This window comes from Thamnophis sirtalis, unplaced genomic scaffold (genome assembly GCF_051295495.1).
Source record: "Thamnophis sirtalis isolate CommonGarterSnake01/CBP01778 unplaced genomic scaffold, rThaSir2_p1.2 scaffold_6, whole genome shotgun sequence".
NCBI lineage: Eukaryota > Metazoa > Chordata > Lepidosauria > Squamata > Natricidae > Thamnophis > Thamnophis sirtalis.
Genome location: NW_028261386.1, coordinates 37,216,533 through 37,277,480, shown reverse-complemented (window position 1 = coordinate 37,277,480; position 60,948 = coordinate 37,216,533). Strand labels below are relative to the sequence as shown.

The following is a 60,948-nucleotide window of genomic DNA, read 5'->3' as shown; positions in this document are numbered from 1 at the left end:
TAAAGAGAATGAAAGCATTTGCAATAAAATTATGTAACAAAAAGAGTTATGGTAACTTGAAATGTGTATCAGTTGTATTTTAAAAAGTTTACTTATTTTATTATGTTTATATGACAACTTACAATCAAAGTCCTCTTGGCAGCTTACAGTAAAATAAATATTTAAATGTAAATATCTTCTGCAACCAAAAATGCCAGGCATACAAATTTGAAATATAATTAACACGGCCACACTTGCTTTCACTGGAGGATTGAATTGGGCTAGTTGACAGGTGGAGAAATGGTATTCCTGAATGTTCTCTGATGTAAGTTAAATGTAGCTGAATTGCATTAAGGGCAATTTTACAGACACACACACACAAACATAGAGTGAATTTTAATTAAATATGATTACTGGTCATTCATGTATGAACAAATTCCTCTTGTGTCATATTAAAGAGAAATTTGCTCTTTATGAATTTATTTCCAAATCTGTACAAAGCTCTGTATTTTCCAAGTGATATCCTAAAGCAGGGGTGTCAAACTCGTATTGTCATGGCAGCGTCACGTGATGTATCGGGACTTTTCCTTCCCTAAACCAGGCGGGGTGGGGCTAGCATGTGACGCATCTGCCCCACGGGTCACAAGTTTGACACCCCTGTCCTAAAGCATTCACTGTTGCAATGAAATATTTAAATCAGCTTTGTTTCCGCCAGGGTGGATTTGATTTAAATCAAGTCAATTTAAATCATGATTTAAATTACTAGTAAAAAGGCTAATTTTTAAAGAGCAACTGTCATCTCTGTCCTGCAGCGGCTCCTCCCCTGAGCCGCTATTGACCTATCGACAGTCCCAATATTGCAGAATATACAGCCTCATGCTACATAACTAAGCTCCATTTCATTCTGAATAAACTAAATTATTAATGTATCTTAAATAGAAAACTATTTTCAGATAGATTTTTACTCCAAAAGCATTTTATTAAAATAAATTTGATAAAAATAAAAAAAATCCAATTTAAATTTAAAAAATCTTATTTTTTGATATATTTTTAAAAAAAACAAAACAATTTTTATCCACCCTGGTTTTCACTAAAATAAATGGGGAAAGGGGAAGGAGGAAAGGGTTGATTTTAAAGCCAGATAAACCATTACAAGCATATACTGTATACTGTGTCCTCTAAGAAGAAAACAAGACTTTTTATTGGGCTAAAGAGAATTCCCAAACTGTTATGTTATTAAAAGTGGAAGTACATGCCAGCTTGCACCTTCAGATGCAACAACTGCTTAGACTTTCCTTTGATATATATAATTAAATTATGCAAATGAGTTTGATGTTAACTAATTGTAAATTATTAGTCATTTATCTGCTCAGTACATCAATATTTTTTTCTTAACCAGAAAATACCTTCTCAATGCAGTTTTTAAAAATGCGTCATCACCCAGATGGCTATGCAAAAGGAGCTAACTAGATTGTACTAAAAAGCTAAACAAATGTTTGACATTTATTCAGGATATAACATTAACTTATTACAAATTTAATCACATTTATACATATACAAAGTCACTTTATGCCAGAAGTCCTGTCAGCTACATAGAAAATACTATGTATAAACTGGAATTTATTGGCAATCTTATCTGATCATACCATTTTAGCTACTATGGATGTTGAGCTACTACTGTAGAGCAACCTTCCTTTTAAGCATTAGAAATATAATCAGAGCTGTCCATAAAGCATACCTTGCCACCAGTTCTTTTGATTTTGCACTGAATTCATAACTACTTTGACAACAACATTTATGAGGAAATCAGGTCACAGCTATGCTAGCTCCACAATACGTCATCATCAACATATTGACCTAGCAGCTTTCTTACCTTTTATCCTCTTAAATCCCTCCTTTATTTGATATTCAGTGATGGCATTTTCATTATCTGATTTCTCAGAAAAGAATGCCTTTTCAATCAAGACTTCAATAAGTTCTATCCTACTATCAACCTAGAAAACTTTTTGTTCCATCACCAAAAAAGGATGCAATGTTTTTACACATGTTTGAAAGTGGTGGATATAAGTTTTAAGATTGTTGATATTGCTGAATTCTTATACTATGACAAACGATTTCTTCTATTATCTCAGAACTTCCTACATTGTTTAAAACTGCTCTTTAGTGTTTCAATCTTATTTCTCTCAGCCCTGAAATTGGACCTGCAGCTTTCTGCAACCAATTTGCCTCCTCTGTCATAATGACGAATGTGGCAAGGAGTTATCCAAAACTTGTTAACATTACTGGGACTTCTTCCAATTGTTCCTTTTGGTTCAGTATTGTCCAAGTAGTAATAAAAACCAAATGCACCAAATTACCACATTCATTAAAAGCCCAAGTTTCCTACTTGAACATATAGAGATAAGTGAAGCAAAATGAAATTCAATTATAACTTTATTTTTCCATACTGTTATCTTCTTCAGTTATTTGAGGAAAGATTCATTTTCCTGTCAAGAGATTTTGTACATTCTTTTTCCTTTACGGCCTGCACACCACAAAATCATTGCATTTCAAATAGACACCAACTGAACTACATTATAAAGGACTGCAATAATCAAGGCAAGCAATAATATTATTTTTCACTTCATGTGGAAACAAATATTGCCTTATTATACAATTATGCTGGCTCTTCTTTAATATTTATATCTACATACTGCCCAAATCTACCAAACCGCTCTTTTGACATCAGCCCATCTACTCTTCATTCCCTGTGCTGCCTTCACTTCTTTCCATTCCAGTTTGACATCAAGAGCTACTTCTTCTGATTCAGGATCTTCTCTGACTGGTCCATTATTAGGCTTTGCAACAACAATGGGCAGTGGGCCACATTCTTCACGGAATTCTACCACATAGAGCTTCTTCTTGTTTGCTAGCTTTTGATGAGTTTCCTGTGGGGATAATTCAAAGAGAGTATTCTAATCTCCAGAAACGCCAATTCATCCGTTTTCAAAATTTAGTAAACCAATAATTTCATAGAAGGTAAAAGCTATCCTTAGCTGCTAGTTTTAACTCTTTAAAAACTTTACTGTTTTTAGTATGAAACATAGTATCCCTTAGCTTCAGCTTTAATTTCAATATTTTAGTATATCAGGAAAGATGGACACAATAGCCTTTGGTAAGGAAAGGCTGAAAGCCTGAAATGAGGAGAGAAAGTTCAAGATTTGAAAAGTCAAGACATTGAAAGAATAATATACATGTGAACAGTTTGTTTGTATTGAATTTTCAATCCAGCAATATTTGTCACTTACTAGTTCTTCAAACTAATTCCTAGTTCTTCTTTATACATACTAGTTCTTCAAAACTATTTTGCCTATTTGCCATAATAATGTACTGGCATTCTTACTACCAAATGAGATCCACTGGTTGATTTCCACCTTTACAGATTTTCTTGGCATAAAAATGACTGGAAGTCAGATGAACTGAGATGATTTCACAGACATATGATAATAATGAAAGCAAGCAAGCAACCCAGTCAGAAAGCAAGTTCTAAAAATCACAAATGAAGCTGAATAAAATACAGCAATATTATAAAGCTGAAATTTGTTTGTTTGAAAATCCTTCAATGAATGAAATGAAAGCACTCCCCTCACAAAACAAAATTTAGCCAAAAAGAGAGAAGAATGGTAAAAATCAATATATTCTATATAGGACGCAAGTGGCATATTTCAATAATAATGGATCAGACAGCAGACGGTGAGAGAAAATCTCTTACTTGCCCAAAATCCAAGAGTGACTGTCACTCAAGCTGTTAACACTAGGCTACAATAAGGAAAACAAGTTTTTTATTTGGCTTCTGATTGTCATACCTGGGCAAAACCCCTAATTGATTTAATTTCATTCACCTTTATATTGCATCAATGTTGCCCTTGTTCTGCACCTGCCTCAAGTGTCAGCCATGGCAGAGTTTTTAAGAACAAATACAATCCATCTTTGGATTGTAAAAAACAACAACTTATTTTTAATCAAAACTGGAGAAAATTATCATACTCCACAAACCATGTTTAGGAGATCAAGAAATTATTTTCCGGTATTCACTTTAAATTAATTTGAACATTCCATCCTTGTACCTTCCCACTGCACTACGGCAAAGCACAGTTCATAAAATATCATTACAATATAGGTCCAAGTTAATATTTTTAACATACTGAGAAGCATGTATTAGTCTCTCACTTATTTTTTACCTGATTAGCTAATCCCTTAAAGAGACATGTGGTGAGATTCAGTATATTGTTCGATCCATAAACCCTGGCATACATGTCTTTAACCCCAATCAGTTTGCAGATTGTGATGATAGCGCGGTGACAACGAAGTCCATACCCTGTGAAGAACAATTTAGTATGATTCAAATAAAAATGGCAATATTATAAACAGCAGCTATTATTACATTTTTTCAACTTATCTGAGGACTATATTATTTTAGACTATCTACAATAATGTATTCTTAGAAGCAGGTTTGCTAAGTGCTTCAAAAGGTGATGAATTTCTTCCTAATACCAGAAATGTCCAGTTGCAATTCACTTGAAACAGCAAAACCTAATTTAATCTCCTTCAGATATTATTCACATGCCTTGTTTGTTCCTTGTTTGTCTTTTAAATAAACATTTTCTGTTTATTAATCTGTATTAATTAGCATGTTTACCTTTACATTAGCTACTTCATGAAATTTATTTAATTTAGTTTTTGACAGACACATATCATCCGTAAAAAAGTAAATGTTGTATTTTTATTTTTAAGATCTTACTATTCATACTCCTCCTAATATTTTGTTTGATATTATTGCAATTAATATTACTATAAGATCAAACAAAATGGGTAACAACGGATGTATTTGTTTAGTGTGGTTATTTATTTTAAAAATGTCTATATGAGAAGTCTGCTAAAATGCAATCAATGGAATATTGCTAATACAGGAAGCCGAGCGGTATGTCGGTTGTAAAATGGAATGTAGAATACGTCTCTTCGTAGATTTATACTTATTTTTGAAGTAGATATTCTACTGTCACTTTCATTGAGAATAATAGTCCTCTTATATTTTCCAACAGAAACTTGTTTCATGAGGTAAGGCTTATAAAGCTTTTAAAATTCCAAGTCTGACCAAATGTATTTTATGAAAAAGCTACAAATACAGCTCTTTGTGGTTATTTCAACTGCAGGACCAATTATCACTCAGTGATTGGAGAACAACTGTTTATTTCTCATGACAACAGCAGATGTGCAATTTATTAAATGAGAACACTCCACTGAGATAACTATATGACTACTGGACAATATTTTTATCATTGATTCTTCCGCAAGTAAATATTGTGTTCTACGTTACTTTGTGACTATAACAGACTAAATCCGGGCTGCTATTGAGGAGTTTAAAAGAAAATTAAAGCCACTTAATTGAGAAGGTCATTGTAGAGTCCAAACTGGATGAATATTAGCTGACTGAATAAAAAATACTATACATTTTCCCTATAATAGAAATTCACAATTTTATATGCAAATGTCTTTTTTTTACTCACCTTTGTTTTGCTTCTTCATCCGAATTGTCGTTTTCTTAAAAGTGGCTGCAATATCATGATAAACTAAAATAAAAACAAAATATTACTAAATAGGTATTTTGAATCCTGAATGATTTCAATGCACAATTTAAAGCATGTTTACCATTTGTTCACAGAAAATCTAACTCCTATACAGAAAGCAATACAGCAGTGGAAATGGAAACATTTTCATTTGTTGAGTGTGTATTGCTTTGAAAGTTGTCTGAAGAGCAATTTGTATAGTGTTTACATCTTTAACTATATGGCACCAGAATGAAAACCAAGTATTGATTTTCTGGTTCTGAATCTTGAAAAAAGACAAAACTTTTGCTTTTCTATTGCTAGGATAACATAAATAATAAGGCGGTTTGAGGCAATCCACAAATTGGTGCAATTAATTTATGTTTGTGTGCTTTATCTGAGGTGGCTAATTCAAATGAATCACAGTAGTTAACATGCATTAAAAAAAATCAAGGCATAATCTGAAAGAAAAGGCAAAATAATCCTGCTAAAATTAATCAGATGTTGATAATTTTGTGGATGGGAGAGGAAAGGGCCTAGGGAACTATGCAAGCACCCTGACATTTTCTTATGAATTTGGAGAAATTTATGCAAAAGAATGAATTGGTGTGAGATTTATTTAAAAGAAATACACCAAATAAAAGAGGAGATGGAGTTGCACTATATATAAGAAATAACTACATCTCTACAGAAATAAAGCACAACAATGATGAGAACTATCTTGAATGTATTTGGGTCAATATTAAAGGTTGGGGGGGGATGACATTGCCATAGGTCTATACTACAGACTACCCAACCAAGCAGAGGAAGTAGATGAACTTTTTGCTAACTAAGGTATGTACGAAGCACATCACAATAGTAATGGGGAATTTTAACTACCCTGACATCAACTGGGAAATAAACTCTGCACCAAGGGGAAGATCCAAAAGGTTCCTAATGAACCTAGCAGACAACTTTATTCCCCAAAAGTAGAGAAGGGAACAAGGAGATCAGCCATATTGGACTTAATTCTCACTAACAGAGAGGAAATGATAGAAGGTGTTGAAGCCACAGGAACACTGGGGGCAAGTGACCATGCAATATTGGAATTCAACATTATACAAACACAAGTAGTAGAACAAAGTCAAACTAGAGTCTTGGACTTTAAGAGAGCTAATTTCAATACATTTAAGAAAGAGCTTGGGAAGAATTCCATGGATGAGAATCCTCAAGGGGAAAACAACTCAAGAATCTTGGGAAATTTTGAAACGTGAGATTACAAAAGCCCAGTCTAGCACAATACCAATGAAGAAGAAAAATAACAGCTCCCAAAAGAAACCAGCATGGCTACATAAAGAACTGACAAATTGAAAGACAAAAAAGATAAGTCTAAAAAGTGGAAAGAGGGGGACATAACTAAGACAGAATATCAGCAAATAGCCCGAGCCTGCAAAGATGAAGTGAGGAAAGCTAAGTCTCACAATGAAGCTTTTGCTTGATACAAAAGTAAAAAATAACAAAAAAGCTTCTTCCAATATGTTAAAAACAAGAAAAAGGTTAAGGAAACAATTGGTCCATTGCTGGGAGAAAGTGGCAGGAAGGTGACAAGCAACAGGGAGAAAGCAGAACTATTTAACTCATTTTTTGCATCTGTCTTTACACAAAGGGATAAAACAGTCCACCCTAGCAAAAACAGCACCACAAAAATCAGATTAGGAACACAAGTTGAAATAGGGAAGAAAATGGTAAGTGAGCACCTGTCTACCCTAGATGAGTTCAAATCACCAGGACCGGATGGATTACACCCCAGGGTTCTGAAGGAACTGGCAGACGAGATCTCAGAACCACTGAATTATATCTTTCAGAGATCCTGAAGCACCGGGGAACTGCCAGAGGATTGGAAAAGTGCTGATGTGGTTCCCATCTTCAAAAAAAATAAATCCAGGAAACTACAGACCTATCAGCCTGATCTCAATACCAGGAAAGATTCTGGAAAAGATAATCAAGCAATGAATTAGCAAAACACCTAGAGGTAAACAAAGTAATAGCCAAAAGCCAACATGGGTTTGTCAAAAACAGATCATGCAAGACTAATCTTATTGCATTCTTTGACAAAGTGACAAAATTAGTGGACCAGAGGAATGCCGTCGATATAGTTTACTTGGACTTCAGTAAGGCATTTGATAACGTGATAATTTGATAGCTCAACGTGTAGTCCTCAATGGAACTGCATCTTCATGGAGGGAAGTATGCAGTGGAGTACCTCAAGGCTCTGTTTTGGGCCCAGTACTTTTCATCATCTTCATCAATGATTTGGATGAGGGAATAAATGGGGAAGTCATCAAATTTGCAGATGACACCAAGCTGGCAGGAATAGCCAACACTCCAGAAGATAGGCTTAAGATACAGAAGGAACTTGACAAACTTGAACATTGGGCGCTATATAATAAAATGAAATTCAATGGTGAAAAGAGTAAGGTTCTACATTTACAATGAAATGCATAGGTACAGTATAGATCAGCAATGGTGAACCTTTTTTGGCTCGTGTGCCATTAGCGGGGGCAACGAACCCCCCCCAGCACACATGCGCACATGATAGGCACCCCCCCCCAGTTTTTGCATGCTTTTCCCCCCTCCCCAGGCTCTAGAGGCTTTATAGGAGCCTGGGGAGGGCGAAAACAGCCTTCCCAGTCCCCCAGAGGCCCTCCGGGAGCTTCAGGAGCTTCCCTGAAGCCTCCGGAGTGCAAAAAACCGGTTCTATGGGCAAACTGGAAGTTCGTGAACAGACTTCCGGTTTGCTTGTAGGGCCCGTTTAAGCCCTATGGAGCCTTCCGGAGATAAACGACCCTACAAGCAAACCGGAAGTCACTTCCGGTTTGCTTCTGGGGCTGTTTTTAGTCCTCGGAGTCTTCAGGAGCCTTCCCTGAAGGCTCTGGAGGACTAAAAACAGCCCTACAAGCAAACCGGAAGTGACTCCTGGTTTGGTTGTTGGGTCATTTTTTGTCCTCCGGAGCTTTCAGGGAAGCTTCTGGAAGGCCTCTGAAGGCTCCGTAGGGCTTAAACTGGCACTACGAGCAAACAAGTTCGTCCCCAAACTTCCAGTTTGCCCATTGGGCTGGGTTTTTGCACTCTGGAGGCTTTAGAGAAACTCTTGAAGGTCCTCCCTAGGTTCCTATAAAGCCTCTGAAGCCTGGGGAGGGTGAAAATGGCTTTTAAAAAGGCTGAAATCAGCCTTGTGTGCCTGACAAATGGCTCCGCGTGCCACCTGTGGCACGTGTGCCACCGGTTCGCCATCCCAGGTATAGGTGGTACCTTCCTCAATAGTAGTAACTGTGAGAGGGATCTTGGAGTCCGAGTGGACAACCATTTAAATAAGAGCCAGCAGTGTGCAGTAGTTGCCAACAAAGCCAACACAGTTCTAGGCTGCATAAACAAAGGGATAGAATAAAGATCATATGAAGTGTTAATACCACTATAATGCCTTAGTAAGGCCACACTTGGAATACTGCATTCACTTTTGGTCGCCACGATGTAGAAAAGATGTGGAGACTCTGGAAAGAGTGCAGAGAAGAGCAACGAAGATGATAAGGGGACTGGAGACTAAAACATATGAAGAACGGTTGCAGGAACTGGGTATGTCTAGTTTAACGAAAAGAAGGACTAGGGGAGACATGATAGGAGTGTTCCGATAGTTCAAGGGTTGCCAGAAAGAAGAGGGAGTCAAACTATTCTCCAAGGCACCTGAGGGTAGAACAAGAAGCAATGGGTGGAAACTAATCAAGGAGAGAAGCAACTTAGAACTGAGGGAAAATTTCCTGACAATTACAACAATTAATCAGTGGAACAGCTTGCCTCCAGAAGTTGTGAATGCCCCAACACTGGAAATCTTTAAGAAAATGTTGGATAGCCATTTGTCTGAAATGGTATAAGATTTCCTGCCTACGCAGGGGTTGGACTAGAAGACCTCCAAGGTCCCTTCCAACCCTGCTATTGTATTGTATTGTGTTGTGTTCACCATTAAATCATCTTTCCAGCCAGCTTCCATGCTTCCAGTGTCTTTCTCCCAGCTTGGAACTGAACCAGATAGATATTTCTCAATGGAGCTCATACTCCCTTCTCCAAACCTCTGCTACTGTACTGTATTGTATTGAGATGAAGTAAAACAGCTATTCGTTCATGTGGCCAAAAGAAAAGTTTCAGATAGGGCATACTTTTGCAAGTTCATGAAACTTGGATTTTCAGATAAAGAGATGAAAGAAATAATCAGTTTTATAATATCTGGGGGAAAATACTGCAACTAGCTGACTTTTAAAATTTCAAAATGTATTTCTAAAACTTACTTGTATGATCTTCATATCTTTCAACATACTGTAAATGGCGAATAGCTTTGTTCTTTGCCTGGGGAAACAACATTAGTTTAAAAAACTAGAATGATTAAGAAAATGTACCAACTCAATTCTAAAGTTAAGTCACAGGTCTGATAAAAGAGAAAATATTAAACTTACTTCTGGGTCAATTATAAACTACAATCTAGTACTTATTTCAATTAAAAGAATCAAAATAATAGCTGGAGGTCTACTGATGTTAATATTATTATTGTTATTAATATCTACTCTCTTCTGTGCTATACTTTTAATAACTGTTTTATATTTTTAATAATGCTTGTTTTACAACATTTATTTTTTATTTAATTGCTGTACACCACTTAAGTCACTTTTTGTGAGACGGATGACTATATGCATTTGCTAAATAAATAAAGTCTTCTATACTTAACAAATTCTTCCAGATTATTTAGTATGACATGACATTTTAATAATTTGGGTCATAAAATATTAATTTTTGTCAGCTTTCTTGAAGTCCCCAGGAGGCAAAAGCTTCCTCAATCCAGATGCCCAAATAAGGGGCTAAATTTAATCTAGAAGATTGATATTCAAGAGAAATGTCAAGTCTGAATTAAGGAAATCTTATTGTTCTTCGCCTAGAACTTAGCAGAAAGATATGAAAAATAATTATGATACTAAAAAACAAAGCAAAGAGATGTTTAATTAATTCATCATTCTTTTAAAAAAAGAAAAGGGAAAATAAAATGGTCCGTAAAAAGTAAAAAAAAAACCCTCCAAAGAAATTATATTCCTTCCAAAGTCTTAGTTAAATCAAAATAAAAAAGGTTACATGCAGAAAATAAAAAACAGTTGCATATAGTATTTAGAATCTTATATATTTGTTGATTTCAATTAGTCATTTTTGAGTATAACCTTGAATGATAAATTGGCTTCAACTGAGAGGCCTGATCAGGTCCTTTTAAACTTTTGATAACCTATTATTTTCATCAAAATATAAACAAATCAGTTTTCTTATAATTTCTTTCCTTCTCCTCTCCCCTCAGTCTAAAAAAGTTAAGAGCAATAGGGATTTATTTAGCACAAAGAGAAGCACAAAGAATCTGCGACCTACTGCACTTCACCATGAATGCAAATGCAAAGCCATAGATTCTGTATACATGACAAACAACATCTTTCAAGTGGATGCTCTTCCCTGACTTTTAAAATTGTGAAATCCTCCAAATCTGCCTTTTGAAAACACTGCAATTTGTTCAAAATGATAAAGAGGAGAAAAAGGGATACACTCTGCAGAAGAACCTATCTATCTTTTGAGTGCCCAAGTGCAGCAATGGGAATTGAGTGAATCTTGGCCACAAGTGGCAGCAGTGAATAATAACATTTCTCCATCTATACCAATGTCAATTCATTGTCCTTATTATTCCATGAATGATGTCTATGGAATTTGTGATGAGAAGGACAGCTGAAGGACAGAGTGTTTATTTCGCACACAAATTCAGTGTCTGCCAAATGCATATAAAAGCAGCAAGTAGAAAGTGATAGGAAAGCTTGTTTATCAGAAAACACGGCCTGAGATATTTAACATTTTCCAAATGGATTCAAAGAAGGGTAGAAACAGACGATTATGACTTTATATCTCAAAACCACGGAAGCAAAGACAGACTTTAATAACAATAGATGATGTTAAGCTTTTGCATTACATACTTTTCTTAGTGCATTCTTCATGTGAGATGCTTTTCCTAGAGCAAAACCTGATAAATACAAACGGGCTGTTAGAAAACAAACACCACAAATGGAAACTTGCAAAAAATGAGGAAACTCCTATATATAGCACCAATGTTCTTTATATGAGAAGATTCTCACCCCAGGATACCCATCATCTTGGCTCTTATCTTTTAAACTTTTTATTCTAATTTTAATTGTTTTAAGTACTTTTTAACTTTTTATTTTATTGGAAGCTGCCCGGAGTTTCTGTATTAGTAAGATGGACAGCATAGAAATTTAATACATACTGTATATACATACATTCACACATATGTTACATTACATACAGTACTAAGGTTTTCCCTTATCTATGTAATATTAAGATTCTATGCCGGTTTCCCCCACCCGGAACTAGAACTTTTAAGAGCTGCAAATATATCCAAGTAAAAAGGAAAAGATCTGCCCCCTTCCACTACCCCCAATAAATATGTCCTTAGCTCCTGGATTAATCTAAGGTCCAGTTTTTGTTCAGCAAAACTCTGACTATCATAAGGTTTTTAATTATATATTTTTTTTAAATCTCACAGATGAATATGGCTAATTATATTAGCTTTGTTGCTGGGCGGGATTTTCGTTCTGAACATAAATAGGTCCCTGATGCTGAGCTTTACAATCTGGGTTGTGTTGCTGCTACGAAACAGATTATTTCCAAGAAGACCCCTCTTGACAGATTTAGAAAGCTTCCTTCCCTGTTTCTTCAGTCTTTGCCAGATTTAGGCAATACTGTGTTGTTTCTACATTTCTGTCCTAATATAGAACCTCTCTCTCTTTTACTTCTTGGTTGATTAACTCATATACTGCATACATTTAAATTCTACCAGGAGAAATAGGACAAAAGCAAATAATGGGGCTATACGAAACCAAATGGTAAGAAATAAATGAAAACAACATCACAGATGAGATGAAAGCAGGAGATGTCTTCAAAAAATAAAGGGGGGGGGATTTGAAAAGCCTGCTGCTGGCTTGCTACCACAAAGTGAAGATAGTTAAAAGCTCATTCATTTGTCTATCCTTCAGTACATGCTTATATCTGAAGTGCTGGGGGTTATCAGAGAACGCTATGAATAGCATCCATTTTCAGTCAAGCCTGTTTAACAGAAGCAACAACAACCTCATTACATACAAGGAAACAGTATCAACACTTAACGTGATTCTCCATCTTTCTGCAGAATAATATTCAGAGAAAGTGGATTGCAATATATGTTCAAGGTTCAGGGTGCCTGTTGAGCCACGTCCAATGCTATCATTTCCCAAACCTTAAATTTAATGGGATCTTTTGCATCTCAGCACGAGTCTGGATAGTTAGAGCAGACAAGCTATTTGTGCTCTTCTCTAATTCTAAAAGATGCCTGCCTGATGCAATATCCCCCAAATGTTAATGCATTCAACAAAAGGGAATTTCTACCTCTATTGGAAGGGATTTACCTATAGCTTCCATGCTTTGAGTCATCTATTGGAGGACAATTACTTACCAGCAGATCCTTTTCCATTGCCAACAGCCACAAGGGCCCTCATGGATCTTTTTCGGCCTTCATTTGAAGTCATGTTAAATACAGATCTTAGCTGAAGGAAAAAGTAGCAATTATTCAATTTGATTAGACGGATTGAGTAACATATATTCTAATTTTTTAAACATGAACAAAGATTTGTGATTTCCCCCCCCTTCCTCTCCCAATGATTTGGGGTTGGAAGGAAGCTATTCATTTGAGAAGCAAATAACTCCAAGATTATTATACTGTTTTTCTGAGGTAGACATGAAATCAGGGACCCCAGATGCTCTCTGAGCTTGGTTGTTTTCTTGCAGTGTTTCATTACTCAAAGTAGGGATAATGAAACTTCTGCAAGAAAATGTATAGGCTGCTCTGACAAGAGTTCTAGGCAGGGTACAAGGAAGTCACACGCAAAGAAAAAAGGAATACAACACAGACCTGACTAAAAGCTATAACAATATTTTTTTCAAAATCCCATTGGTCTCTAATGACTAACTGCCCTAATGGCCAAGTGCCTCAACTACCAAGGAAAGTAATAATGGTAAGAAAAACCAATTACAGATGTCAAAATGTTGCCTGTCTCTATTGGATTGGCACTGTTATTATATATAACTTATATTAACATCGTCTAATATAGTAGACCTGTGTTGGCAAAGCTATGGCACACAGAGCCCTCTCTGTGGGCATGTGCGCTGTCGCCAGCTGCTCTTCTGGGTTCCGGCGCGTGCATGCACCTCCAGTTTCGGCACCTGGTGCCCAAAAGGTTAGCCATCACAGCAGTAGATGGTTTTTCATACTGTGTCCCACAGAAACCTAAGGTTCAACATGACCTTTGACTAGGTTCCACGAGAGAGTAAAGATTTTTTAAAAATCATCTAAACGTAGCCAATTTTCCACCACTAGTTTTTGCCCCTTAATCAGGGATTCTGGGGACTAAAAAAAAAAAAAAACCCTAACAAGTCCCTTTCAGGATTTAAACTTTTTTGCACTACTGGATCATATGTATGTTTTAAACATTTTCAAATATTCTTTTACAGATGGCCTTTGACTTACAACCATTTATCTGGTGACCATTCCAAGTTACATTGGCACCTAAAAACCATGACTTATCACCAGTTTTCACGCTTATGACAGCTGTAGCATCCCCATAGTCACATGATCAAAATGGGGACGCTTAGCAACTGGTTCATATTTATGATTTTTGCAGTGTCTCTTGGTCATGTGATCATCTTTTGCAACCTTTCCAACCAAGAAAAAAAAAGGGGGGGGGGAACCCAGATTCACTTAACAACTTTGTTATTGACTGAACAACTGCAAATGATTCACTTAACTACCTTGTCAAGAAAGGTTGTAAAATGTCACAAAGATTTTGCACAATGTCTAAATGTTAACATGAATAAAGTAGAGCTTGTACATGCATTCTTATGGAAAAAGGGAATCTTTAAGGAGAAAAAAATCCACATATAGGTGATTTGCAAGATATGCTCTCTGCGGTAAGCAAACCTTGGGTCAAGGTATGTTTCTTAAGATCATACACTGATTTATGGGAGGAAAATGTGTGGCTTTTATATTATCAGAAAATATGTCTTAAGAACCACTACTCTAAGATTATTCTCCAACTTCCCAATTCTGGATTAAATGTCAGAGCACCAGGTGTTCAATGTTCACTCTGAATAATGCTAACCAAGAAGTCTTATTAAATCAGGATTGAAAGATTAGCACATTCTAACTAAAAGTAGATACGGCTGCTGTAGACTAAGAGAACACAATTCCATGGACTGCCCGGTATTTCTTAAAAATGTGTGAAATGTTGCATTGGTATTAGACTGCAGATAAACTGGGGGATGAAAAGGCAGGAGACCAAGGCTCCTTTCTTCCTTTTCCAGCAGATGGCAAAAGCAGCACATAGAAACAAGTCAACCAAGAAGTGACTGTCTTTAAAAAAAAAAAAAAAAAATCCTACCCACGTCAGCTGTTTTTGTGCAGCTGAGAAAGAAAATGTGCCCGGTCACCCATCACAATCACAGCTATCACATCTCTCTCAAAATTCCACAGAGACTTTTCAAGCTTGGTCACGTGTACGGGCAGCCATGGACTGGCACTACTTTTTTCCGTTCACTGAGCACTGGCAATTAGTTTGCTTCCTTCCCCTTTGTAGGAAAAGAAAATAGCTCGGTGCATAATTGCCTTGCTAAGAAATTTATAATTCTTACAGATATGAAAAAAAAAGCCTCTACTTTGGCTTCAGTGCTAGCATGTCCTTGAGAATGCAAGTAACAACTCCATGCTAAACATAATCACTCAGGAGTCCAATACCTGCTGCACAGCAAGATTTTTACTTAGCAAATTAGAATGCACACTTTAAGGAATGGGTGATGAAAAAGAACATGCTTGCACAGATGTATGTGTAAAGGTGAGGGAGAATCACAAGTACACGGGTTACATCCAGGTTGCTACAGAACAGCATTTCTCAACCTCAGCAACTTTAAGATGCGTTGATTTCAACTCCCAGGATTCCTCAGACAACACTTTCCTAGACAGTGGACAGAAAGATAAAGCTACAGTACTATGTTTTCTTTTTAAAGACTGCTCTATTCTGTTAAGTAACTAGAATTGTAAAACAGGCTAATAGATGTATTTAATCCCTCTACAACTGCTAACTTGTCAGTCAAAGCAAAAGTTATTTCAATAGTAACAAACATCATAACTCAAAGCTCAATATAGGAAACTTTAATAACATTACTGTTAGATATTAAAGAGACATCAGGGAAAAACTCTCTTTCAGGTTCTCTCTTTCAGGTAATGTGGAAGTGTAACCTTAAATCGTGTGCACCAGTTGTGACCCGATGAGAGGGGAGGATCAAAGAAAATATATCGAGAGATATAAAATATGCTCAGTATAGATAAATGTAATGATAAACAAAATCTGTAATCTCAGACTATAGCTGTTAAAGCAGAAATATCATGAGCTACTCTGTGCTGTTATAGAGCAGTGACAGAAATCAAAATGCCAAGGGATCTCAGCTTATGGACTATTAAGAAAATAATCATTGAAAGCATAGCAAAATCTATAGTTACATAGATCATCAGTAGGAAGCAGGGGTATAATTCAGCAGGTTCTGGAGAACCAGTAGTGGAAATTTTGAGTAGTTAAGAGAACCGGCAAATACCACCTCTGGCTGGCCCCAGAGTGGGGTGGGAATGGAGATTTGGAAATATCCTTCCACCAGAAGTGGGGAGGTAATGGGGATTTTGCAGTATTTTTCCCCAGCCACGCCCACAGAACCAGGAGTAAAAAAAAATTGAATTTCACCACTGATAGGCAGTACACAATAAGTTTCATTTCATATTGCATGAGATTTGGAAGAAATATGTACTTAAACCTTACTTTTATGGGTTTCAAACCAGAAATTTGGAACGAGCTCCCTGTTGAGATCTGGACCCTTACTACCCTTCCGGCCTTCCGCAAAGCGACTAAGATCTGGCTGTTCCGGCAGGCCTGGGACTGTTGAATTGTCCAGCCCCACTTCAGGTTTGTGACTGTTGTGCAATTTTAAACTGTTGTTTTATTTTTTTTATATCCCCTTCCCCCTTTTTATTGTAAGCTGCCCTGAGTCTCTTTGAGAGTGGGCGGCATACAAAATTCAATAAATAAATAAATAAATAAATAAATAAAATTGAACTTCTGAACCATTGTACTACATGTATAAGTTTTCTAGTTCTGGTGCTCAGCAATACAGGAAGGGATGTGTTGCCTTTAGTATATACCAGTTTCCACATCTTTAGAAAACTTCTCATTTACCTTTGAACAAAATCCGAAGGGAACCATTAAGTATTGCTATTATGGCACAAGCTTAAGGTCAAAACAACATCTCTTAATGCAGGCCAAATACCCTTCACCATAAATTACTTGTGTACAAAGAAAAGTCTGAGGGTGAAGTCTTAGACAAAAGCTAGGAAGCTATTAACAAATGCAACATCCAATATGCAGATATTTACTATCCTGTTGCATCAGCAAGACAGATTAATCAGTGTTTTCAGAAGGGTACCATTAGGATTCATTGTTCATAAAATACTAGTAATGCTGCTTTGGCATCTTTGTTCAAAAAGCAGTTTCTTCTACAGTATAATTAATTTTCAGGAAAATGCTGATTAGCGTAGGCCAACAGTCAAGCACTCTTTAGAACCATTCCCCTTATTAACAGAAATGGAAACAAAAGTAACAAAGGGAACTATACAATCATATAAAAATCTCCCACCATTAATTATTCCATGGTGCCATTTCTGTCTGACTTACTATTCTATTATTATATCATTACAAGTTGATATAACTTGTGCATTTTTGATACAGTTTGATATATACTTTAGAGTTGATATATACAGTTGTGTTTTGTTAGGTTCTGTCCAATTTTCTGTAACTTGCCAAGAATGGTTTTTGTTGATTAGATGGCCAAACGAATGTTTTAAATAGATAAATCTTAAATATTAATGAGAATATACAGAATATACAGATATATTACAATACTGTAGTGTTGCTTGATATATTATGAAAGTGTGTGGATTGCTAATCACTTGTTATAATGCTAAGTTATTATTTGCTGCTTATTATTTTTAAAGCATTATTTGGTGCTTTAATGTTGCTGCCCTCAAAAGAAAACACACATTTGCAGAATGATCGCAGAACACTATGAAAGCGGGAAGAGGAGGACACAAAATTACAACTATTTTTATACTGCTTATAATTTAAAACTTCCTCCTCTCCAATGAAAAACATAAGCTTAACAATTACATTCTGAATTGTTTGCTAGTCCTTCCCAACTGTATAAGAGTGACTCAATATTTAAATCGTTAGTTGCAAGATTTTAAGATTTTTGTGAGAAAAGTACATTCATCTTAACTGACAAAACCTCAGCAGCAGTTTTCAAAAACCTTATTCTTCAAGTGTTTTCTGACAACACTAATAAATTTAAATCAATGTAACTCTGAATTAAGTTACTGTAAGGCTAAACATTTTCTAGTACGATGGTTTCAGATTCTTTCTCCCGATGTAATCTGCTTGATTTGTTGCATTTATTTAATGTTAAATGTTAAGAATTTTTGTTGGGATCCTTGTTGTAAATAGCTCATTGCTTCTATTATATTTGGAAATCAGCCTTCTATTACTAATGCCTCTTTATTTCTTGGAATGAGTACAGGTAGTGTACTAAATAGTGACTGGGCACTTAATGACAGTTCCAAGTTACTATGGCCTCTCCAGAACTACATATGATCTGGTTCTGGAATTTCAATGGCTGCAACACCCTCACCCACCCCACTACAACTATGCGATCACATTTTAAGTGCTTGGCAACCAGCTTGAATTTACTGATTTTTGCAATGTCCGCAATCATGTGACCATGATTTTCAGCATTTTTTCTGGTTTTCAGAATTCTGCTTTCCAGAAAAAAAAGCCCATTGAAGAAAATGAATTTCTTTAACGACTGTGGCATTAGCTTACAACCACTGCAAAAATGTTGTACAATTGGGCACGATTGCATTATGACCCACTGAATGATGCCATGATTTACAACTGTAATTCTGAGTTTGATTACCGTCAAACACTACCTGTAACACATTCATTTAAAAACTGAAGTAGAGCCTCTTAGGACAGCAATCAAGATACCATTTTAAAATTGAAACAAAAATATGATGCTCTTTGCTTTAAAGAGTATTAAAATGAAATTTAAATTTCACAGTTCATTATAATTAATTTAATCCCATAGCACCTCAAATAGTTTGTTCAAATGCACTTGTGACCCATCTTCATCTATTTGTCTTAATGGCTTGATCTGTATTTGGTTGTGAGCTTTTTGGCGCTCTAAAATCTTTGGATGGAAAACAAGCAGCTGTTGAATTGCCTGTGGCATTAAGGGCTTAACATGGAATTCTTTGCCCTAATTTCTTCTAATCTTTTTGCTGAGACATCATAAGCTCTGCTTTCATAATTTGGCTAGTAGAAAGATACGCATTCAAATTATGAATGGCCTCAAAAGAATGGATGGATTTTCTAGTCTCTCTCTTAAGAATCTTAATTTTTGTCTTGTAACATTACCTAGGCCTTGTGTCCATGGAGATAGTATTGAAAATCTGACAGACACTTTGCTATGATCTGTGCCTGGATGCTATCTACTTTTGAAATAGCAAGTTGCCTCAAGCTGTATATAGCATGTGTCTGCCACCACTTGAACATATGCTCAAAAATCTCAGTGACAGAGCACATGCTTTGCGTTCAGATATCTCAAGTTTAAATCCTTGGCTTTTTCTATTAAAAAAGCAGCGGAGTTTTTTTTCTTTTAAAAGTCCCACTGCTACTATTAATCACATTTCTAGAGACACTAGACCAAAATTCTGGTGTAGTGTAAGAGGGGTCCTTTGTTCTTTCATGCTCCACAAGGCACCTTTATTTTGGTGGCAATCTTAACAGGAAAAAAAATGAAGACGCTGAATGATTTCTTTAGTTCTATCTTCACAACAAAAAACCAGGGAGATGCCGAAGCCGAGCACTTGCTCCCAAGAAGGGAATCAAGACATGATTGAGATGAACAAAATTATGCAAAGTGTGGATAAAGTAGAGGGGCAGAAGCTATTCGAACCAGAAACCACCCAATGAAAGTGAATCCTGAAAAAATCAGGACAAAGAGATTTTATTGTATACAGTGTGAAATTAAATTTTGGAATTCACTGTGAGATGTGGTGCTTGCTGGCTTTAAAAAGGATTAACCAATTAATATAAATTAAGGGCCATTAGACTTGAGGGCAGTGTGATTGCTTCAGAAGACCATCTGCTGGGAGACTAGTGGACTACTTTGTGCAGTTGACTGACCACTATGAGAACAAGATACTGGACTAGATGGGCCAGGGATCTGCTGCAGCAGAACACTACTTACGTTATTACTTGTATACATGTACTTGTACTTATATGTACAAGGTCAAATGATATTAGAAGACCCTCAAACAACAACTTTATTATACATTCCAAAGGATTTGGTGGATTCTGTTCTTTTTTTCCCTTCTGAGCAGCAGATTTACAGATATACTTTGCTAACGCAACAAAAGATTTTATACAATATTGATGGTCAGACCAAAGGCACTTTCAATACTTGATTTAGATCTGAGATATGCAAAGCTTTCAACTTAACTATTTTAATGGTACAGTTCTGGGGTTAAAACTACCTGATGTCAAAGGAAAATCTGCTGATTGAGAGAAGAGTTTATACACAGAACAATTTAAGACCGATACCTTTTCTCTCCATGCTCCCATTACACATAAGGCTAAATTCCACACATAGATTCTTCTCTGTTTGGCATATTACATTACTTTAAAGGTAGACAAAGCCAGCAACAGTATGGACTGAGACAACCTTCAAATGTATCTGGGTCTGTGGCATCCAGCATGATATAGTGTATTAGAAATAAAACAACTTCCAGATAATTACAAATTAGTATTTAGCCTGTTCATTTTTTCAACTCTTTACATAAGAGATGGGTTGCTGCTGGTTCGGCCTGGATCGGCTGAACTGGTAGTAGCAGATGTGGGAGGCTCCGCCCACCTGCATGCTTATGTGCGAATATGCACGGGAGCACGCTCGAACCGGTAGTAAAAAAAATAGCAACCCAACTCTGCTTTACATGTTGATTAAAATAAAGAAGAGGGGAAAAATTTATTGTAGCATCTAAACCCAGGGTCTTCTTCTGTTTCTTCCAAACATTTCAGAATAAAAATAAGCAGTAACTGCAATGCTGGGCACACTGCCAATGGAACACAATTGACGATAACTACGAGCCAAGATTGAACAAGGGACAGTGAAAATAATTTTAAAAAGACTTGCATGAGCATTTTTTCCCTCAGAGGACCACCAAGTCAGATATGTAATTTAAAAATCCCCCTTGATAACAATGGAAGTGGGTGGGAGATTTGTATGAAAAATCACACCTGCATTAGCATGACAGTCATTTCTTGCAAGGCATAGTTACTTAAAGTATATGTGTTTGGCCTTTTTCCCTTCCAAACTTGTTCACTCCCATCGGAAGAAAGCAAAGCTGACCACAAACTTTGCTTGATCTGCCTTAGTGGAATATATAAACTTGGAGAAAGGATCAGGGACCATGATCAAAGTGCATAAAAGGATCAGGGGCCAGGACCAGTGTATAAAATCACAGGTAGACAATGAAAGAAGTGGGCAGAGGAATATTTTTCTCCCTTCTCAATAGGTTCTCCAATAAAGCTAAGAAGATTTAGGACAGAATCATTCCTCCAATGCTACATTAATTACCACAGAATGTGTTGATGACCACTGATTTGGGTTAGGTCTAGAAAGAAATTGGATCCATTCACAAAGGATAGATCTATCTAATATGAAACTAAAAGCCAACTATGGGAAAAACAAGAACAGGTTTTTTTCCAGCTCCTGCTTCTGAGCCTACTCTACTCACCCACCTTCCGATGGCTATTATTAAAAGCAAATCAATAGTCTATGATGGTCTTTGGCTGGTTCCACCAAGGACTCTTGTCTTTTTATAGCACTTTTATTCTAGTCTACTTTCTCTTTCACAATTTTTTTAAAGCCCATGATTTTATTTCATTTGTGGCATTGGAGGAGGAATAAAAAAAGTGAGATAAGAATTTCTTTTCTTCTCTCATCGCCCCAAGGCAGCATCTTGATATTTATGAGAAAAATGGTCAAGAAGAGAAAAGGGTGTCAATTGCAAAGAAATCATAACCAGCCTATTAACTGCTACCTCAGCATGATCAAGATTGAAGGTAGGAAAAGATACGGCTGCTTTAAGGAATTGCAAACAGTTGACATATTTATACTCCTGCATACTCCAGTGCACTTCTTGAAGCCTGAATTTTATTAGTCCTAATAATTATGTTTCTTCAGAATGAAGGACCTAAATTAGAGTATTAAATTCTCTTGAATATCAAGTACATTTATAAAGCTGGTAAAACATCCTAGCATTGTTTTAAAATTCAGTTAAAAAAAACCGTAACACACAGAATTATAATTTAATTTACTAGAATAAATAACTCTACCAAGTAACAAGAAATTAAACTGAAATGGTAGTACAAAAGTTTTAACCTTAGATCCAGTTGTCTGCTAACTATCATACATGGTTAATTACATATATGCAATTAAGATTGGGTCTGGATGGGACTTCCTGGGAGGAGCCTACTGGTGAAGGCAGCAAAAAATCAGCTGCCTCCGAATTCCTGGCTACGTACCTGTTTAGAGGATCTTCCATCTGACGTCTTATCAGGTTTTCTTATCCTTCAGGCAAGAGGGAAAGAAGAAACTGTTTTGCTGGCAAATGCTCTTCGATTTTTGCAGCTTTTGTGCTTGCAAGGAAAGGGGGGCGAGCCCAAGGCAGAACGGCTGTCCGTGCTGGGAACTTCAAACTGCCTTGTGCAGGACAAAGTAGGTCTCTCCCACTCTGCTCTAAGTTTTGTTTGATTTAATCTTATCACGAGCTGAATCCGTTTACTGCGAGGACAATAATTGCTTATCAACATTTTAGTTTCTTCTCTTTTTCTCCTCCGAAAAATTATTTACTCAGAGGCTTTTAAAATGGCGCCGAGCAGGCTGGTTTCTCCGGTAATAACGAACACTTTTTGCTAATCCTCACAAGACTTCAAAAGAATTCAAAACAAAAGAGATAGCTTATCAAATGTTTTGGTTTCACAATAGAAGAATTTTACTCCTTCATTAACTTTGTTATTTGGAAGTTAAATGGTGATGAATCTGTTGAACGGTCTTGTTACAATGTTTACTCACTGAAAGTTTTGCCAAGCCTTAAACTTCAAAATAAAAGCCTCTTTACTTAAAGCTGCATATTTAGGCGATAGAGTTTTATTAACTGCAGGCAGACAAATTCTGAAATGGCCTCAAAACCAAATATTAACTTGAAGTCTTCACCCTCTACTTCCAGGGGTACACCCTCAGTGCCTGGCACAAAGCTGCAGCCTCCGCTTCCTACGCCCCCTGCTGGGGATGTATTAACGAAAGAATTTTTTCTGAGTAATCTAAGCGAGGCTCTTAATGCACAGACAATTAAAATGGAAGATAAATTTAGAGATAATAGAGAGGAGAGAAAAGAGGAAATAAAAGAAATGAAAGAAGAAATTAAAAGTGAAATTAAAAGTGAAATAAAAGGACTTAAACAGGAGTTGTATGAGAAATTTGAGGCTAAGGTTGATAAAATTAGAGACGACATGCTGAGTCTTGTAACTGTATTAACAGAACATATTTCTGGAGTGGAAGATACTCTAGAGGTTCTTAATGATGCCAATGCTAACTTGACATTGAAAACAGAGGTGGTGGAACAAAAAGTGGAAAATGCTGAAAAAGAAATTATTATGATACAGTACCGACAAATGGAGCTTGCATTAAGAGTAAGGGGGCTGCGTGAGGAGAAACAGGAGAACCTGAAACAGATCCTATCGGAAGCTTTTGACCGCCTGATGGGAAGACCAGGGACCAACCAAGGCTGGCAAATTGACAAAGCTTACCGCGTTAACTCCTGGCTGGCAAAGCAGAAGCAGCTTCCTCGAGACATCGTTATATATTTTACTACAAGAGAGTTCAGAAATATGGTACTGCAAGCGTCTTATAACACTAAGCTTCAAATTGGCGGTCAAGACCTGGCTGTTTTGAAAGAGATACCACCTCAAATGTTAAGAGCCAGAAGAGACTACGCTTTTTTGGTCGAAGAACTCAGAAACCGTCAGATACAGTATAGATGGGATGCACCATTCGGCATCATATTTACATTTGATAAGCAAAGGTACCGCCTCAACTCTGTATGGAAAGCCCGAGATTTTTATTATAATATATTGAAGGCTGGACACCCTGCACCATCTGGACCTAGAGAAAGACCACAAGAAGGACAGGATAGACAGCAAACTACACAACCACCAGACAAGATGGAGCATCTCTCTTCTCTAGAAGTGCAAGGTGCTATGGAACCAAGACCTAGCCGCATGACTACTAGACGTATGGAGAAACAAGCTAAGAAGCAACAGTATCAACAATTATCGGCCATCGATCAAGGAACTACAACAACAAATCTGGAAGCAGTGGGAGGAGCTAAACCTAAGGTTAAACAGGCCGTGCAGGAAGCTCTAAAAATGCTTCAACCAACCAAAGATGACAACTAAGATTTTAACATGGAATGTCAACGGACTGAACTCTCCACAGAAGAGGAAGAAAATATTTCATTATCTTAAACAGTTTAAGAACGATGTAATTTGTTTGCAAGAAACTCATATCAAGTCAACTGATCAAAAATATCTGATCAACTCAAAACTTGGTCAACATTTTGCAGCTTCTGCTATGGAAAAGAAGAATGGTATAGTTGTATACTTAAGAAAAGATATGAAAGCTGAATTAATAGAAGCAGATCCCTTCGGAAGATATATTGCTTTAGACTTGATCTTAGAAGGGAAAAAGACATTATTTTTGGGAATTTATGCACCCAATCAACAGCAAGATAGATTCTATAGAAATCTTCATGCTAAATTAGTACAGTGGGACTATAGTTCCTGTATACTATTGGGTGACTGGAATGGAGTGATAGACACTAAGAGAGATAAGAAGATTTCCCGCCTAAATACCAAGATGCGAGCAAAGTTACCCAAATCCTTCTTTGACATTATGGATGATTTTGAATTGAGAGATATCTGGCGAGAAAGAAATGCAGAGGAATATGACTTCACTTTCTTCTCGGACAGGCATCAATCCCTTTCAAGGATTGATTTTATTCTAACTACTAATGATTTGCTTTCTAGGGTCAAGAAAACAAAGATTGCAGCTAGAGTCCTTTCGGACCATAACCCAGTTTGGATGGAGTTGGGAAGGGTAGTGCAGGCAAGAAGGTTTTGGAGACTGAATGAAAATTTATTTAGATATGAAAACTATATTAATGATTGTAAAAAATTACTATCTGAATATTTTGTTTTGAATATGAATAAGGGTACATCTATGGAATTTGTATGGGATGCAAGCAAAGCGTATATGAGAGGAGTTTTGATGAATATAAATAAAACACATAGAAATAAGCAAGGGTTAAAACGAACAGAACTGGAAGAGGAAATTAAGAGAAAAGAGCTGGAGTTAACAAGGAAACCAGACGATACAAAGGTTAAGGAAACTATTAACATATTAAAATCTCAATTTGACATGTTGATCTCTGACCAGGTAGCTACTAATTTATTATATGCAAAACACAATACTTTTTGTAATGCAAACAAACCTGGCAGATGGTTAGCTTATCAGATTAGGAAAAAAAGGAAAACTCGAAATATATCTAAAATGATTTACAGAGGGAAGGAGGTGTTCCAACAGGAAGAGATTCAAAAGGCTTTCTGGGAATTTTTTACAGAACTGTATAAAGGGGATAAAATTAATGGTTTAGACATAGACAAATATTTAGACAAGGAGAAAATACCTTCAGTTAGAGAAGAACACAGGCAAAAATTGAATCAACCAATAACCTCGGGGGAAATCCTGCAGGTAATTAAGCAATTAAAGCCAGGGAAAGCACCAGGTACAGATGGCTTGACAGCGGTTTACTATAAAAACTTACAGTTAGAAATGGTAGAACCTCTTAGAGAATTATTTAATATGATTCAAACGGAAGGTAAAGTCCCTCCATCTTGGAAGACAGCGTTTATATCTTTGATACCCAAAGAAGATCAAGATACTACTCAACCCAAAAATTATAGACCCATTTCATTACTGAATGTAGATTATAAAATTTTTACTAAAATATTAGCAAATAGGTTAATGTTGGTCATTCAACAATTGATACATACGGACCAAACAGGTTTTATACAAGGGAGACAGATGAAAAGTAATGTCAGATTAATTATTAATGCATTAGAATATTTGGGAAAGAACAACCAGATCCCTGCTGCGTTTATATTTTTGGATGCTGAGAAGGCCTTTGATCGAGTTAACTGGCAATTTCTGTTGAAGATATTGCAAAAAATGCAGATAGGAGATAATTTTTTACAGTCAATTAAAGCAATATACCAACAGCAAACAGCACAAATCATAGTCAATGGAAGTTTAACAGACTCTATTCAAATTGGAAAAGGTACAAGACAGGGTTGTCCTTTGTCCCCATTATTGTTTATTATAACTTTGGAAGTATTGTTGAATAAAATACGGGGCTTGGATGGTTTAAAAGGGATCAAGATTAGGCAGCAAGAATATAGAGTCCGCGCTTTTGCGGATGATTTGGTCATAATATTGGAACAACCGCAGGAATCCAGTATGGTTTTAATGAATACGATTAATCAATATGGTCAAGTGTCTGGCTTTAAAATAAACTTAGGAAAAACCAAAACATTAGCTATAAATATGAATATTAAACAAAAGGAAGAATTAGGAGTGATGCTAGGATGTGAGGTAGTTAAAAAAGTCAAATATCTTGGAGTTAACATTTTAACTTCAAATGGGAAGTTATATAAGCATAATTATGAACCACTTTGGCATAGCATACAGACAGAGATGAAAAAATGGGAGAAATTGCACTTATCTTTGCTGGGCAGGATAGCGGCAGTGAAAATGAACATTTTACCAAAATTTTTATTTCTTTTCCAAATGTTACCTATACTTAAAAAAGATGCGAACCTTTTAGAATGGCAGAAGGGTATCAACAAATTTGTGTGGGCAGGAAAGAAGCCGAGGGTAAAGATGAAAATAATGCAAGATGTACGTGAGAGAGGAGGACTGAAACTACCTAATTTAAAACTATATTATGATGCAGTGGTATTATCTGTAATTAGTGATTGGATTCATTTAACCAATGATAGAATATTGAACATTGAGGGACACGATCTGGTATTTGGTTGGCACGCTTACCTGTTATTCAACAAAAAATTGGATAAGAACTTTAAAAGTCATATTTTAAGAAATGCTTTATTGCGGGTTTGGAAGAAATACCAATATAAATTAAATGACAAGATACCCATGTGGGCAATTCCTAGACATGCAATTGAAAATATGAATACAGCACAAAAACAGGACAGATTTACTTACAGACAGCTTCTTACCTCGGAAAGGGGGGTATTACAATTAAAATCTTTAGAGGTATTAAAAGAGGAGAAGGTAATTCAAACATGGTTCCAGTATGGGCAATTACAGGCTAGGTGGAAAATAGATCAAAAAATTGGTTTTATTCAAGTTGAGGATAATCTGTTTAAACAAATAAGAGATCAAAGCTTAATGCATATAAAGAGGATATATAATGTATTAATACAGATGGATTCGGAAACAGAATTAGTTAAAGATTGTATGATAAAATGGGCTCAAAATATTGAGGAACCAATAATGTTGGATACATGGGAAAGAATCTGGGTAAGAAATGTGAAATTTACACAAGCTCAAAATCTGAGAGAAAATTTTTACAAGATGTTCTATAGATGGCATTTAGATCCTAAAAAGTTGGCTTCTATGTATCCGAATGTACAGCCTAAATGTTGGAGGTGTGGTTCTCTCGATGCTACATATTATCATATATGGTGGACCTGCCAAAAGGTTAAAGCATTTTGGATAAAAATATGGTGGGTCATGCAAAATGTTTTTAAAAGAAGGATAAAGTTTAGTCCTCAGTTATTTTTACTAGGTATATGTACTGACTTTACAGTGGTAGAGACCAATTTGACTCTGCACCTGATAACTGCAGCAAGACTGTTGGTGGCGCAATATTGGAAGAAGGAAGACTTGCCTACAATTCAAGAATGGACATTGAAAGTAACAAACTTAGCTGAAATGGCTAAAATATCGGCATATCTCAAAGATCATTCAAATGAGAGATATAAACGAGACTGGAAAAAATGGATTGACTATATACAAAATAAATACGGGACTAAGAAATTCCAGTTAGCCTATGCTTAAGATCAGAAATGATTTAAATTGTTTAAAGTTAGTTCAGTAAGAAGAAGCTAAGGTCAATCTAGAATGTTATTAATTTCTTTATTTCTTTTTTCTCAATAGATTTTAGACTGTGTTAGTTAAAATTCTATACCGTGTACGGGTTCTGGGAAGTCGGGGGGGGGGAAGGAGGAGGGGGGGTGGGGGGGTGGAGGGAGGGAGGGGTATACACACAAAAAAAATTGTACTTCAATGTTTTAATGATTGACAAATGATGACATATTTGTGTTTTTTTTTTAAAGAAAAATAAAAAAAAAAGTTCTGTTAAAAAAAAAAAAAAAGATTGGGTCTGGATGGTAGAGAACAAATCCTAATAAATATTTCAGAAAGGTTTAGGAAAGTTGCATTGTGTTTTATAGATTCTGAAGCATAAGCCTTATTCTTTTTATATATATTTTTAAAAAGAGCTGCTGGTAGCAAGAGTATTTTACTTTTATGGACACGTGGAAGTGTCTGGATACTCTGTAGACATTAAGAGGGATATTGCAGTATGTTTGACTGCAATATCCCTCTTACTAATGATCCTAGGTTGGCCACAACATGAAACGGCTCATAAATCTCTATTTTAGTTACTTCAATAGATGGACAGAGATAGGTAATTTACTCAGTGTAATGTATAATGCCTCAAAATTCTAAAAACAATTTTGACTATTGTAGTTTTACATGGAGAAAGTATCCAATATGGATGGGTATAGGTAGAGATGAAAGGAAATTTGTTAGATTTATGTATGCATCTAATCTGTACTTCTCAGAATAATAGATGAACTAAAAAGCAATTCTACTTTAGTCTTCACAATTCTCTGAATTTTGTATTGCAGTTCTCTAATAAAAATGTAGCTAGAGAGGGAAATGCACACTGTGCAGTTCACAAATTGTTATGCTGATTTTTAATTTAAAAAATAGTGAACTGCTGCAAAACTAGGTGGATAAAAGGTTTGTAAGCCCAAGTAAGTATATTGACCTGTCTTGAGGAATATGTAAAGTATCAGCAAAGGCTATGTAAATAACAATCCATGAATGATTTATAATAAGATTATAAGCAATCAAGATTCTGACATCAGACAAAATAATGGGACCGCTGGAGAAGAAGATAAGATGTGGTCATTTCCAAAATTCTGGTTGTTGTAATGCTGGGATATGTAAGAAATTTACAAGGCAGCTTTGCTGGGCATTTGCTTCCTATTTAATTGAAATCTGAATTATGTGAAGGATGAGAGCGAATGCTACAAAGGGGGTATGAGTTAAAGTGAAGAGTAACTATGCAACATATTTAGGAAGAGAAAAGAACAGGAAATCAGAACTGCAAGAACATAATCCCAAATCCAAATTCACTCAGTATCATATCACATTTATTACATCTAAAGAATAAAAAAAATCACTCTTAAGGAAAATAAAAGAGTCTAATGTTTTTCAAGAGCAGAAAGACAAAAAGTGATCCTGACCCCACTTTATATAATTTTATTCTGGCATACTTTTGCTTTGGATAAAATCCAGATTAATTGAAGAACAGTCTGTTCCTATGTCTATTTCACTTTCATGTGATTAACCTAACAGTTAACTTTATTAGTTTTTCAAAATTGATTAGAAATATCCTCTATTTAAAAAATGCTGTCTTCAAATTATGATCTTAGTTTTTACCCTGTTTCCCTGAAAATAAGACCTCCCCGGATAATAAGCCCAATCGGGCTTTTGAGCGCATGTGCTAAAATAAGCTTTCTCCCCAAAATAAGCCCCACTGAAAATATTGCAACACGGCAGCAGCTATGAGGTGACCACGTTCGCTGCCTCCTGCACCTCAAAAATAAGGCCAATAAGGGTCAAAAGAAAATAAGACCCTCTCTTATTTTGGGGGAAACACGGTATTGACTTTAGTCAATAATTTAAAAAAAAAAAAACCCAGCACATTTTACTTTACATACATTATTTCAGAATCCATTGGTCTGACAAATTCTTGTTTTATACCTGGCCAGCACAACATGTGGTTCATCAACAACCTTTTACAACCTGCTGGTGGTTTTTCAAAAGTCAATACATTCACTGCCATTGCCCCAAAAGACACCCTGCCAAGCGCCTCCAATGTCTCTAGGCTTCACTGTCATTTTGCTAGCTGTTAAACAGCTGATTGGTGCACCAGATGTTTCTTTGTGGCTTGCAATAATTTATTAATTTATTGATGGGGTCCTTTCTCTTCTACAAGTTGAACAGGCCTGCTACAGAGTAAAGGAATAAAATTGACATTGGATTTTAAACATTGCTTTTTATATTTAAAGATACTTAAACTTACATTTTTAATTTAAAAAATCCTCTTACCTCAAGTACTCTGCTATCAAAATCTTCAAATGTTTCTGTCAGTTAAGGAGACATGAATCAGTGTTATACTGCACATACAATATTCATATTATTTTCCAAGAGCAATTATGGTGCATCTCATCACAATCAGACCTCTATGGGATCAAGTCATGTGGAGTACACTAAATTATACAGATGTTGGAATTGGCCCTCAAGGGGTCATTTGATGACCTGCCCATAGTGGTACATCAATGGCCTTATTCCACGTGAATGTCGCTGTTTCTTTAACTTAGGACAAATATGAACCAGTCAACGCAGAAATAATAGAACACTAATGAACTGGAACATCTACTCCATAAGGGATGAAATTGCCTCAAGAACAATAGCCCTTTGTGAAATGCAAATGGAAGTCTGAAAAGAAGGAGTAAGACTACATTTTGTTTTGTCCTTTTTATTTTTTTAAAGTGACAAAATGTAATTAGGCAGCACCAAATTATAAAGCAAACAGATGACAACCATTTTACTTAAATTAATTCTGAAATGCCTTATTCACCTGACTAAGCATTACTCAAATAAGCAATCATGCACAGATCAGATTGTATTTAAACTAAACAGAAACATCCAGGCTATAAATGCTCACTTTTACTGTGCCAGCACTACAACAGGATGTCTAGGAATGAGAAAACAATTAATATTTCTAACTATATTCTAGTTTCTCCAGTAAATTCATTTTCCAAGGGAGTCAAGAGGCAAATTATATTGAGCCAATTTCGCTGAAATTCTCTGCGCTTTGGGTGTTCAATTCTTCTTACAGTCACTGGGGAAATTAACGTTACAAGACACTAATTTGAATTTCTGGACAGTTCACAACTTTAAATTCCCATTAACAACCTGGAATAATATGCCAATTGAACTATATTCTGAATCTTTTCCAATGTGTTTTAATAAATATTTTCAGTCATTAGATATGTAGCCTGAAATAATACTATGGAATATTACATGTATCTTCCCATCCTTTCCTCTTAAGATACTATTAGCAAGAAAACAATTTCCCCCCCAAAACTAGGGTTTTTTGTTTGTTTGTGTGTGTGATATTTATTCTTCTATATGGATTTCCATTTATGTATACTGCTTGGCATTAGCAGTAAACACAGATTATGAAACCAACAAACAAATCTTGTTTCTAGAGAAAAAAATGTTCATTCTTTCCATAATTATCTCACCTCCATTGGGACCAGGATCAGGAGGTCCTAAACTGACACCTCCCCAGGATCGTCCAGTCCAACCTCTCTCCTTCTTAATCCGTATTCTCCTTCTTTTGTCTAGTTGCTTTTGTTCCTCAGCTTTTGCTAACTGCAAAGCCTTCTGCTCTTCTTCATCTCTCTGGGAAATGCTTTGAACTTTTCCAGATACCATCAATGGAGCATTGAGGCCAGGCCAAAGGTAACCAATTTTTCCTGAACACATCAACACAAAAACAATTACAACTTAAACAAATACCCCTGTCATAGATATTATTTAGCATACTACCAATCCACACTTCCACAGCAAATACCAAAAATCATAAAATGATTTTTTGCACTTTTATATGTACTGCTTTTCATGGCATCTTAAGGTAGAGTAAAACTGTAAAATGTGGCGGCCAATTTTGCCTAAGTTCCCAGAACTTCCAAAAGTTTAACTGTTTTGAATAAGATAGAGAGAGAATCCAACTATCTAGAACTTATGATTGAAAGTTAGTCCATATTTTTACATACAGTATCTCCCTCTCTTCCAACTTGGAATCAATTCTTTTCAAGTAGAAAACATGTTTCCTGAAATAAAATCTGATTATCACTCTCTGGCTATTTTCATCATCCCAAGGAAATCATTATAAATATACTATTATTATGTGGATCCTGCAATAAGAAATTGTAGTACATCCTCATCTAATAAGCGAAGTCTTTCTGCTGGGATTCAGCAGTAATTCCTTCCATACATGGTTGACTCTATTACAGTATTAGGTGGAGTGAGATCGCAATTTACCTCAAGCAGCAGATGCATGGGCATCTGGAGAAGATAACAGTGATAACTTCCCATACCATTATTGTTTCCCAAACATAGCTTACTACTCCAAAAAGATAGCTATTTCCCCTGTGTAAGCTATCTTTACCTCCCAAACTGTCAGTTTACTATTTGGGGGATCTCGTTTTCCAATTAATTAATATTTGGCAAGAGCTGGAATTAGGCGCAGTGGTTAAATGCAGCACTGCAGGCTACTGCTAGATCAGCAGGTCAGCGGTTCAAATCTCACCGGCTCAGGGTTGACTCAGCCTTCCATCCTTCCGAGGTGGGTAAAATGAGGACCCAGATTGTTGGGGGCAATATGCTAACTCTCTGTAAACCGCTTAGAGAGGCCTGAAAGGCCTATGAAGCGGTATATAAGTCTACTGCTATTGCTATTGCTATCTTTCTAAATAACTCAAGGCAGTAAACATACCTAATGCTTCCTTCTTCTATTTTCCCCCCAAACAACAACTTTGTCAGTTGGGCTCAGAAAGACTGATTGACCGAAAGTCACTCAGTTGGTTTTCATGCCTGAGGTGGGATTAGTAACTCAGTTTTCTGATTTTTAGCCTTGTGCTTTTAATCACTGGCACCCTTACATTTTTACGTTGTATGTACTGCTATACTCTAATAGCTATACTATAATCCCTTATATTGCTACCTCCTTTACATTATTATAAAAAACCCACCTTCCTGAAAGTTTTGTATTGTTTTCAATGTTCATTTGTGTTAATTTTGATATTTGGATTTTTAGGAGTAATGTGTACATTAAGATTACACTAAAGGGAAATGTAATGGCAATTTTTTTAAACCCCTATTCCTTCAAATTTCTTAGGGTCCCGATTTAACTCATTCTGTATCATATCAGCATCCAAATTCAGTGTTAGTTGGACTGATTTGAGTAATTAGTCCCTTCAGGATTCTTCACTGTGTCATAAGTTTACCTTCGCCAAGGACCTGGCCTCTATTGAGATCCCTTGTTCTTTTCCGCTTGCCTCGCTTGCCTCTCCCTTTCCTTCCACCTGCAGTATTCTCAGCTGCAACTCCTTTCCAGAGTTGGTGGGCTGTCACTGTTACAAAACATAACATAAAAACATAAGGACCTGTTGCTTGGAGGTTGAGTCATGGCAATTGAACTTTTTCTTTTTGGTTAGAAATGTTTTGCTGCTTAGCCAAGTAATTTTTTCAGTCTGAGAATTGTCATCATCATGATCTATTACGAAACAATTTCATCAATTTATATAATCTTTTTCCTTTCCACAAGAATGTCAAATAGTAATTTTCATCACGAAGTGCCCTCCAAGGTGTAAAACTTCATATAGCCGTAGGACGACAGGTAAATCTTTGGGATATGATGGCAATTCTGGTAATCTCAATTGCCATTGCTAAACAAGGACTGCATGGGTTGTTCCACAAGGCTCTTAATATCTGCAACTTCAGATTTTCTGCCAGCTTCCCTGCTGACTACGTTTATGACAAGCTGGCAGAGAAAGTCACAAATCACAAACACACGACTACAGGGATGCTGTGATGGTCAGAACTATGACATGTCATAAATGACATCCATTTTGTGCCACTGAACATCATTCATTCAATGAACATGAAAAGTTATGATGGTGTCTGCTAATGGTACATATTCCTGTTACCTGCAAATACGGCCACTGGAATGCTCTATGGTCACGTGGTCCAAATTTGGTGTTTGGCAGCCCATCCATACTTATGACCACATGGGTGCTTCAGCTTACTCCACCAATCCATATCCCTCCCATCTTTGCCTTTTTGCTGCACCCAGCACCTGCTCTGCAAACCCTGGTTGACCTTTGCCTTCTTGCTCCTGCTGTTGATCATGAATGTCCACCCTGGCCCTTTGCAAGGCAACTGCTAGCTGAGCAAAGCTTTCTTCACAAGGTCGTAAACTGCAGCTTTCTTGCATGACTTGGTGAAGAAGTGTGGCCAAACAGCTATCTCATGGAGGGTCAGGCTCAACCTACCTCATCAGCAACAGGAGTAAGAAAACAACAAAGGTCAACTGGAGCAGTGAAGTGAAGGTGGCTGGGGTCTTAGAGTGCAAGGGCCTGTGTGCCACACTGCTGGGCTAGGCTGTATCTGATAGGGCTTCCCAGGTTGGTTAGGGCTTTGAGCCACACTACTGGGGCTTTCCCAGGGAGCCTGTGGCTTGACACAATGCTTCTGGACTGGGTTGAGGCTTCTTGGGGCTTCTCTACTTTGCTGTGGTTTGGGGGCTTAGAGAAACAGTGCAGCAAGTAGCCTCAGAGCTGCATGATTTTGGAGCTACTTGTTGTCCCTGAAAGTCAGCCAAAAGGGCAGAGATGAGAGCAATAGGCAGTTGGGGGGAGTTGAAGGGGAGGTGGTCCTTTACCTTCAAAGAAATGAAGCTTGGAGCTGGGAGGGACTAAACTGGGAATGGTTTAGATCACGGTGGGTCTTCATCTAATGACTGGTGGGATTTCATTAATGATGGCTTCAAGAAATGCCATGAAATTAGGTAAAGGTAAAGGTTCCCCTTGAACATATGTGCTAGTTGTTATTGACTCTAGGGGGCAGTGCTCATTTCCGTTTCAAAGTCGAAGAGCCAGTGCTGTCTGAAGACGTCTCCGTGGTCATGTGGCTGGCATGACTAAATGCTGAAGGAGAATGGAACGCTGTTACCTTCCCACCAAAGGTGGTTCCTATTTTTCTACTTGCATTTTTACATGCTTTCGAACTGCTAGGTTGGCAGAAGCTGTGACAAGTAACGGGAGCTCACTCCCTTACGCGGCATTTGGGATTTGAACTGCTGACCTTTCTGATTGACAAGCTCAGCATCTTAGCCGTTGAGCACTGTGTCCCATGACATTGCTTAGTTACAATTGCCATTGTAACTCAAAAGACTAATTTTTAAGACATTTGTTTTAAATTTTCTTTCTCACATGGGGTCCATCTCATCATCACATGAAAGAATATAAAAGATAGAAAACACTTAGGTCTGCAGCAAAGTACAGGCGGCCCTGGTTAAACAAGCACTTCTTCAGTGACCATTTGAATTTACAGTACTAAATGAGTAGCCGTTATGACTGGACTTCATTCGACTGTCACAATGTCCTGTGGTCCTGTGATTGCAATTTGCAAACTTTATTGCTGGTTTCCCACAAGTAAAATCAATGGGGAAGCCAGAGGGAAGTTGCAGTCACACAAGGATCTCTTTTCATGACTCACAGTCCTTCTTTAACAACAGCAACTGGGACTGCCAGAACTTCCATTGCTAAGTGGCGTGGTCATGCTTTCCTTACGACCACGTCTTTAATGATGGATTTTCTAGTTGTAATTAGAGTTGTTGAATGAGGACTATATATAAAGCTGTACTGACGATATGGATCAGCCATTTGAAATAGCCAGGGCAGGAAATGGAAATACCAGAAGAACTAATGGAATTCTATTATTTTGCAGGTTATAATAACAACCCTTCTTACCCCCAAAGAGAATCCAGGTGGAGTAATCCTTAACTTCTTTCTCTCCCTCTCCAGTTTTTCAGGGATAAGCTGGTATTTACACAATCCTTCCCTCATTTCTTTTTAAAGGTTATGTCCATATTTTTTCATTCTACCACTCTCAAATAACTCTTGCATTTAATTATTAATGATCTGAATCTGTAAGACTTTTATCATATAATTATTTATATGATTATCAACATTTTATTTTACCTTTCTGGCATAAACATTATTCAAATAATATACAAATAAATATCACAGCAAGAGGTATAATGCACCAGTTAAAATGATTTTTGAAAATATTTCTTAAAGCAGCATTTCTTCATATTAAGAAAAAATGGGTAGACATTTCATAGTTTTCATATTCATAAAAGTTTTCCCTTTGCTATTAGCTGACTAAATTCCTAATATCTGGGATGGGTGGGCCAGTAGGATTAGGCCTCGGCTTCAGAATTAAATGACATTTTTAGTGGGACTTACAAACTGCAAAAGAAGATGCTGATCTTTAATATGAAATTAGAGTACCAAGATTATAACTGATAAAAGACCAAATTAATAAGATGTAACCAAGTTCATGCTAGAACCCATTCTGATTTTTTTCTTGTTCAGGGTCATAAAAAGTACATTACAGATGGTGACTATAGCAGGAACTGTTTAATTGTGCCCTGAGGATGAGTACACTGAGATTAGTCTAGACCAAAAGAAATTTATGAGTAATTTCAGAGTCTTGTTTCCATTTCGAACCGCAATTTACCCCAATTTTCTGGTGTTTTTGCCTTCTCTCCTGGCATTCTGTATTCCATACTCTTTTCTTCCCATCAACCCCATGACTCATCACTTCTAAAAAAAATCAATTCCCTACTCCTCTTCCACAGTCAATATGGAGCATAGCAGAATCAATTCACAGCTGGTGGTGACAATACTGCTAAGTGCTACTTGAAATGTTCCGCAGTCTTTCCTGAGGTGACAGTGTGTGGCTAATGTAAAAGAAAGTAATACTTCAAATAATTTTCAAAATATGGAAACTTATAGCACTTAACTACTCCTAGGCACAACAAACACTGTCAAATATTCATCAGGAAACTAATAATTCATTTATATTCCCTGTGGTTAATATAGCAAGTACAGAAGGTTTTAGGAAATGTAGACTCGCTTAGCCCTAATCAAGCTGACTTGAGACACAAACTCCAACAATTTATTTCTGCTTCAGAGGCAGATGAAAGGGAATTGATCTTTTGTATGTTAATATTTTCATTCGTCCAGTATTGATGCTACATGGAGGATCCAATCTAATCTAAATTCTTTTTTTCCTTTTTCTCCAGGGCTAGTTCCAGCCAGTATTAATGGGATCTAGCTCATGATTCTCTGCTTTGCAGAGTGCCTCAGAGCTTTCTTCTTTCCCTGCTCTTAACATCTGCATGAAGTCACCGGGCAAGGTCATCTGTTGGCCTGGGGTGCAATATCCTTCATATGCTAATAATATTCAGTTGTACATCTTTATCCCTGGGCTGACCAGGCAGTGCTGCCAAGGTTCTTTCCCACTGACTGGAGACTATGAGGGTCTGGATAGGAGAGAATAGGCTTCAGATCAAAGCCTATTCAAAACTGAAATGGCATGGACTTTAAGGCCATCTAGTGCTGGGAATTTTCCATCTTTAATTCTGCATGGAGGTGCACTAAGAGTTGGTGCACAATTTGTGGGTCCTCTTGGACACGTGGCTCCTGTTTGAAGGGGTTTTTGTACGGATTTGTCTTACGTATCAATTGTTCCCATTCTCAGAACAGTGTTACACATGGTGACTCATCTGAATTATTGTAATATGTGGTCTACATGGAGTTGTTCTTGAACAGCAATCAGAAGCTGCAGCTGATGCAAAATGCATTGTGCAGATAGTTGTCAGCAGCTAGTTGTGAGCCAGGGTGGCGCAGTGGTTAGAGTGCTGTACTGCAGCCATTTCAGCTGACTGCTAACTGCAGTTCAGCGGTTCAAATCTCACCGGCTCAGGGTTGATTCAGCCTTCCATCCTTCCGAGGTGGGTAAAATGAGGACCCAGACTGTGGGGGCAATATGCTGACTCTGTAAACCGCTTAGAGAGGACTGAAAGCCCTATGAAGCGGTATGTAAGTCTAATTGCTATTGCTATTGCTATTTCTTCTTATGCTCACAAAACAATGCTGCTCTGCAAGCTGCACTGGTCCCAGTAAGGTTTTAGGTGTGATTAAAGCTACTGGTTATCATCTACAAAACCATACATTGGAGAGGACCAGGCTAATTGTGGGGGCCACCTTTTTCCTATTGTTTCCCTTATCCCACCAGATCTAGAGAGATCCAGGTCCTTTCTAATAAAGTGTCATCTTGTTGAATCCTAGAGTCATGTCTTCTAAATGGTGCACATGTCAAAATGAATAGCATCCTTCACAGATGCATTCGGCCCCAACCCTGAATTTGAAACCTGGCTATTTGGGTCAGGTGGTTAGATGGCTCTACTACTGTCAATATGGTTTTTTTTTCCTGGTGAAAAGTAATCTTTGGACACTTGGGGTTATATGTTATAGGTTTTGCTGTGTCTGTAATACTTGTCAGTTGCCTAGAGCTACTCGGCATCTATACATACATACATACATACATACATACATACACACACACACACACACACACACACACACAAACTCAAGACTAATGGGTCCTCTAATGTACACCCCTCAATCAGTTATCCTACTACATGCCACAGTGAAATATAAGTGCTAAGAAAAAAAATAAAACATTGAAGAGAGTTCACATCAGGTAGCATAGCTCAATGACAGCTTGGGAAAAAATCATAATATCCTCAAAGTAGTTTTGATTTTCTAAATGTTACCAAATAACATTTTCCAGATCAAGTATCATTTGCCATTTTAACAAGAGTTGCTTATGGTTTGAAGTTGAGTAATTATCTGGAGGACTTCAATCTCCACTTCTGGTAAGATTGGACTAATCAACACTGATCAGCTCTGATTGTGAGAACTTTAGGGATCCACAGGAGCTATTTTAATTTAGTCAACTGAGGAATCATGTAAACTCTTGAGCACTGTAATTTACTATGAGAGAATTTGAGCCTACTCTATGGCAGTTAAGGATGGTAAACCAGGCCCACTTCCCCATCCTGAAAGTATCCACAGGAGGCCAGGCAGCTGCACTCTTTGCACAAGTAGAGTTCCTGTCCACTCCAGTCCAGGGAGTGCTGCTTGATCCCCTGCTGTCACTAAATTTACAGGTAATATAGTGTGTGATACAATTGCACATGGCTAAAGTGCCAGCTATAAGCCTTTGAGTCAGGCAGCTTTAATGGAGGTTAGTCACACTTTAGTGAACTGCTGTCTTGATGTATCCTTGAAAAGTGTCCAAAAATATAACTGGAGAAAAGTGCTGCAGTCAGATTAGTGAAGAATGCACAAAAACTCTGAACAAATTGCCTGTCTACTGTGTTTCCCCGAAAATACGACATGTCCTCATAATACAGCCATGCCATATTTTTCTGGTGGGCAAAAATATAAGCCCCCCCCAACCGCATATAAGCCCCCTGGACAACCCCCCACCTCTGGCCAAGCAAAGCGCCGCTCACCAACCTAGCTGTATCCTGCGGGAACTTGGGGGGAGGAAAGGTGATTGCATTGCTTGGCGCATTCGAGATACTGCTAGGTTGGTGAGCAGCGCTGTGCCCAGCTGAAGAGGGGGGTTGCTGGGAGGCTGGTCTCTTGCGAGCGGGCTCCAAAAAGACAGGCACAGCCTCATGGGTGAATGGCTGGGTTGCGCTGTCGCAGCAGTGCAACACAACAGCCATGAAGCGACCACGCTCACAAGCAGCCATCCGGCAAACCCCCTTTGCAGCCGGGCACAGTGCCATTCACTGACCTAGGGGTATCGCCAAGCCGTGTGAGCGCCAGTTTGCCGCTGCCTGACTCCTGCAGCTTGGCACCTTCCAAATGCCAGTGAATGGTACTCTGCACGGCTGGAGAGGGGGGTTGTGCAAGCAGCTGTTCCACTCTCGCTCACCCGCCTCCCAGCCTCAGGATGCATGGCCCAGCTCTCATTACGGAGCCAGGGCAACTCCACCGCCGCCATCCCAGCCTGGCTTTTTCCGTGGCTTCCAAACCGAATCTTTCGGCAGTGGCTGATCTGGGCGCACACTCTATGGTTGTACGCTCTGCAGGCAGCTGGCCCACAACCATAGAGCCCACAGCAGCCACTGCCGACTCGGTTTGGAAGCCGCAGAAAAAGGCAGGCTAGGATGTCGTCGTCAGCGGAGATGCCCTGGCTCCGTAATGAGAGCTGGGCCATGCATCCTGAGGCTGGGAAGCGGGTGAGCGAGAGCGGAACAGCCGCTTGCGCAACCCCTCTCTCCAGCTGTGCAGAGCACCATTCACTGGCATTTGGAAGGCACTAAGCCGCGGGAGCCAGCGAACAGGCGCTCACGTGGCTTGGCGATACCCCTAGGTCAGTGAATGGCGTTGTGCCCGGCTGCAAAGGGGGTTTGCCAGGTGGCTGCTCGTCAGCCTGGTCACTTCATGGCTGTTGTGTTGCGCTGCTGCGACAGCGCAACACAGCCATTCGCCCATGAGGCTGTGCCCGGCTCTTTGGGAGCCCACTCACAAGAGAGCAGCCGCCCGGAAACCCCAAAACAATAAACCCTCCCCCCATAATAAAGCCCAAGCCATATTTTGTAGGTAAAATGAAAATAAGACCTTGTCATATTTTCAGGGAAATGCGGTATTATCTAAAATTTAAGGCAACAATGCTGATTTTATAGCCCTAAAGAATTTATGGGCTGGTTGCCATAAATCTTTCCTGCTACAAGCCTGACTAATAACTTAACAGTAGATGCATCTGCAATCAGAAGCTTTTTTATCTGACATGTGGGAAAAGACCTTCTCTTGTGTAGCTTCAAGATTATGGAATCAAAAGTTTTCACCCAGATTTTCACTATTAATAGATTTTAATTTCACTTTATAGTTTGATTTTAAATGTGGTAAGCTGCCTTCAATGTTTATAAAAGTAGAAAGATGGGGTGTGAATCTAATTAACATAAGAGTAAAATTATAGGTTGCAGGGTTGATTAGCAGCTTCCAAATACTTACATTTATTGAAAAAGCTTCTCTGCCTTCTCTGCTGCACTGTCACATTATATGATGCAGAAATGTTGCAATGTGTCTGAAATGTTGATGCCAAGGCAGCATACTGGCAACTGATTCCATGGTTTGAAATCAAAGCGTAACCTGTGGGGGAAAAAATAATGTTAATTATTGAAGGGTTGAAAAAATATTAACTTATGAATAAGAAATATCTCAAGAAATATTAGCATATTTGGATACATTTCTTGGATAATATGTATATACATTGTATAAGAGAAAGAGTAATAAATTGAGTGAAAGTATAATACATTAATTAAAAAGTATATATTATTTTATAATAAATTAAGTGAAAGGATAATAGGAGATAAGGAAGCTTCTTGCTCTGAAGGCTTTTCTTTTTCTGTTCAAAATCTTCTCTTCGCTTCTTTATGGCAGCAAAGAAAATGCAAGAGCTCTTAAGATGATTCCACCACCAATAATTTTTATAGATTCTTGTAGTAAATAGAACAACTTTAGACTTTTGCTGACCAACCAATCAGCCATATCTTTCTACCCTAAAGCAAATCACCACCATTTAAATATAAAGCAGTAACCCAGAGAAGCAACAGTCTACATCTCTCTAGTCAATTTACAGAAAAAACGATTGTTTAATATTATAAGCCCCCCCGCCCCCGGGGGGGCCTGGTCAGAGTTTTCTAGGCAATTCTCTAGACCAGTGTTTCTCAACCTTGGTGACTTTAAGTCCTGTGGACTTCAACTCCCAGATTCTGGGAGTTGAAGTCCATAGGACTTAAAGTCACCAAGGTTGAGAAACACTGGTCTAGACCAGTGTTTTTCAATGTTGGCAAGTTTAAGATGGGTGGACTTCAATTCTCAGAATCCCTCAACTATGCTATCCATTATAAGCTAACCATTATTGGCAAGGTTGAGAAACATTGCTCTAGGCTAGGGGTGGGCAAATATGGCACCATTACAACCTATGGACTTCCGTTCCCAGAATTTCTAATCCAGCAAGTCCACAGGCCATGAAGTTACCATAGTTGTCCACCTCTGCTCTAGAGAAAATAATTCCCTTCAGCATCTCTGTTACTGAGAGTACGGACTATGTATTTTCTTCACTACAATAAAGAAGCGAAGAGATGATTTTGAACAGAGAAACGAAGTCTTCAGGGCAAGAAGGTTTCTTCTCTTATTATCTTTTCACTTAATTTATTATAAAACAATATATGCTTTTCAATTAATGTATTATACTTTCACTCAATTTATTATTGAAGAAAGAAAAAAAGATCCATTGAACCATACTGCATGTCCACTTTAGTCTCTCTGTGTGTTTGTTCATTTCATTTTTTATTCTTTTTTCAGACCATCAGTTATAATGCCCACAGAAACTTTTTAGATTCCAGTCTATGTTTTTCTACACTGGACTGTCACAATTTTCAGGAGGATGCAATTGTGAATGGTTTCAAGGTCCATGAACAAAAATTCCTACCTATGAGTAACAATTGGAGCCCATTCTTCATATCATCAACTCTTACTCCTCAAAGTTGGGAGGTTCAGAAATGGGTATAATTCATACAAAAATACACCCACCCTAACAAAATTCTAATACAGATTATCATTGTTGTGTTTTACCCATTTACCTCTTTGCTTTAGGTAAATGTCATCGAAAGCAACGACTGTGAGATAAATGACAGCTGCAGTATTTATTGGGAAGTATGAGATGGGGCAATGAATGTTTGTACCAACTGGACTCACAATTTCAGAAAAGAACAGAGACAAGAAAGGATTAAACTCTCTGCATTTGAAATATTTTTAACATTTATTTATTATTAGCAAATTGATTTGCAATCGATTTGAGGTGATTATTCTAAACACTATTGGTTGAAACTATATCCACAATGAACTCTGAAAGCAATCCATCTTAAGCACAGCCTATGGCCAATATTCCAATTTAGAATGCTCTTTGCAATGAAGGCAACAATTGCACAGCAAAATACAAAGTTATGCAAAAATTCTAAAGTTATTTTATTCTATTCCTAATATGTAAATCTGCAAGTTTACAAGGTAATTCCACTGTTTTTTTCATTATAGCCAATCACGTTTGCCAAACGGGTTCTGCAAGCCAACTTATTTTATGGTTTAAAGTGCCATGTAAAGGCTTAGGAATGGTTAAGTTAATCATGAGTGCTAGTTGTGAACAGTTTATGTTCATTTATTCAGAAGCTGACTTCCTTATGTATTGCATTTATCCTTAATTAAGTAAGCTTGGCTTGATTTTCAAACATGGATAAACTGCCTATGAGGAAACACTAAATTTCAGAGCCCGTCTTCTCATTTTTTATTAGCAGATTTGCTACTCTTAAAAAAAAGCAACCGAAGCTACAGGGGCTATGATGGCTGCAATCCAATACATATATACATATACATATACAAGGGCAGAGGCTAGAAGGGCCCAGAAGAAGGAAGGCTAACGTGAAGAAGCCCGTGCATGGAAATCCAGCCCGTGCATGGAAATCTTAGTCCAGGCGAAAGCAAGAAAAGGGTTCACCTCTGCATGCGGTCCTGAGGATGCCGGCATTGCAGACTCTCTGGGCCGCGACAACTACGGCGGCCGCCATGTTCCCAAAGATCCCGGGCAGCTCCCGTAGTTCTTGCAGACAGAGACCTCCTTCCGGATCTCAAATTTGAGCGCGTAAAAGTATGAATTCGGTTTTTCAGTAAATCAGATGAAGTTAATCAGAATGACAGGCACTGTTGAAGGCAGCTTCTTCTCTCGGAGGAAGTATCGTTAAGACGCAGCCTCCAAGTCCTATAAACAAGCATTTCTCACTTTAAGATGCATGGACTTCAACTCCCAGAATTCCCCCGCCAGTCATGAGAAACACCGTATTCTCATAGATTCAAGAGTTCTAGTCTGAGAAGGGTTTGTCGTCATATCCTGGTTTCTTTCGAAAGGGGCGAGAAATCTCCGTCTGCTTCCATGTGCGGGGCTCTAAAAAACACAATAAATCGATGACTATTTGTATTGAATTAGTGCCCAGCGTCGCGAGTGCCTTTATCAACACGGGAAGTACCACCTCGTCCTTTGCCAGTAAGCCTGGTTAATATGCTCCCAAGTCCGCTTTTTGACGGGACGCTTCCAAACGGGCTCAACAACGCGAGGAGAAGCAGGTGCCTGGGCTGGCTTAATCTGCATCTCTTTCTCCTTCCCTCTATGCTGGGGATCATATAAAGAATATTCTTTCATGGTTTGCAGTATAGCTGCAGCATAAGCGACAAATATAAAGGAATTCTTCCTGGCCATTTTTTAAAAAAGCCTTTAAAAGCCAGTTGACTTCTCACGGCTGCTAGGACGACTCCATGCAGTTTTCTAGGCAAGATTTCAGAACTGCTTACCTAATTGCCTGACCCAAAGTCATTCAGCTGCCTTTTGTGCCTAAGTAGGATTAGAATTTAGGATTTCTAGCTTGGTGTCTTAAACTGGCTCACATGACTTTTAGCTTCAAATCAATGATCTTGTAGTCACTGAGCACAGATTTAATGTATATGGAGATTGTTCAGGGGCCTGCTCCCCTGTTTCTTTTTTCTAATTAGTGAAACACTCCTAGGAACATAGAAGTTCCAAATAAATTGCACAAACTTGAAATCTATTTTTATCTGTACAGAAGTAGACACTGTAGCATTGCCAAAAAGGCATTAAGAGTTGTAGCCTAATTTTGTGAAGCTTCTTCTCTGGTAACAATGTACTACTAACATGGGCATACAAAAACTTTGCTAGATTAATACGATTGAGTGGATCCAGAGGTATTTCACGAGAAGAGTACTCCACTCCTCTGCTCACAACAGAATCCCTTACACCACCAGGCTTGAAATTTTGGGCTTGGATAATCTGGAATTACTCCTGCGGTCCGACCTAAGCATAGTACCCAAAATTGTCTGCTACAATGTCCTACCTGTCAATGACTACTCCATCTTCAACCACAATAATACATGGGCAAACAATAGATACAAACTCAAGATAACCCCTCCAAACTCGATTGCAGAAAATACGACTTCAGCGACAGAGTGGTCAACACCTGGAATGCTCTACCTGACTCTCTTGTTACATCCTCAAATCCTCACAGCTTCAGCCTTAAACTGTCTACCGTGGACCTCACCCCATTCCTAAGAGGTCCATATAGGGGCCGTGCATAAGCGCACCAGTGTGCCCACCATCCCTGCCTTACTGTCCTTATTTATCTGTGTTTACTTCCTTTGTTCATGTCCATGTTCATACTTATACCTGCTATCTTGTACATGTTTGACAAATAAATAAAATAAATAAATATTTGTTCAGCAGTTCAATCCTCCTCAACTTTTTCTTAGTGATCAAGCCAACTCAATGTAATTTTTTGAAAATGGTCACACTGTTTTGAGTTTAGTCCACATAAAGTTAGCACCTATTCAGACTATATAGTATCCAGAGCCTTCCTGGCAAGATTTGCATATCATAAAATTTCTTTTATCAATTTCCCCATGTTAATAGATTCTTCCAAGGTACACTAATTCATTTACTTGTTCCAAATGCCATTTATGTATAAATGGTATTATTTTTCTTGTCAAATATTATCAAACCCTGATTTTTGTATTTATTTTCAGATCCATACTTTTCATTGCATCATATAATCTAACAGCTGCTGAACAGCACATGTGCATTCATGTCCCCAACTGATATATCTTTAATACCATCACAAGCATTCCTTCTACACTTTACCATAAAGCCATTGAACAATGAAACATTACATTTCTTTGTCTTACTCCCAACTCATTGTTGAACCACTAAATAGCATTATCATGCATGCATTGCTTCCATCAATGTGTAACTTACCAACTTCAGAAACAACCTTCAGCATCAAATTTGTGCACAGCTTCCATAATTCAAGACTATTTACTTTATCATGCAGTTTAATTAGATTTACAAAATACAATAAGTTTTTTCTGCCATTTATAATTCCCATTAGCAGTGCTCCATTCGCTTCTCTGGAGCTCTGGAATATATTTTTTTCTTGCTGCATCAAGCATTTTCCACAGCCCACTTAACATTCATTCTACTGGGAAATGTATCTATTTTTTTCATGCAGAAAAAAATCATTTTTTTCATTCATTTTTTTCACCATCCTTTTCATCCATGGCTATTTTATTTTTATGAAGAAACATTGTTGACAGGGTAAAACTAGCCTGTTCCATATTCAGAATCTCTCATCATTCTTATATATGCACCTAATTTTAGCAGACCCTTTTTGGTCTCTCATCAAATCAATATTAACATAATGTTCATTTTTTCCTATGTGTACCTATGAATAGACTTATGCTTAAACCAGGGATGAAATTCAGCACGTGCTGGAGAACCAGGAGCAGAAATTTAGAGTAGTTCAGAAAACCGGAAAATTCCACCTCTGACTGGTCCCAGGAGTGGGGAGGAAATGGGGATTTTGCAGTATCCTTCCCCTGCCACGTCCACCAAGCCACGCCCACAGAACCGGTAGTAAAAAAATATGAATTTCATCACTGGCCTAAACCACATGCTCAAAACACTCACATAAAAAAAAATGAAACAGATACATATGCATCATATGAATAAACATACACTTAAACCATGTATTCAAAATAAAGAGATACAAGTACTTGAATACTCATCCATCAGGGACCATTTTCTTTCATTCTTCAATCTAAGAATGGGCCAATAACTTTTTATGTACTGGGATGTCTTGCTCCTTCCCATTGTTCATATCACCTTGCAGATACACACACACACACACACACACACACACACACACACACACACACACACACACACACACACACACTAAAAGGCAGTCATAATTTGCAAAATAATTACCATTATATACTGAAATCTCTTATAGTCCTTCAGGCGAAAATAGTCTGCATAGGAGGAGCCATTCCATTATTTGGTCATGCTCCATTGACTTGGTCCAAGTTTTAGCAGTGATAACTCATCATAATGTGGGAATTCTGCACAAAGCAAAATTCTTCTTAGGTCCAGCAATGATGATACCTGATTGGTGTATTTAAAAGGTCACCACCATTTCCTCCATCTATTTGGACTTCAACTCACATCAGTTACCTGCCACCATTACCAAATTTGGTAGTTGTAGTTGACCATTACATCCTATTGAGGTAATATTCTTAGCTTATAAAACCAATAGGGAAAGCAAATTTTAATATAAGCAGCCTATAGAACATCTCATGTAAATAACTTTGTTTCCCTCCCTCTAGTTTTTTTTACAAAAAAGAAAAGCTTTTCTTTTTAAAAAAAGAAGAGCAAGAAACAATCCTTATTTTCTCCTACAAATGGCAAAGAAAACATTTATTCGTCTCTCTTTTTTTTCCTGTAAAAGCCATTTCAAATTGAAGTACATCTGAGAGACTTTCCCTGACAAAGATTGAAGAAATCAGTCATGGCTTACACATAGTATTTTACATGATTTAAACAGCTAGAGAATCAAGCAGCTGTAATAAGGCTAGAACAGAAGTCATAATTTCCCAGATTTGTGTGTTATGTAAACTGCAGACAGATTAAATGCAAGGAAACCCTGAATACAGAATGTGATGACTGTGATTTTTGCAAGCTAGTAAATTCGTCTCAGTTAAGGATGGAGTAACTTATTGGAATCCCAAGTTTTCTTATCCAAGTTGATTAAAATTCTCAAGCCAATCTATGCTATTATGGAGCAGTGAAATGACAATATGTAAGGCAGCTATGTACTTCTCAGATATTTTGCTTAAGTAACCATAGACAATTCCAACATTAGTGAATTCTTTCCAGTAGTGGGATTCAAAATTTTTAATACTGGGTCTATGGATGTGGCTTGGTAGGCGTGGCGTAGCTTGGTGGGCATGGCAGGAGAAGGATACTGCAAAATCTCATTCCCATCTCACTCCAGAAGAAGGATACTGTAAAATCTCCATTCCCTCCCCACTCCAGGGGAAGGATACTGCAAAATCCCATTTCCTCCTGATCAACTGGGACTCGGGAGGCAAAGAATAGATGGGGACGGGACCAGTCAGAGCTGGTATTTACTGGTTCTCTGAACTACTCAAAATGTCCGCTACCGGTTCTTCACAACTGGTTAGAACCTGCTGAATACATCTCTGATTCCTTCCCTAGAGAAAGAAACACTGGTGAACACAAAATAGCTACAAATTAGTCACCAGGTGACAAACTGTTCCTCCAAGCCTGTCTTGTCTTTACAGATCCTTTCTACTGTCTATATTCATCATGGTCTTTTGGGAGGGAGGGGGGATAGGTAAACACACTTTAAATCAGGGATGTCAAACTCAATTTCATTGAGAGCCACATCAGAATTGTGTTTGATCTCGGGGGTGGGTGGGATGGGGTGGGGTGGGGTGGGCATGGCCAGCTTGACATCACTTGTGTCAGGGGGCACTCTGGCGGCCTGAGCACTCTGCCAGTGAAAACTGAGCTTGGGTTGAGCTCCATTTTCTCTGGCAGAGGCATTGCGGGCCAATCTTTCACTGTTTCCAGGGTGACCCTGTGGGCCAGATCTAAGCATCCTGTAGGCTGGATCTGGCCTTCGGGCCTTGAGTTTGACACCCCTGCTTTAAATAAAATACTAGGCTATTTCGAGGTGGCGCACTGGTTAGCGTGCAGTACTGCAGCCACTTCAGCTGACTGTTAGCTGCAGTTCGGCGGTTCAAATCTCACCGGCTCAAGGTTGACTCAGCCTTCCATCCTTCCGAGGTGGGTAAAATGAGGACCCAGCCTGTGGGGGCAATATGCTAACTTTGTAAACCGCTTAGAGAGGGCTGAAAGCCCTATGAAGCGGTATATAAGTCTAACTGCTATTGCTATTGCTATTGCTATTATTTATCTATTTTGCATAGCAGGATGAAGTAATAGACAAATTTGGGGAATTTAATGAGATGGTTTTTCAGTAGAAGTACCCACACTTTAAGTGGCAGGTAAAAATATTCCTGCTACCATGATGTTTATGACTCTAGGTTTATCCCTAGTGCCACTTTTCTAGTTTATTTCTGCCTTCCGATTTTAGCTTTGATGTATCGCTGTTCTTTCTTCTGTGAGTTTCTGGCATTTAGATGATAATAAATAACAGGGAAGATCAATGCTTTGGGAAAAAGAAATAAAATCCACCTTTCCTCAGCTTAAAATTTACGCAGAACATAGGAAATTGAAAATTAAGCAAGTACCTGTTCAGCAAATGTATCATTTAAAAATGGCATGACCTGATTAATGATTAAGAAGATAATGGTTTTTATTTAATGACTTCATTAATGCTAACTTTGTTTTCAGACACCCCCCTCTTTTTTTTCATCCTAAGCAGCTTTGATTTTTCCTATTCCTTCCGCAGCATTTCCCAAAGTGTGAGTTACACAATGCTTTCCTCGCAAACTCTTTCCACACATGTTTACCAGTTTGATGCACAAGGACAGTGAATGCAAAAGCCCCAGGGTGCTATATGAGCCTGAATGGGGTTTTTGTTGATTAAACACAGCATCCTTGTCTTTCACAGGGAGCATTCAAGCATGAAATTTCTGTGCAAAGTTCACACACCCCTGACCTGAAATCCATTCTGAAATTGGAAGGAAAAGGAAGGACAGGGAAGAAGGATGCCATTGCAAGAGAAGAGAGAGGAACATACAAAGCTTCAAGTTATAAGGGAAGCAAAATGTTACGTGATTGTTATTACATTGAAAGAAAAACTACCAAATGCAACTCACCGCTTACCAGTGTTTTGCCAGCTGGAACATTTGAAGGATCCTTCCTCACAGTGGTTATTACTGTGTCTTCCTCTTTACTCAAGAGGATGTTGTTAATACTGAAAGCACTGCTTACTTATTGCAACAAGACTGGTCAGTGGTGTTGCTGCCCTCAGAGAATGCAATCTAGACAGTCATTGGTGGATTCCCACCTAGTACTATTTACTAGCAGAAACCCAATCACCAATGGTTTTTCTGTATCTGTGGCAGGGACAGGCTGAAAGAGTCAACGGTTTTTGTTATGTATTAAACAACCTGTGCCCCACTGGTTCATCATTTCAGAAATATTTCCTTACTTAAACCTAAACAGAGAAACAGAATGACTAGAGGTGAACAAAAAAAGCAGTGGAATCAGGAGTGACTTCTGACTTCCAGTGGAATGCCTCAGGGGTCTCCAGACCATACTTTGAGAATTGCAAAGTAATCTTATTGCAAAGCTGTAGAACTCTTATTCCAATCGACTGGCTTTCTGAACTGGCTCTATCTTAGGCCTAATTCCATGACCTGCCATTAGTTCATTTGTTCTATGGCCCAGGTGACTTATTTGTCAGACCTGGAAGCCATCTTTTACATTGGGCCTTCAGACCTGCCAAATTTTCTACTGTGGGAAAATGGGAGGGAGGATTATATGAAGCATAGGTGATATATAGTCAAAATAACATTCTTTTCTCAGAGAGTGAAGGACACTTTGCCCTGCAGTTGCAATGATGCAACTGGGAGATGTGTCCAGTTTTGGATGGTGCCTGATTGGATGATGTGACATGTGGGTGCTGGGCAGGGACTTGAACTTTTTTTGGGGGTGGGGAAAACCTGGAAACTTTCAGATTCGGGTTTTCCCAGATGTGCCAATATGACATCTCTAATACAACGGAACTTTGAGGAAACTCAAGCCATTGAGGAGTCTTCTTTCATTAGGATTGTCACTTGGAACCCTGACATTAACCTGAATCCTCTTTAACAACTTTACCAGCTCCCCCGAACTCCCTGCTGCTGTCTGGGGTCCTGAGCCCCAAGCGTCGACCCGATCCTGGGCAGCGCAAAGAATCAGGAAGAATGACCATTACCAATAACAGTTAAAATTGATTTTCCATCTTCAGAGGAAGCATATCATTAGATACCAAATCTTAGAGAAACAAAATAACCAACTACTGTCTTTTCAAATTGGGATGTATGTAGGGAGTCAAAAAAGTCTAGATGGTGGCCAACTCATACAGTGGAAGCCCTGCATCCATTTTGATTCTCCCATAGAGCCTTGTCTAACTTGAAAGCAGTGAAATGGCAACAAGAACCATTTTTAAAAACTATAAATAATTTGAACATGGAAATGTAGACTATTGCTGTAGTCATTATAGAAACATGAGGCAATCAAATATTGCAGAGGAAAGGAGCCTGTAATCCCTAAATGTTATTGAAATATGAGTGCCAGAAGACCCGTTGGCTGAAGTTTCAGGGCAGTAATAGAGCAATATCTGGAGGTTATAATTTCCAGATCTCATATATACAACTTTCTCCTGAGGTTAAGCAATTATGCTGTCATTTGGACCCCCTTTAGTTTGCTCTGAGTCACACACTAGGAGACTTCTAAACAGCACAGGGATGTAGCTGCCTCTCCGAGTCTACGATCAATTTTGTTCAAAACAATTTTCTGTAAATAAATAGTTCCAAATGTATCCCACATCTAACCTTTCAAAGGTTCACACATGCCTTCAGTGCAATGCAATCAAGAGGAGAAAATGATCAGCTTTAGCATCGGCCTATTGTGACAGTTCATTGAATGTCAAAAAATCATCTTGCTGCTTTAACTGCATGCATGATTCTGAAAAGTTATGTGTTCTTAAAAACAAAGCAACCAGCCAATTGTGTAGAGCTAAAACATCTGAGCATCACCTCTTTCCAATAAAGAGGATCTAAAATGACTATCAACAAAACTCCTCAGTTCTTAAAAGCTTTGAGAAATTGCACAAAATGAGATGCTGGAGGAGAAGATGATAGCTTCTGTCAAGTAATGTCCCTTGTTGAAAAGTGGCTGCTATAGAAATTCCTCCTGGAGAAGTGCAATCTGACTTATATAATGTAAATACAACATTTATTTCAATTCCTCCTCTTTACCAATGGGTTATATTTATTTAATCTATACAATAGAACAGTAATGATCAGCATGCAATTTATTTCCCTCCTTAGCCAAAAACAATCCACAGTTGGAAGGGAAGGCAGGAAGAGAGGTTGAGAACATCAGTAAATTTCTTTTTGTTGTAATGAGATTGGTAAATTAAGGGGCATTTCTTCAACATGTATTGACAAGAATTTGCATTCAGGAGTATAATCAGGTAAACTGATTCAAAAGGCTTTTTTTCCCCTTTCTAGGGACCTTGAGATTTGTTCTTCTGAAGAGACAATCCAAGCTGTTTAACAAAAACTTATTTACTACAGATTTTGAAAACCTTGAGGTATGTTGGCAATTTAAAATTTGTGTAATTTCTTGTTTCAGCAAGAAGAATCTGTGTACGCATTGTATATCTCTTTAGCTAATTAAGTAGAATATAAGCAAAACAGTGAAATGTGGGGTTAATCTAATGGTAAACAACATACTTAATAATATTATTTATACACTGAACTCATAAATAGAAGTGCTTCTTTGGCTGCTGTTCTAAAAACTTAATTTTCTTTTTTCTGGCCAAAGTTACTGTTTTTTCTATACTTGAAAGCTCACATTTGTTTATTTGTCCTTAGAGTTATTGCTTAATATATGGTATATAATGGAGGCCAAGGTATTTAAATATCTTATTTCTTTTTGCTTTTTCCATGTACTGCATCTGTTTCAGGAAGTTTAAAGTGAGTTTCTGGTACACAGAGGTTCACAGTAGAAGCAATAATAGAAGCCACCACTGCTTTGTTGCTAATGAAAAGAAATCACTTGAGTTTCAGTTATTAAGAAGTCATTAACTCCACTATACACTATATTGAAAGAGATACAAAACTCATGGGCTAACCAAGCTGAAAATATTTTTTTAAACCATGATTGAATCTGGATGATGACTCTTAGCCTGGAGCTGTTTTCTTGTTTGAACAGCATCCTTTAAAAAAAACAACCCAAAAACCAAAACCTGTTTTGAAGCTCGCTTAAACTATTTATTTGAGAGATTGCCTGCAGGAGAGGCATTAAAAAGGATCTTGTCTATTAAAGAGTGCCATCTGGCAGGACCTTGGAAGAGAGACTTTTCTGTAGTATTTCCCACTCTTTCAACCATCATCCTGACCAGTTGTGGGATTCAAATAATTTAACTGGTTCTCTGCCCTAATGATCAGCTGGGTAAGCAGGGTGGTCATATGACTGGGTGGGCATGGCCAACTCAATGCCACTCATGTCGATGGACACTCCGCCTTAGCTGTTACAATGTAATAAAGGTTAACCAGAGAGACAGTTTCTGTAAGCAGGGCAATAAAGATTAGGCTAGAAACAACACCAGAATGTTTACCTCCTGCCTTCCTTGCAGTATTAGCCCTGTAAAGGGGGAGAAAAAATAAAATGAGATTTCTTCCAACAACTGGTTCTTTGAACTGCTTAAAAAGTTAACAACTGGTTCTCCCAAATCAGTGTGAACTGGCTGGATTCCACGACTGCTCCTGACCTTGTTGGCTTTATGTAAGGTCTTGAAGATGTGGTTGTATCACCAAACATGGTGGACAGAACATTTGGCAGAACCCGTGGGATGGTTATATTGATAGATATCTGTAGTTCTGTCTTGGCTGCTGCTGATATATCCATCACTGCAATTTATATTATGTTGGACTTTGACTTGTATGTAGCTGCTCAGAGTCATTATGAGCGAGTAAGGGGGGGGCGATATGGAAATAAATAAATATAACCATGAATGCCAGCCATGGTGGTGAGATTCAAGCAGTCTTTGCTGAGAAGTTCTTCCATTTAGTTCAGTGATTCATTGCACACGGGAGCTTTATGGGTACAGAAATTCTGTCAGTTCTCCAAAGTGCAGGTTTTCAAGGGATCTTGGGGTGCATTCTCTTATTCTGGTTGCTCAGGGCCCAAACAGGTGGATAAAAAAAACAGAAACAGAAAAAGCCTTGGCAAAGAATGGCCGCAGTCAGTGGAGTAATCATGGTGGCAGCTGCAAAAGAACTATTGAGTGGGGGCAGTGCAACTTTGAGACTCACCCTACTTCTCCACCCCCCAGAAGCAGAAAAATATATTTTCTATTTTTCCTTTCAAAGCATAGGATAAGACTGAAGCTCAAGCCATGCTCTTTCAGAATACAACACCTGAGCAAATATCCGAATTGTTTCCAATGTACTTGGAGTTAAATTTATCTCGGCATCCCTCTGTGAATTATAGAATTATTTAAATTAGGGACATTGTGGAATCATTTTAATAATGCTACAGTCATTTGCTTCAGCTCTTGTAAATAATTGAAAATTATGCTGCTTTTTTTTTTAATGCTGTGCTTGAAGACAGAAAGTTGCAGCAATTAGCCTGTTCATTCAACTCCTCTGCTGGTAGTGATTCATATGTATTATTTAGTTTATTTACCTGCTGATTTCTCGGAAGGCAGAAATTTGCTGGATTGTTAGGCATTGGCCAACCTGACTTCATTTTCAATGTCAAGTTGTATATTTTTTTGCTTTTCCTTTATTAGGACAATAATTGTTGAGTTTTAGTTTTGACACTGGGCTACCTAGCCTGAATTTAAAGATTTTAAAGTTCAGTTTCTTATCCTGACTAGGCTGAAAAATACTTTCTGAACATCAGTCACTGTTGATTCAGACTTTGTATCTCTCTCTCTGTCACTATGAGTGAGATGTGGTCCATCGTCATGTGCAGTTAGATTAGCCCAGCTTTTTCCTCTTTGGAAACGAAAAGGCTTGGTCTCATAGGCTGGGAGATTCTGAGAGTTGAAGGCGACACATCTTAAAGTTGCCAAGGTTGAGAAACACTAGGCTTGGTCTTTTCCAAAGCCAGGATTTACCAGTGCTGAAATTCATTTTTTTTACTACCAGTTCTTTGGGTGTGGCTTGGTGGGTGTGGCAGGGGAAGGAAACTGCAAAATCTCCATTTCCACCCCACTGCAGGGGAAGGAAACTGCAAAATCTCCATTCCCATTCCACTCCAGGGGAAGGAAACTGCAAAATCTCCATTTCCACCCCACTCCAGGGGAAGGAAACTGCAAAATCTCCATTCCCATTCCACTCCAGGGGAAGGAGACTGCAGAATCTCCATTTCCACCCCACTCCAGGGGAAGGAAACTGCAAAATCTCCATTCCCATTCCACTCCAGGGGAAGGAAACTGCAAAATCTCCATTCCCATTCCACTCCAGGGGAAGGAAACTGCAAAATCTCCATTCCCATTCCACTCCAGGGGAAGGAAACTGCAAAATCTCCATTCCCACACCACTCTGGGGCGAGTCAGAGGTGGTATTTGCCAGTTCTCTGAACTACTCAAAATTTCCGCTATCAGTTCTCCAGAACTTGTGAGAACCTGGTGGATTTCATCCCTGGGATGTACCTGTGGGGAGAGGCTGAGTGAAGAATGGGCATTCCCAGCAACTTCAGATTAAAGTGGGAATCTCCAAAAATCTAGAGAAGGCCAGAAAATTTAAGCAGAGAACCTTTACTTCAGGATATCATCTGTTTCTGTAGAAAAAGGGAAAAGTGTTTAGCCAGAAATCTGTAGTAAGGTTTTATATTTGCTTTCTGTGTTGTCTGTAGTCTCAGTTTTTTCTCCCTGTATAAATTTTGGAATTGAATATCTCAAGTTATATTCATGAAGATGTTTCTCCTTAATAATTTGTTGTAATGTACAATATTTTGAACTTTCTCCTTGTAATTTACATTATTTTGGGCAAAGGATTCTTCAGGCACGCAATTCAGAATCACCTTGTGATTTGTCCAAATATATTGTAGTTTTAAAATAATTTACTTTTAAAATTAATTTGCAAATTGCTGTATGATTATGATCTGGACCGCTCCGTAATAATCTCATCGCACACTGATTGCTTGCATTTTAATATTTATGGTTAAAAGGGTTTTGTTTCCTTTTCATTTCATTTGTTTGATTTTGAAGGCAGTATACCTTTCCCCTCCACTGTAGGTTCCAGCAAACTTTGAATTAGATAGTTCTGTATAGTCATCATATTTAACAGTCACTGATGGCTTCATACTTCATTAATTTTGCCAATTACTCTTTCTCTTTAAAGGAACAGAGGAAGGCTATATGAAAACGAATGCCTAAGTTACCAGTGTAATGAAATCTTGTTTGTAGAATGTTAGCTGGAATGATTTATGAAGCCCAATGTATAGCAGGCATATCTGTTATTGTAACAGCTTCTTAGCTTTCTTACTTTCCTTGTTTCTGGCTAATTCATTTTGATAGTTCCCAAGTTCTTTTTCATAGAAGAAGGAGGGTACTCTAGATTATATTCCTTCAGATATAATCTCCCCTCAGACATGTAGATTATTTTCCCATAAGTCATTTATAACATTATCTGGTACCACTCAACCATTGTGGAATGATACATAGTCTGCAGTGGTGGGCTTCAAAAACTTTCGCTACCGATTTGGTGGGCATAGCTAGGGGGGGGAGTTCATGTAACTGAGTGGGCATGGATAATTTATGTTACTCATGCCCATGTCCACTCACTCATGACCCTCCCCCCCCCAGCCATGCTCACAGGAAAAAGTAGGAAAATTTTTGGGATTTCTATCTATCTCCTTTTGTCAGCCGTCCCCATTTCACCTCTTTTAATGGCCCTGGCCCTAGTCCCACTTCCTCCACCACTACCGCCTCTTTGCTTGGGTTGTTCACCTTTTGCAGCAACTGGTCCAGAGTCCAGAAGGCAAGCTAACCAGAGTTTTCAGCAGCCCCCAGCTATCCGCCACTACTGGGAAGTGGCTGGCTGGCAAAGAAGCCTCCCAGCCACTGCCTCTTTGAAAGCCGCTTTGCTTGGACTTGCAAGGCAATGGGATGCACATGTACGAAGAACATGGCGGTGATGGTAGCAGATTTTTTGATGACCAGAGGACTTTTTGGTGGTCGGTGGTCAGCAGCCAGCCATCTCCTCTTGAGAGCCGTGTTGCAAAGCATCTCTCAAAGAGGCAGTGGCTGGGAGGCTTCTTTGCCAGCCAGATGCTTCCCAGCAGCAGCAGCTGGCTGGGGGCTGCAGAAAATTCTAGTCAGGTTGCCTTCCGGACTCTGGATCAGCCACCATGGAAGGTAAGCAGCCCGAACAAAGAGGCGGTGGTGGGGGAGGAAGTGGGGCAAGGCCAGAGCTGGGGAATGGCACATTCTTCGACCAGCCAAGGTGGGTGGCAAGAGGGCAGCAGCTTCAGGGCAAGGCTGAAGCTGGATGGTGGCTCTAGGGCCTCAGGGAATAACACATCCATGGAGCCCCAGTCTCCAACCCAGGGCAAGCGGGCGGCATGCTTACTTACCTTTGGTGAGTTGAGCAGAGCGGGTGTGGTGCGGAGGCAACTGACGAGATGTGTAGCTGGGGGCTGGGCCACGTGGCGAAGGCATTTTTGGGGCCCGGAAGGGTGGGGCAGGGCGAGCGTCGAGTGAGTGAGTGTTGGGCAGGGTGATCGAGCATCGAATAGGGTGAGAGAGCAGTTCTCCGACCTGTTCGGGGGCATTACCAGCCGGCCATCGCTACTGGTTCTGCAACCTCAGGCAAATTGCCATAACTGGTTTGTGCAAACTGGTGCAAACCGGCTGAATACCACCTCTGATAACCTGTCTTCATCATGGCTATATGATCAAGGCTGTTGAGAAGAAAGTCAGAAAAGTCAAGATGTCATTGTGTGACCTCAGCCTATGCATGGATGGATGACACGGAGCACAATGATAACTGATCATTGATAGTGGGTAAATAGTCCAGAACTTGTAACAATGGCTGTGTAATTGAAGAAAAATGTAATTTTGCTAGCTTAGAAAAAGAAATTGCCTCACTAAGTGCTATTTACAATGTAAATACAGAAATGGATCCTCTGCTTATTTATTCAGCTTTAAGTGCCACTAAATTGCACTTGAATTACACTTTTATCTATTACTTTTGAATCAGTATCAATTTATATCATTTTAAATGAAATATCAGGTTGGCATGTAGGAGTAATCCCACACATTTTTCAGAGCACTCAATCTACTATGACCTTCAATCTAATTCATTAGTGTGCACTTTTATAAGAAGGAAGACTTAATACATATACTTGATTTGTTATTCCTTACAGTTCTATCTGTAAGGAAACCTTTTCTATCTGTACAGCAGCTGGCTAGCTTTTATTTACATTCATTGTAATAAGAAAAATGAAAGTCAAGGTCATCTGCTGTTCCTTTCTATGACGTTTATGCAGCGTAGGCTGTGTCTTTACGGAAGGAAGCTTGCTGGGTAGATTGTTTCCATGGAAATTAAGACTGTGCCAACACTAAGAAATAGATGTACCCCAGTCCTAATTCATCAAATTAGAGCACCAATTGATGGATGCTAACAAACATTTACTTTTAACCAGTTGAACCGAGAATGTATTATAAATCACACAGTTACCTCTGTCAATGATATTGATGTATCAAATTCTTCTTCTGCGTAATATGCAGAAACAGTTCTGTGATATAATCATATTGCACACTTAGCCTTTGATAAGATCAAGAACACGTACTGAAACTAGGTATATACACTGCAATTAACCATAGCTTATTGAATAAACCACAGATGATGGTTTGCCCAATCTGCTAAATCGAAAGCAAACAAAATTACATTAGACTTTAGCAAGCAGTGTGAATCTAGCTATGGCTATTTTGGCATAACTATAATCGGACTCGCAATATTATACATAATGAAAAAAAACTTAAATAGGGTAAAAAGAAATACATATATAATCTGGGGTTATTGCATTGTATTATAATATATAGAGATCTAACCGGGAATTCTAAATAAGAATAATATAACTGTTTTAAGTCCCTCTTTTGAAATAATAACTTGAAAAGCAGTTCTAATTCATAAATATATAGATTGAACAGAAGCAAATTTTACAAAACTTGCTGAGAAACATGTCTCCTTAGAGATTTGTGGTCTCCATGTGTGTATTGTATAATTTGAACTAAATGGTTTGCATGTTTCCATAGTTACATAGTATATTGAAGAAAGAAAAAAAATCTTAATACTTAGATGAATGGTGTTAATATTCATACAATAAAATCAGCCTACTTGTAATCAAATCTATTGAAATATAAATGACTGTTTAAGTAGGTTTAGCTGCTAATTCTAATTCCTTTCTTAAATCATTGGATTCTGGGATGGGAAGGAGGTGAAATTTTAATGGCAATACAGAAAAGCTAGGAAGAATGACAAATCTGTTTTACAGATTCGTCCCTATTAAATGTTAAACTTCTTCACACAGTAAAGGTTTTAACTATTTGGGATGGCTGTTCTATGAGCATACTACTATTTACTGGTATAAAGCAAGTATGTTCCAGAAATACAATACTGGAAATTCAGTGATCACTGATTAATGACATCATTTAAAGCTGTGATTCTCTGAAACTACAGAACATGTGATCAATATGTGGCTAGTCGTAGCAGCTGAAAAAATTTGGTGACTTTCAGTGCTAGAATAATGCAGAAAAACCTGAGAGATTCCTCAATTTCTGGAAAATTTAGAAATCCATCTTTGTATGTCATCTTATTTTTTTTAAATTAAATTTCTTTGTCGACTATTGTCAGTAAGAGTAACTTACTGACAATAATCTAAAAGCAGCTGTGTATTTGGCCCTGATATGGGAAACAGGAATCTCAATGATCTATGACAATACTGTGCTCTTTGTGTTAGATGAAAATGGATGCTAAAAGTATGGAGAAACCTTGCTATGTTTACATTTACAGGTGTTGGTTTATTTTTGCTATTTATCCACTGCCTCAATTCTTATGAACTCTCGGGAGTTTTACAGAGACTAAAATAACAGTAATAAATAGTACCTAATTAAAACAACAATCATAAGAAGATAAAAACAAGTTCTTCAAACTTTTTTATTTATTTAGTGTGAATGCTGTAAATAAGTAAAAGAGCATCTACAAAATAATTACAAAATGACAATTTCTGACTTACTAAAGTTGGAATGAATTAGAGGATACAGCTTAAATATTTTTATTTTGTAAACCTATTTGTAAATCTATATAAATCTATATAAAAAGTATGATAAAGGGAAGAAAATTACAGAAGAAAACATTGAAGGATGGAAAAACCCATGTCAGTATAATTTAAATATATTATGAGTTTCAATCCTTTGATAGTTCCTTCTATTGTACTGATTGATAACCTTTCTGGTATCTCAGAAGCAATTAAAAGCAAGATGATTGGAAAATCACTTTTGGCTGAATGAAGCTGGCTGTTTCAGTGATTTGGACTGATAGTTTTTGAATTGTTGCGACTATTTGACTTTGCGTTCTACGTATTTACTTATCCTTGTATCCTATGGATATATGTGAGCACATAACAATGTGGACGAATAGGAAGCAAAGGGTAATTTTTTTAAATGTTACTATAACATCCTGATATGTCCAATGTAGCTTTATTCTGATATGTCAAAATACCATATATCAAAGAATTGCCCTATAAAGCTTGTTACAAATCCCACCCTCAATAGTTCCTGGGAATGGAGTGGCATAAACGTTGACATAATAATAAATTGAGGCCTAGACTAGTTGACCTCTAAGGTAATTTCTGACTCTATAGTGCTAGGAAATAAATGAATAAATGCTACATTGCTGCTATAAAAAAATACACCAACATGTAAGAATAGTCTTTTGTTCCCTTTAAATAAATGTGAAATATTTTGCTCATGCATTACCATGGTGACTGTAGCTTTTTCTTCAGTACAAAAAAATATGTGTTAACTGGCACTTGTTACTTCCCAACATTCATGTTACCAAAGGGAGGAATACAATAGATACTGATATTGATCAGCATATGCAAGGTTGCAGCTATTCAAGAGTTCTTGAATTCTTGTGAATATGCCTAATTGGTTCCAGTCCTGTTCTGCCAATTGAAGTCTAACACCAGGCTGTAGCATATTGATCAAAGCCATAGATCTGGAGCATCTTCA

At 37.9% G+C, this 60,948-nt stretch overlaps 1 protein-coding gene across 1 annotated transcript; it reads right to left on the bottom strand.

The window, feature by feature from the left end:
- Positions 1-1,141: 1,141 nt before the first annotated feature.
- MRPS5 (mitochondrial ribosomal protein S5) lies at positions 1,142-43,889 on the bottom strand. The gene is made up of 11 exons (XM_014060801.2): positions 43,593-43,889; positions 41,051-41,188; positions 33,392-33,517; positions 31,625-31,858; positions 30,423-30,457; positions 13,120-13,210; positions 11,588-11,634; positions 9,884-9,941; positions 5,526-5,588; positions 4,200-4,336; positions 1,142-2,906 (listed from the first exon to the last, which is right to left on the bottom strand). The coding sequence occupies exons 1-11, from the start codon at positions 43,660-43,662 to the stop codon at positions 2,682-2,684; spliced, it is 1,224 nt and encodes a 407-aa protein (XP_013916276.1). The 5' UTR covers positions 43,663-43,889; the 3' UTR covers positions 1,142-2,681.
- Between the last annotated feature and the right edge of the window lie 17,059 nt (positions 43,890-60,948).

Coding starts and splice junctions, on each gene's coding strand:
- MRPS5 (XM_014060801.2), bottom strand. CDS start 43,662: ATGGCGGCCGCCGTAGTTGTCGCGGCCCAGAGAGTCTGCAATGCCGGC. Junction 30,458..31,624: donor TGATCCTGGTCCCAATGGAG/GTGAGATAATTA, acceptor CTTAACTGACAG/AAACATTTGAAGATTTTGAT. Junction 11,635..13,119: donor CAATGGAAAAGGATCTGCTG/GTAAGTAATTGT, acceptor TGTATTTATCAG/GTTTTGCTCTAGGAAAAGCA.